Here is a 68,030-nt window from a genome sequence, read left to right as displayed (position 1 = left end):
GGGGGTGTGTGTGGGTGTGTGTGTGGGGTGTGTGCGTGTGTGGGTGTGTGCATGTGTATGTGTGAAGTGTGTGTGTGTGGGTGTGTGTGGGGGGTGTGTGTGGGTGTGTGTGTGGGGTGTGTGCGTGTGTGGGTGTGTGCATGTGTATGTGTGAAGTGTGTGTGTGGGGGGTGTGTGTGGGTGTGTAATTTGATATATTTCTGTAAACGTGAAGGAATCGAATTTGTAAATTGTAATATATTTGCGATTTTTATTTCTTTATTATTTATTATTTATACACAATGTGAGACAGACAAGTTTGTAGTAAAGAAGTGACTCGCGTTTTTATTTGACTTATAGCGATGTTGTTCTAAAAATAAACTAGCTTCAGCGAATGCCATGATCTGGATAATTTGCTGTTATTGAAGCAGAGCCATTAAATTCAGCAAATGAACAATCTCGTATTTGCTTATTATCAATTAAATAATTCCATGACAGTCCTGTTGTTACTTTCTTTTGCTATTCGATCGATTCAAAATGCGTGCCGATTCTTTTCTCACGTTACATTAATTTTGATTACATTAATCCTAAAACATGTGCCTAATATCCCATTTTCTCTTCGAAAAATTAGATGAGCTCCTTTTGAAGAAGGAACTGTAAGGTCGAAGTTTTGATGGCTACAAATTTTTTTTTAAAGAAATCCTGGTTTTGCCATTAGTTTCAGCACTGAAAGTTTCTCCTGAACAACGTACAGTAAACGGCAAACGAATAAGTGCAAGACTTTGCTCAGAAGTACAAGATAACGCATTAAACAAAACTGGAATGTGGTTTGTAAGATGGAGAATCACAGCAGCGAACCTAATTAAAGTTAACCAGTGTGTGATCAATTGTATGGTATTTCGTATTGAAATCGCACAATTATTTCACAAAAGAACGATTGTTTACAATCATACCACATATCACACGTTTTGAAATCTTAAAAGCCAGTGAATGGCAAAGATTAGAAACTTTTACGTAACAGAAATTGATCGAAACATAGATCACAATTCCAACGGAACAAGCAAACACAGAAACAATGGGGGAAATCATTCAAATTTACTTTACCATTGCAGACTGGAAAAGAGCAATTACTGACCAGGACAAAGTGACCCATGAATATACATGTGATTTGACACAAAGGAAGAAAAAGTATTACTAATAATTTTCACGACAGTTGTATATACTGACATGCCCCGAGGTGACCCATTGCAGGCCACGTGAAATTTGCTACACAAATTAAGAAACATTTAAAAGTCAGATTTCAGAAACAAACACTTCAATAAATGTCATTATCATGTTACAAAGTGTACTCTTATGTAGTCCTTTACAAGGATCATAAGTAGGAAAGTAGGATCACTAAGTATATGATGAATAATTTGCAAACGATTAGATTGAATGAAAATAAAATCTGTAAAAAAAACCCCCTCCTTACTTTTGACCTATGTTGTACTTCAAAGAGAATGCGTTGGAAAGTGGATGTTAAACAGAATTCAATTTTATTCAAATCTATTATAGAATTCACAAAGAGAAAAATCCTTTACTTGTATCAAGTTGAATTTCAGTTTTCCGAAGTATTATGTGAGAGGATATTTAAATCAGCAGATTTATTTTTGAATACAGTAATTTTATTAGTTTTTTTGCAACCAAAAACGGTGTCATTTTCTGTAAATATTTATTAAAAAGGATACTTGTATTTTTAAAAAGGCAAACAATTATAAAAGTTATACAAGCATTAAAATCATTTCCATATTTTTTTAACTTTATGTTTAGTCCAACCAGACTAAAGGAGTAAACGATTGCTCATTAATTGACTTTCTAAACATTGTGTCCAGAACGTTGCAATTGACACGGTTGAATGCTAAATTGATATTGGTATTTTCAATGACTAAGTATGAATAAGCCCCTCAACTGATAAACAGATCTTTTAGCAACCATGTAGTCATTGAGCTTAAGTTCCTTGTCTATTTGATAATATTCTTGCAACTTTATTGACCTATCGGAACATCAAGTTTGACCAGCACTTGAGGCACAACAAAACGATCTAGAAACAAATAATTAAGGTTATTTCATTCAAATAACACCAAATGGTGTGGAAGAATCACTCGTGGAAAAACTACAGAAGAGTCAACCAAAATACATCAGTTTCACTGAATATATTTATGAGAATTCTTCTCAGTCTATAACTTTCTAACCATAATCTACACAATATAACGTTTTTGTCAACAGATTTTCGCATCATATGATATTTTAATCCATTTTCTCGCAGTGTGCCAGAATTTATCGGCGTTAAAACTCGGTATTTATTGCCAGTGTGGCCTCAATCTTACGCTGCAACTGAGCATGTTGAAAGCCTGAAAAGCCTAAATTTAACAGAAAACTCATGGAATAACATGACAGGAAGAGCTGTAATAAAACATATTCGTCTTCAAAAACTAAATGATTTCAAGCATTTCATCCGAACGGGGTATTTCGAATTTTCAATATTTTTTTGTGTATTTAGGTGTGGTTTAAATGCTTAAACCGGCACTCCTAATTCCAGTTGTTTTAGTTTATGTTGGTTGAAATGGTAATTATTTCTGATAGGTTAGATTACACTCCTGAATTACGAAGAGAGAGAGAGAGAGAGAGAGAGAGAGAGACAGAGAGAGAGAGAGAGAGAGAGAAATGTGCATGTAAAAACCTCAACTCAGAGATCGATACATGTGCAAGGTCAAGGTAAAGAAACTACTTTGTAAAAAGAACCCATAACATTACGGTTACTTGGGTCCACGCAAGTACTTGAATCACAGTGGGAACAACTAACCCAACAATGACTAAACGCAGAGATTGTACGCTGGCAAGTCTTTATTATTAAACATGTGTTGGTTTGATTTTGTTCAGTAATATGGAAATGAGAATTAGGTTTTGACTCAAGAACAGTTTCCAGACATCAGAAACATTCATGAGAGATTTCATTCTGCCTGTCTGTTCGTGAAGAATAGATTCACCGGTTTCGGGCAACATACCTGAAAGAGTCAACATTTGAAGCCATGTATGTCGGCTGATCCCCATTTATTAAACGAGACTTGCGAAGAGATTGAACTTTCCCAGGGAAAGGTAATGAGATTCGCAGGATATTTTATTAGCTTTCATGACCACTCTTTCGCCACAAGCCGCATGTTTAAGCGTTTTAATGTTATTTCAACTTTAAATTTTTGCAATTTTAGTGTTGAAATGTGAATCAATTTCAAGTTTTTTTTTGGGGGGGGTCTTTTATTATTAGCATGACCAATTGCAATCTGGATATTTCATCAACGATGGTGCACCTGAATGGGGTCGGCAAAAGCAGTCTTCCACATATTTTTGTATATAATATCCAAGAGGGAAAGTAAACCAGGAGTAGGGCAGAATTTTTGAAAACGACAGGGCTGATCCAAGAAACATGCCAAACAATGATCCAAGATGGATTTAGAATGCAAATTTAAGTGTTTCAGAGGTGAATAAAGACGATTTAAGGGAAAACTAGGATTTCCTTCCTTATTTCACCAGTTTCTTTTTGGATATTTAGGCTGGCTGCGGCCTGAGCAGCTGAGGTTGATTCTGGTAGCAATGCATCGTGAGGACACCATGTGCAGTGCACATGTTCACATACTTCTGACGTGACTCCAATTTTCGGTAGGTTTTCAGACATTTGTTTATTATATGGCAGAAAGTAGACAATATATGGATAAATGAATTTGAACATTATAGTCAGCAGTGTTGAAGAAAATCCTCACATTTAATTTCCTTTCAATAATAACAATTTTATTTTTAATCTGACAACATTTCCAGAAAATATAAAATCTCACAGTGAATAAAACCTTTTTCCCTCATCACATTCTGCTTGCAACAAAATGGTTTACCTTGAGATTGAGAAGGTAAATTAGCTTTCTTCACTATCCTGGTAAAATGTTGAAAACCAAATTGACCAAGATGATATGAATGTCACAACATGTAGTTTCTCGAATTGGTGCTGCTTTGCTTGTCTTCCCACACAGTGACTGTAAAAGCATCTGGGGAGATACCAAGTAGAGCATTTTTTTTCACAAGGGAAAGGGTAAGTAAGTGAATCTCAGCAAATACTTCTTCTCTAACATTTAATACAAAGCTGGATAAATTAGTACCAATGTAAGACTTTATTTTCAAAATGGATTTCATTTATGTTCTTTTAAATAATATTTCAAATCAATAATTTTCTGATTTTTGTATCTCATTGACTTTCCTTTTATTACTTGAATTCCAAAAGTCAATCCAATTCAGAAATATAGCTGGTATCATTTTATTTCTCCTTTTTTGATTTTGGCACAAACCTTGTGGTCTTCTGCACATTAACAGTCCTGGAAGTAGCTACATTTCCTCCTTAATGTTGAAATAACAAGAACCATTTTTCTCTCTGTATTGCACAGTCAGTTTGTTTACATTTCTTTATTTGTTTACATCTGTACATTGAATATCAATTTTTGCACTACCAATAAGTGGTAATTCTGCCTCGCCCACAGGAAAGAGAATGTCAGGGTTGTATGTGATGTCATGTATGTATTCTGACAATAAATATGCAATCTGACTGGACAATAAAACATGGGGATCAGATTTCTCCAATGGCTAGCTGTTTTGGAAAAAAAATGGCAAGGTGTTGAATGTCACTTCTGTCATCTGAACAAAGTTCAGATGTTATACATGACAAAGCAATAGTGAAGCTTCATAAATACTGACTACATTGAGCTGATTATTTAAACTTCATTAAAATTAAGCATTCTTGACAATACATGCTGCATGTAATAATAAACATGAAGTCATATTTCTGAGTGGCTGTTACTTGTAACTGGGGAACATGGTTAATATATTATTCAATGTAGTTTATGTAAAATCAGACTCACATGTAAATTTATTCACATCTGTTTAATAAGGGAGTAAGGAAGAGTCTGCTGTACAATATTACCACACAAGGATGAGTGCACCATTTGCAGCTTTATATCCAAACTGTGAAGATTTGGTAGCCTTCATATTATTATTCCATTCTCCAACAATTTTGCAATTCTACTTTTCCAGATTTTGCTGAACTTTTGATCATATTTTTGAATTTAATTCCTATATTTATTCAGTTTTCCTTTAAACGATATATTTTTGATAGCCTATGTCCTTCCCTTAATTTTTGAATAATACTATAATAAATTATAGCTCTTTATACCATGATCATTAGACACATAAATTTTTGCACTTGTTTGTGTTTCGATGGCTTAGAATTAGCATTTTTTTTTTCAAATTGGAGCCATCAAATATACAGGTTCTGAAACAACAATAGCTTAGAGAGAGCCAATAATAAATAATAAATATTGACACAAAGAAAATATGAGAAACAGGCAAAAAAAATAGGCCAAAGGTGAATTGTGAATAAAATAGATGTTATTGTATAAATATTAAGTAAATGGAAGAAGTGAATGTAGAATAAAGGGTGTAAGAATTTGACAGCTAGCATTGATTCGATGAGCTGACTCCATGATTCAATGAAACACTCATTGCCTTGATGAACCATGTAGCTCCCAATGGTTGAACAAAGGCTGGTGTTGGTAAGTGTTGGAAGCAATTGACTACTCCCAACAATAGATTCTGAATGAGATGAGATATCTTTCATAAGAAACAAACAAATATAGAAAAGAAAGCAAAAAAAAAATGTGGTAAAATATTGAATTATTGATCGTATTCTTGAATTGATCATACCCATGAACAAAAATACACAGAAGTGCAAAAATACAGACTCAGGGGTGTAACAAAAAGGATTTTTAAACATTAAGATTAATGATCCTACAACACTTTGTCCTCCTACCCATTGCAAAAATTGATATGTTTATCTGATTTTAGTATCTCTAAAATTACAGTAATTTTGCAAAATAGACATTAATACTGCAGGTCAGTTGTATACTTTTAAGACTGCATTTAAAAATAAAACTTTAATAAATGTCAAGAAATTCCTTCTCATGATATTACATTTAAGGAATGAAGCATTTCTTTTTGCATTTTCCAGTGTCAGAGTGAAGTCACACTAATGCTGGTACACATGATACTACGTGAATCATCATTTAAATTTTTTTTGTTTTCATTTTCCTTGCTTTATGATTGGAGGTGTCAAAAGTATACTAATGCTTGAGTATACTTCTGTGATTTAGCGAATTACCCATTTTCATATGCAAGACTCAACATTAGGGTCAATATTCAATTGTGGAGGTTCTGTAGCAGACTTCTACCCTGTCAACCAGGATCCACACATGCACCTATTCCTGTGGGAAATCACTGGTTAGTGATTCATGTGAGAACCCTGACAATTTTTGTCCCATCTTACAGCTGAAAATCTGAAGTAGTCCAATACTGATTGTAATATTGGACAAGGCCTAAAAGTTTTTCTCACTGTTTTTCTGAGAAACATAAGTACACAACTTTTAAGAAATTGCAGCTCTACAATAAAGAAACAATACAGCTTATGGTGGTTTTGCTGTTCATGGTAATTTCTTGCTTTTGATCTTGAATGGATCTGATGAAGTGATCCTTTTCAATTCACTTTGGTCATTTTTGAGGCTCTTAAAAGATTTTAATATATTTAAGATTACTCAAAAAGATCATTGGTATTATTCTTGCATTTCTTTTTTTTAAAGAATGACAGAAGAACCAAGATACCTGATTATTTTGTATATATTATGATAGATAAAAATATTCCCATGGTTCAGTACATACTATCTTTCTACCTTTAGGCCATGGATTTGATTGCAGACTCAAATGATGGAATGAAAATCTCTTCTCAAAACGGGCTATATGGTTCACATTTAAAATGAATTTCCACCGACCCATGAATCCACTATAAACCTACTCACATTTTTACATAAATTAGCAATCTCACAGGAATGGCAAGGATTAAAGCAGGAAATGAAATATATAAAAACACTTATGGGGTTTGGGGCATTTTTATAAGGTTGGGGAATAAGGCAAATGATTATGGTAGAAGATGGAGCGCCTTATTTTATATTTGATATTTGCTTTGTCTGATGTAGGAGGTTCACTTGGTTACACAGTGTAACTAAAACTGTACTATGGCATTTGTATCTTAAGTAGTCCGACATTTGGACAATTACCTCCTTTTGCTTAGTCATATGAATTTTAAAAAAATTTGGACATACAGCACGGTAACAGGCCCTTTTGGCCCATGAGTCCATGCTCCTAATTACACCCAATTAACCTACAGCCCTGATACATTTCAAATGGTGGGAGGAGACTGGAGCCCCCAGGGAAAACCCATGCAGACACAGGGAGAACGTACAAACTCCTTGCAGACAGCGTGGGATTTAACCCTGGTCCTGATCACTGGCACAGTAAAAGCATTGTGCTAATCGCTAAACCAACTGAGCTGCCCAATATGTGATATATGCTCATAGGACATATGAAATTTATTTTTTTGCCAAAGTTTGTCAACATCATTTATAGTATCCTTACAGTATAGTATGGCTCTACTTATAGAAATAGAATTCAGTGCTGTCTGAAAGGAGGTTGTACATTCTCCCTGTGTCTGCCTGGGTTACCCCTGGGCTCGGGTTTTATTCCACCATTTTAAATGTACCGGAGGTTAGGTTAATTGGGTGTAAATTGGGTGTCACGGACTCGTGGGCCGAAATGGCCTGTTATGTCTAAATTTTAATTTAAATATAAGTAACAAAATACATTCAATAATTTATGAAATATATTTTAAATTATCAATGTGTAAAATTGCTTTCAATATTTTTATTTTCTAGAGACAGAAAACAAAGGGAACAAAGTCATTTCTCTTTGGCTCTGATCATCAAATAGGAATTTTTCAAATATGAGATAAGTTAAATTTTAATTAAATGTAACTTAATAGCACTAAAACCAACTTAGCAAAAATACAAATAAATTAATAATATTTCACCATGGCTTTGAAACAAAGGACCGAAATTGATTATAACAATATAACCATATAACCATATAACCATTTACGGAGCGGAAACAGGCCATGTCGGTCTTTCAAGACCGCACCTGTTCACTAGAACCTGGGGGCTTCTTGAAGAATGGTCCCAATCTGTGTATCTCATTGAGTTCTGGATTTGATACAACATTGTTGAAGAAATTATGTTATAATCTTTTTCCATTAATTTTCCTTATTGAGTCAGTAAGGTTCAGTTAAGGTTCAGTAACTTCATGATGTGCTCATCTGTTTCCAACTTCAGGATGCGGGGTTGATAATGAGAGGTCACGACATGGAGTACGTTTCAAAGCTGAGAATGTGCCCACAACCAAAAACAAATCCAATAGCACTATTTTAGATTGGAACATGAAGTATAGTTATCCTTGTTACATCACAGTGGATGAAGCAACCTCCTGCAATCAGTGGAAAAAAAACTCTGCTCGGTCATTGTCCAAGAATAGATTCAGCAAAAAAACTCTCAGCAGATAAGGCAGCATTTGTGGATCCCACAGACCTGTTGAATGTTTCCTGCATTTTCTGTATATATTCCAGTTTCAGCACCTGTAATTTCTTTGATATTCAACGAGTTCTGTAAATCGTGGCGATTTATTTGGAGTATCAAAACAATTTTTATATTTTACTTTTACAAAATTGTTGTTCCTTTTTTTGAATTATATCTCATTGTATTTAGTTCCATTTATTTCCTTACTGGGTGATTTGTATTATTCCCGTATAAGGAAAATCATTATTTCTATATTTAATATATTTTATTTTTGTTCAGACATTTTTCAAGGAATTACAACTGTGTCTGATATTACAATTCAGTAACCAACTCTGTCCACCATCCTAATACATGTGTTAACCTATTCATTAAAAAAAGGGGCAAAATCATTTTATTAAAGAAACAAGTGTAGGAAATTTATATGATTATGTTATCAAATTAGCATTGCTATTACAAGTCAACTGAATCACTAAAAGGCAGCCATTTTCTTTGATTTTTGCCAGGTTCATTCAACATCAAATCAGTCATTTTTATTCTCTTTCCTTTCCTCATGGTTCTAATTTTTTTTCCAAGCAGTTACCCAGTTCCCTTCTGAACATTGTAAGTGAATCAGTTTCCAGTATCCTGATGAAGGATGCAAAATTGACAGTCAATGAGTTCTCTTCAAATACTCTCTGGCTTGCTGAGTGTATTTTGAATTTCCATTTTTATTTCAGGTTTCCAGTATCTGCCGTTCTAATGTGATTTTGATCCAGGACCCCACTGGGCTTTGTTTTCCAGATCCTGGCCACTTGCTCAATTAAAAAAAAAAGACTTTTGTGTTATTTTTGCTGGTTACCTTAGTTCTATGTCCTCTCGTTCTTAACCTTGTCACTTATGGAGACATTTTCCCTCCAATTAGTCTGCTTTGATTCTTCATGCATTTAATTTTTAGATCCCTGATCCAGGGCCAGATTAATATAGTAGCAAAAGTAGCATATGCGACGGACCCTGGATTTTCAAGGGCCCCCACATTTACGTACTATAAATTATGAGAAATTGTGTTGTTTCCATCATTGTGCAGCAGCTATGAGATACCACACTGATAGTCTGTGTTAATAATCCCGATTAAAGGTGATAAATGGCTAAAATCGCTAACCTTACATTTAAAGTTAGCGATTTTAGCCAATGATCACCTTTCACTGGCATCTCATAGCTGCTGGATAAAGAAGAAAATGAAAATAGAAGTGGAAATACGCCTTAGCGAACAAAAAATAATCCTCACCTCAGCTCCTCAGTCAGCTGGCTGGTTCTGATTGTTTACATGTCGGGGGTGCTGTATGCTGCAGATAGCAATGGGAAACCAGAGCAGTTCCAGTTGCGAGGGGATTATGGGTAACAAAGACGACTATTGATCCTGCATTGAGCCAGCCGCCAATGCTGTAAGTCTGTTTTGTTTTAACAAAATGTATAAGTTTTAATAGGGGAAGGGAGAGGAGTGGAGGGGTCATTATCAGTGTAAGTGTAAATTAAGTGTAAATGTGAGTGCAAAATATTTAAGTTTTAACGAGGGGGGCGCAATTTCAGTGCTTGCCATAGGTGCTATGTTCCCTATATATGCCACTGGTAATCACTAAATATATAGTGATCTGAGAAAGCTAAAATCATTTTGCTAAGAATAATTAAAACCATTTCAAACTTACCAAAATGGAAATTAATGGTCAGCGTCAGAAACTGTGGCGGTGTAGTGCTGCAGTCACACTTCCCCCTCATTGCGCATTCACCAGACGGCACTTTGTGTACTGCCGTCACACTTCCTCCCCAGCCGGCACTATTTAGGGTCCCTTTAAAATGAATGCTAGAGGCCTCACAATTCCTTAATCCGGCACTGTCCTGATCATCTACCTCCATTGCAGGGAGAACAACTCTAGCATCTTCAATCAATCTGCAGACTAAAGTTGTTTTTTTCTCTCTCCAGTATCTTTTTAGTCAATATCTTCTGCACCCTCTCAAAAGGGATGAAATCTTTCCTGAAGGGTGGTGCCCAGAATTGGACCCAAAAATCCAATGGTGGAACTAAAGTTTAACAAATATTTTTCATGGCTTCTTTGCCCCCATACTCTCCACTTATAAAGCCCAGCATTCCATATGTTTTAACTGTTTTCTGCAGCTACCTCAGCCCTATTCAATGATTTAGGAACAAATTCCCTTGGATTTCTTTGTTCCTGCACCCCTTTTAGAAATGTGATCTCCAGATTCTACTGCCTCTACTCTTCATTCCTACTACTATGTAAAGATTTTAACTTTTTATTAAATGAATTTCATTGGTTGCGACACTGCCAATTCCACCTCCCTGTCTATATCCTCTTGAACATTTCAATATAACTGTATTAAAATGCTTATTCATCTTTATGCTTATCCATTATGCTTTCCATTTTTAAGCATAATGTTGTCCAGAGTTCCTTTATTTGCAAAAAATTCCTGAAATGAAGTATCAGTGAAGTTTAATGTGAATTACCATAATGTATAATTAATCATTATAAAGTACCATACGATTGGTGTACTACTTTCTGTGACAGATTATTAAATGCACAAAGCTAAACCTTTTGTACAAAACATAATTTTTCTATCTAAATCAATAAGTAACCTTGAATCTTTAACTGAGAATTTTCTTTTTGTCTGGTATCCATAATGTATCAATAGCCGTTAATGTTCAACATATGTAAATTGTCCTCAATGCTAATTGTAGAAAGATGTAAAGATTTTAATAGTAATATTTGGTGCTGCAGAATTTTGGCTAGTTTAACATAAAATTAAATCATTAATTTTGATTTGATTATGTCCAATGTATTTCGTTATTTTGTCTTACATATACAATACTCCTTCCTTTGGAAAAATGGAAATGTTCTGCAGTCATTTATGTTCATTTATTTTATGCCAAATTACCAGAAAGTATTCTGATATGTATTATTTTTAACTGTATAAATTGTAATAATGCACAAAAGTAGATAATTGCATACATGGAAGGGAAATTCTGTGCTACTTTTGAAATAAATTGGAAAAGAACATTATTGAAATAATGCCTCAATGCATTAAATGATTACATTAAAATAATTACTGGTTTCAGTCCTACACAAATTTTAAGATTCGATATTTCTCCCTTACAAAATAACAACAAAGTAATGCTTAATTTCCACTGTACTTAACAATCTGAGGAATAAAGCATTTGATTAATTGGCTATAATGACTGCAATTTCTGAGAATTAGCTTTTATTAAGCATTTGTTGATAAGAACAGAATATCTTTATAATTAGGAAGTGATTTTCCTGAAATTAGCACAGTACAGTGGAGCAACAAAATAACTTTCACTTAAAGCTCCAAATTGTCTGAAAATATTTAATATGAAACAGTAAGAATTCTTAAACTCATTGGTCCATCATGCTTGTATAAGACACTACATAAAATTTTAATGCTTGGCTGAAATTTGGATGTTTATTTCCATTGCACAAAACTACTGGAGAAATTCAGCAAGCGATGCAGAATCTATACCTTTATCTTTTATTGTCAAATGTTCCTAGTTTCATGAGATCATGCATATCATATAGAACAAGATTAACTGAAGCATTTTGTCAAGTAAAGAAACATAACATTACAAAATTTAAAGATATTTTTCCATTGTAAATTATGCTCATGTTTTGGGATTGAATTTTCTAACAATCTAACTTTCTACCAAATAATATACAAATGAAAGCTACTCAACAATTAATCTAATATGAACATTTTTCATAGAGTATAAAATGAATTCTTGAATATAAATTTTGATAATTAAATATTTTGTATGAGTTTTTTTTTGTCTCTAACTCTTCTAAATTCAACACATAAAAGGTGCTAAGGCCACTTATTTTACCTCTAAGCAGCTGGACTAAAATCAGATCTGCTAAACACTAAATAAATCCTTAAACCATTTCATTTTAGTGATTTCCAAAAGTTGGATGACACACATGTAACACCCCGGTGTTGCTGAAGGGTTATGTTCTTGAGTCAGTCTCTATTGTGATTAAATCATAACATGAATCCTGGACAAAAGCAGACAATGTTTGAATTTTGTGTTTACTCACTTATTTTTCTCTCACGTGAATTCCACAAGAATTATTTAAAAAAAAAATTTTTTTGCCAAAGATTTTTTGGTAGCGATTTGTGAAATCTGTAATTTCCATTATACAAATTGCTATAATGTGGGTGAAGACTATATTTATAAATGTGAGTAATTCTTTAATAAATATTCCTGACAGAGGATTTCCTTACTAGATTGAAAATATATAGATATTTCTGTATTTTTAGCTTCTGTGTAATATTAATCATGCTTCTTTTCCTGAGTAATAATGGGCAAACATTTTAAAGTGCCGATATTAAAAGGATAGTCGAAAAACAAACAGCCAATTAAATTGGTACAAATTTACTCTGGTTTCTCCACTCTGCCACTTAGCCGCTGCATGGAGAAATAAAACAAAGAACTGGTAAAGTCAATGTTTTTGTGCACAACTGCCTTGAAGCAACAATACAGGTTTAATTTATATGCAAATGAATACATAAATGGGAGATAAGCTCTGGAAATAGCACGACAAGATGATAAAAAATGAAACACATTTCAAAATTCCTTTTCTTTTAATATATACTGGCAACTGGCCACCTTCTGATGAGATCAGAAGTTACTTTCACTGAATGGGATGTGGACTGTAAGGGTGTTCTCTTGACGTAGATGAAAGCTCCAACAAACATTTCTTGTGAGATCCAACATCAGGATAATTTCACAGTCTCACTTCTGACTGCTTCGTCCTGAGTTGACCAGCACCATGCAAGGCTGATCAAAGGCCATCGGAAACATCAAGTAGGAGTGAATGGGGTTAAAGTATGCTAATACAGGAGCTAAATTTACTTTAATCCTGTTATAATACAAGTTAATGCAGAAGTGGTGGAGGGGCTTTTTGCCTTACCCCACTGATTCAGTAGGACCCCTGCAAACCATGAATAGAACCAGCTTCCTATTCTTTCTGCTGTTGGGCTTATGCTTTTACAGATGCACACACAAGACCCTCCTTCTCCGTTTACTAAGTGTCAACAGTCGGATGAGCAAGACTTCACAGTTCCTTAGATCAGTACTCTGTGACCTTCCACATTTAAGTACAGGACATTAGACTAAGCTTTCCAGCTGTTGCTTGAATGTGATTGTTTTTTGGGGGAGGGTAATTCCAGATTGAAAAATAACGAACCAGCAGTTTTGTAATATGCACAAACATTTTGCATTTAATTTGTGTTTGCTGCCGTTGCGCAAATATTTGCAATTTACTTAATTTTAATTAAATAAAAGACAATTTTAACTGTTTCAACAGAATTACAATTGCAATTTTAAGATTACATTTATGAATGTTTCCAATATTTTCAGGTCAACTGAGAAAATTAATGTACCATTTTGGCTTTCCAGATATAACATCTAATCACTTTTGGAAGCCAAGACAGAATAGTGCCTGAAATATATTCACTAAGTTATTGACTTGTGTACTACTTGGGTGCCACTCAGGCATTATTTGTGACCACCTTAAATAGGCAAGAAGACCCTTGCATATGTTAACATCAGATTAAGGATAACTGCCTGAAATTAGTTAAAAAAAACTATGTAGAGCTTACACTGGACAGGCTAGTTAGATTCTCAGGTTCTGCAGTGGTCTTTTAATATAATCCAGGGGCTGTTTGTGACATGTAAGTAAACTTTATTTTTATTTATATTAATGTTGAATATAATTAACATTATTCTTGTGCTTCACAAAAGTATTATGCGCCACTGTTGACCTAGAATGAAGTTGTTCAAAGCCCCCCCTGAATTTCACTATCATCTCAATGCCTAAATGGAATCCAAAACTTACTTTTTATGCTAATGAAAGCCAAGGACTGATATTGGGTGAGTCTTGGGCAAATCTATCGAAGTGGGCATTACAACAAGCAAGCACGAACCAGCTTTCTCTCAGACTTATTGAACATAACTTATGTACTTCAGTGGGTCCCATCAAATTGCAACATGACAAGTTTAGTTATATCTGTGATTTGGTGAATTTTAAAATTTCAGAGTTGGCAGAATTTAGTAAAACCGAAAACCCATCAAACTTGAGGGTTGAAGTAACAAACCAAATACTTTGTTGAATCATGTTGTTAATTCGGAGATGTATATGTATAGTCTCAAATGTTCTTTTGCAGATGAAAATCTGATCAGAACATCTGTCATTTTATAATATCTCTACAACACCTGCAGTCCAATTTAGAACATTGACAGTCAAAGCACTTCTCATGTTAGGACGACAAAAAACTTTATATGGAAATGAAATAACTTAATATATCACTGAGATTACTTTAGCAGAAATAACTGATAATACCTGCCTGTCACTTAATGGCAGCTGTTAGTAATTTTCATTATAATTCTGAATTAATAAAGTTTGTACAGAAATATTGGTCACAATTTGAACAGACTTTGAACAATGGATTAAAGTTTTGTCTATTTCAAGTAATGATAATATTTCATCATTGTTTTTTTTCAAATCACGATTTAGATCCTTAATCACATATGCTATCAATATTATGGGAAATGAATAACTATGTGAATTTTGTTTTTTGACAATGTACCCAATCTCATCATTTTACTGTTAATATGTTTTTTTCCTCTCTGTTTAGTGTTTATCAAGATGAATCTTATTAGCCCTAAATAACATATAACACAGGTAAGGGTTTTGACATAGTAGATGTTTTTCAGTTCTGGAAAGAATAAACAGTAATTAGCTTGCATCAAGCCTTATCACATTGAAATACCACAAAGGCATTCATATCATGAATGATGTCCAATAATTCATCCCACTAATGAGTCTTAACACCAACTTAGGAAATGCACCCCTGCTGTACCAGTGTGAATTTTCCCACTTCCAATGTTAGCCATTCTAATGACTCTAAATGTGAGTGCCAATTTAATGCCAATTTACATTTGAACTCACAAGAAACTTGATTGTGAATGCCCAAAAGCACATTGCGTTGAACCCATACTGCTTGGAAGGAAAAGAGATTTTTTCATTCCATCTGTCTGCATAGGATTTGAACCAGTGTCCCAGATGTAACAGGTCAGTATGCTAACACAATGTATTTCACACTGTCCCTTGTTAATCCACGCCTTTAAAGTTTGAGCTTGTCTTCTCAATATCAATTCTACAGCACACTTAATGAATGCTGCTTCAGATGGGAACATTACATTTAGTTAACGCTGTGTAAATCGCACTTCAAAAAAAAACCCATTCAGCTAAAAATAGAAAGGTGACAATAAATATTATGTAGAGCCCAAAATATTTTAGTTTATGGGTTTATATTTTATAGTGTAGCCCATGAACAAAGCAGAAAGAAAAGATTGCTGAAATTAAGAATATTCCTACTGGTAAATGTCACTGGAACCTCAGATTACAAACTGAAATGTAATCATTTGTTATTATTATTAAGATTGTGAAATTAATTTGCAGTTTTACTTTAGTTTCAAATTGCAGCATATATTTCTATCAGTAGTTTAACACAGGTCTATGCACAGTGAAGGTTGAACTTAGTTGAAGTGTGATATGAAAAGTGTGCTCTTATTTTTCATGAATTTAATTGTATCAATTTAGTTAGTTTATTCATAATAAACCCATTAATATTTTCAAATAATTTTTATATTCTTTATAATACAGTAACTGAAAGAATGTGACAACTTATTGTCATCGCACACCTGGAATCTTGTTGATATTAATTAATTTCAAAATAAGATTAATCGCTTCAATTGATTATATGGTTTAATTAAACATTACCAGCAACTGATTTTTCATTATTTAATTGGTGTTATTGTTCAGCGTTTGGATCATAATATTTTTGGGGAAAGATTGAAGGTTTTGGATTTTTTAATTATATTGAGCAAAATTTATGAGTTTATATGATTTTGGATAAAAGGAAAGGAAACTGATAGAATGCTTTAAATTATGAAGAGATTTGATAAGATAGATGAAGGTAAAGGGAAAACCAAAACAAGATGTCAGCATGCAAGGAAGTATTACATCCAAGAAAGGTTAGAGAATAAATTTCTATACCCAAATAATGGTATGACTGTGGAAAATATTGCTTAAGAGGATTGAGACAAATAATATAAAGAGAATCTAAACAAAGACTCAAAAGAGACAGAAATAAAGTTTGAATATAGATGATGGTCAAATGAAGAGAATCTTAAGAGTGAGCTTGAATGATGTGTTTCTGTGGTGTACTGTTTTCCTCACTCCACGTCACCTTTTTAATTGTGCAGAAGTTGATTTCCCTTTGAGAGGTTAGGTAAACTAAATTGCACCAAACTCCAACACCAATTATAATTAGATTATTTACCCTTTGAATATACTTTAATCCAAGTCACAAAGCATAGATCAAAAAAGGTAAAGATACTCAGAAACCATTTTGTTTGTCATGACAAAGCAAAAGTAATATTTTCTATATTTCGTTATATAGTTGACCAGAGCTTTCATGAACAGTTAATATTTGAGTACTGGTCCAACAACTCTTTTCTTTAGTACAGTCTCTTGTACAACTATTACATTCAATTAAAATCTTTCCTCTAACAGGTTGGGATAAAGTGATCGGTGCAATGCCTTTTAAAATGAGCACAAGCTTTCACAGTTGTATAGATTAAAAAAATTCATTTTAGTGAATCTAAATATTTATTAGTTAATAACATTAAACAAATTTAATTCAAAAGGTTAAAAGACAAGGCTTCCTTCTTTTGCTATAGCTTTTATGTAAATACAATGAATTCATAAATCAGTAACATTATTAGATACCAGTATAGCATTTAACGACTATTCATGATCATTTGCTTTTTAGGGAAATTCTCATTAAGCCTAACTGACAATGTATGAAATATATATTGACTTTGACAGAACCACACACAAAGAATTATTAATGCTAGACCACTGAGGATTTAGTATTCAGTTGTAAGACAAGTCAAAACTGGAATCCCAAAATGTTAAAATACATTCAAGTCTACTTTATACGGTCAATTTAAAGACAACTGTTAAAGTGAAGCATTTTATTCAAACTTGTTGCAGATGAAACCACCACATTTTGAATGTTTATATTAAATAAATAACAGGCATACCTATTTATTTGTAATAAGCTCGATATTAATGCATGTATTAAGCATTCTGAGGTTTATTTTTGGAGGAATTTGAATCATGCATAAAAATGTTAAGTATATTTGAAATACATGTCCCATTAAAGCCTACAATGGGAGAGTTTAATACACTGCATTAAATTATTAGTTGCTCAGCTGTTGAAAGTGTAATTAAGCTAAAAATGATGTAAAACAACTTAACAATAAAGAAACAAACATAATTTACAACATTTATCTTCTAAATCACTGGCTTACTGAAACATGATTGGATATAACAATTTTGGAAATTTATGCTAAATGACACAATATTGCCTTTATTTGATTGGGTGTTAGAATAGACTTAAGTGAGCATATGGCCTACTATTCTTTCCAAATTCCAATGTCTTGATGTTTCAACATGCCAGCTGACTGCAATGGTGATACTCTATGCCTGGAGGGTATTTCTTCAGGATGTCAACTGATTCACGAGTGCTGAAAAGTTGGCTTTTAAATTTGAGGATGGTTCCCTTGTGACTCTCTGTAACCTTCCTTCAAATAGATTGAATAAACCTTGCACCCCATATTTTCAGTGAAATTTTTCATTACAGATGTTTCACTCTATTTATGATATCAACGTTCCTGCCGTCTTTGATGCCACTATTAAAAGTGGAGACAATCACTTGCTCGAATGCTGTTAGGATATATCTGGGTGTTGGACATTTTTGTATTTTTGGCTTATTGTTCAGATTATGCCATTTTTAAAATTACTTGTGGCCCATGAGGATTTGTGACGTAGCCAGCATTTGTTAGTCATGCTGAGCTACCCTTGGGAAGATGTTGAAAGACTTGCTTTAGTGAATTTTTGAATTCCTTGTAGTGCAGATATTCTTTGTATAGGGATCTCCAGGAATGATGAAGGATTCAGTTAGAATTCGGGTCAAAGATGACTGGAAGAACTTTTATTGTGGAGTTCTGAGCAATGGTAATGCCATTAAACTTCACAGATAAGGTGCTTAGAATCTCTGTTATTGAGACAGTTATTTCCTGGCAACTTTTGTGACATGAATATTATGTCATTTATTGGGCCTTGATCAAATCGTTGTCTAAGTTTTGCTTAGAATTTCCCAGGCATGGCAACTGCAATTGATATCGTGAAGTTGTCGGCAAACATCCCCAATTCTGATTAAGGTCATTAATGAAGCAACTGATGGTGGTTAAGGGAGGTCTGAAGAGTTCCTGCAGTGATGTCCTGGGGCTTCAATGATTGACCTCTGGCTATTACTTCCATCCTCCTTTGTGCAAGGTTTGACTCAACCAATTCTGCTTGATCATTTTCTTCTTGTCATACATCGTCTTCATTTTTACCAAGTCTCTATGAGACCAGATTTGATCAGTTGTTGCTAGATGTCAAGGATACTTCACCTCTGGAATTCAGTTCTTTGATCCATGTTTGGACCATGGTTATAGTGAGTTCTGGAGCTGAGCGGTGCTGGCAGAAAGCAAAAAATGGAGCCAAGTTATCAATGAAGAACTGCTCCTTAACAACTGTTGAGAACAACTTTCATTATTTTGTTAATGATTAAAAAATATCCATACCATCAGGTAAATTCTTGTATTGCCTCTGCACTGAAATAGCTTTACTCAGCGGGTTCTCTGGAGTGTAGATCTTCAATAGAAAAACTGGGATGTTTTCTCCTCCCATTGGCTCTGCCGTAATTAGTACTCTCAGCCTTATCTTTATCTCTCATTTAGGGAATCATATCAGATGAAGAATGGCCTCTGCAATGGTGGCGATCAGGAGGAAATAAAATAGAAAATCTGCTTGGCATTGAGGATTGCGAAAGCTTCAGCATCTCTTTCTCAATCTTTACATTAAGTTTCAGATTAAGAGATCGGGATTGCATTAACAATGGTTAACACATACAAACACAGACATTGAGCAACATTAAAGGCCAAACATGAAAAGGGATCAAAAGCTTCTATAGCCCCTACTATCATTGAGCATGGAGATTTTTGAACCTCTTCTTCTTAATAGCTGTTCAGTCATCCATCATTATTGATGGCTAGATGTGATAGCATTGCTGAGCTTGATCAATTGGTCATGAGATCATTTAGCCTTGTTTGCATAGTGATTTTGCTGTTTAGTATGCAGGTAACTCTTTACAGGCTCAATAGATCGGCATTTCACTTTCATTTGTGTCTGTGGTTGCTCTTGGCATGCCCTGCATTGATCCAGGATGATCCCCAACTTGATAGTGATGGTGGAATGGAAGATGTGCTGGGCCACAAGGTTAAAGATGTGGAGGTGTAAATTTCTGCTGAAATTTAGATGACTTTTTTAACTTGATCATTCTTAAATTCTATCCCATTTTGCAATATTGTAATGCCTCAAAATGAAATGAAAGGTGTTTGCCATATTAAATTGGCAAATGGTCTTTGAAGGAGTGTGGACGTGGTCATTTTTTACTGATACTGATTAAGGTTGGGGGAAGTGTGGGGGGGGGGGGTGGGAGGGAGCATTAGGAAGAGGGAGGGGGTGAGGCTGTAGATTGGTGAGAATGATTCCAAGTAGGTTTATCTCCACTTTTGTCCACACACTCTATCTGCCAGTTGACAAACTCAATCAGTCATGGTACTGCAAAACCTTTGACACTTGGAGTACATTCTGAGTCCCTGCAACTATGTGTTCTCTCCAAGTGTTTCTCAACATAGGGGAACCAACTGGTAAACATAATCAAAGGGAGGTTACCTTGACAACATATGACCTGGACATGAGATTTTATTGGATCTTGAGTCCATGTTTAGGGCTCCCAAGATTATTCCGTTCTGCATGCATGACACTACGCTAATTCCTCTGGTGGATCTGACCTGCCAGTGAGAGAGGTCACTCCCAGAGACTGTACTGAAGAAGTTTGGTATGTTGTCTGCATTGTAACATTCTGTGAGTTTGCCCATGGGACAAATTTAATGTTTGAGAAACCAGCTTCCACGTGTTTTTGAGAAGGATTAGGGCAGGAATGACATTGCCATATCCAAATTCAATACCAGGGTTAATGCAGGCTGGTCCATCAGCTTTCATTCTTCCTCAGTTTCATTGTAGCAGAAATGGTATTAATGAATAGCTTGCTCAACCATTTAAGAGTCAATTGTGTAAGAGATTTTGGAGTCTTACACAGGCCAGACTGGACAGAATTCTCTCCCAGAAGTGCATTAGTGAAACAAATGCAATTTTATGACAAATTAATCATTTGTGGTCTTTCTCACTACTGATTTTATTTTTTTTAACAATTCGAGGTCAGTTATTTGTCATATCATAATCTGAATTTGGATCCAGATCACTAGGTCCAGTCACATCCATTGAGACACCACCATTCCCATATTGCCATGACCGAATCTGATGTCTAATTACATGCTAAGTCTATTTTAATTTTTATTGTCTTTTGATGTGGTGGTTTTTGTGGAACTAAATGTTATTCTAAAATATATCTCAGGGGAGGCAAAAGTCAACATTTGCCGTGGTTCTGGAATCACTTAAAGGCTGGAGTGGGTAATAGTGCCAGATTTCCTTCTCTGATGGACATCTGAGAAGTTTTATAATGACAATCTGGTTTATGGTCACTGTTACTGAGAAAGGCTGACTAATGCTATTTAATGTAGAAGTTTAAATTTCACAGATGCCATTGAACTCCAGTGTTCAGATTGTTAGTTCAAATCTCTGAATAAGCAACAATAATAAAACAGTGTTTCTTAAAGTTCTATTTTTCTCAATCAAACTGCAGCTCAAAGCAAGCACTCCAATGTTTAAATTCACAAAATTATATTGGTGTAGCGGCGGCTACACTGCTAACAGAAGGATCAAACAACTGGACGGGTTGAGTTCAGTGAGCAAAACTGATTTATTGAAGGCTGCCTGGCAGGTCTTATACTCTCAGCCCTGACCTGGCTGAGAACTGCGCTGGGGGCCCCCGACGTCACCAGGGCGTTATGTGGGTCACCAAGTGTGGGCTTCTGTGCCCGGTGCCGAGGTCGGGAGGAAACCCCTGATAGCGCCATTTTGACAAGCGGGGCCAGTTCGCCTGCCTAGTTGCGAACCACCACACAACCCCCAATGTCCTTTTTTGCTGGGCAGCCTTGCTTCTTGTGTTGGGCCATAACTACTGGTTCGGAGGGGTCAATGTGGGCTGGCTTTAACCTGTCCACCGTAAACAGTTCCCTCTTACCACCGATGTCCAGTGTGAAAGTAGTTCCTGAACGCTGGACGACTTTGTACAGCCCTTCGTATGGTCTTTGTAGAGGTGCTGTGGATGGGCCCCGCCTGATAAAGATGTACTCTGTTGAATACAGCTCACTGGGGGATGTAAGAGGCCCATGTGCCATGTTTGGGCTGCAGAGGGGGTGTGAAGGAGTCCAACTGGGCCTGGAACAGGGAAGTAGACCGTGCGGTGACTGCTAGGGATGTGAGGTGCGCTGATGAACTCACCGGGTAGGGCTAACGGTGCACCGTAGACCAGCTTGGCTGATGACGCCTGTAGGTCTTCATTGGGTGTCAAGCGGATGCCCAGGAGCACCAAAGGCAGCTCATCCACCAATTCAGGGCCGGTGAGGTGGGCCATCAGTGCTGACTTAAGGTGGCGGTGCAATCGCTCGACCAGCCCATTGGCCTATGGGTGATAGGCTGTGGTGTGATGTAGCTCAATCCCCAGCCTGTTGGCGAGTTGTGCCCAGAGCGCAGAGGTGAACTGGGCACGCTGATCACTGGTGAGGTGTTTCGGGATGCTGAACCGGGCAACCCAACCATTCAAAAGTGCTCGGGAGCAGGAGTCTGTGGAGGCATCTGGCATCAGGATCGCCTCGAGCCAATGAGTGGTGCAGTCTACCACTGTGTAAAGGTAATGGTTACCTCAGAAAACGGGTAAGGGTCCAACAATGTCTACATGTATGTGGCTGAACTGTTCCCGGACATGTTCAAAATCTTGTATGGGCACTCTGGTGTGCCTGTGTACCTTGGAAAGATGGCAATGGGTGCAGGTTCTGGCCCAGTCCGCAATCTGCTTCTGAAGCCCATGCCAGACGAAACATTCTGCCACCATATGGACCGTGGACCGGATGGAAGGGTGGAAAAGGTCATGGATATGGTGGAAGACTTGCCTGCGCCACTGCTGGGGAACCACTGGACGCAGGTTGCCCATGGATACATCGCACAGGATGGTGGCCTCACCATGAGGAGTCAGGAGGTCCTGGAACTGCAGGCCCGTGATGGCAGTCTCCTCGTCAGACTTCTGGTCCTGGGTGAGCTGGTCGAAGTTCAGGCCAGGTGTCAGCGCACAAATGGGCGGACGTGAGAGTGCATCGGCGACCACGTTGTATTTCCCCGCCTTGTGCTGAATGTTGGTGGTGAACTCCAATACGAAGGAGAGGTTACGCTGTTGGCGGGCCGACCAGGGATCTCTTGCTATAGCGAGTGCATGAGTGAAGGGTTTGTGGTCAGTAAAAATAGTGAAAGGCTTCCCCTCCAAGAAATAGCGGAAATGACGCACAGCCAGGTACATGCCCAGCAACTTAAGATCGAAAGTGCAATACTTGCGCTCTGGTGGGCGAAGAAGTCGGGTAAAGAATGCCAGTGGTTTCCACTGTCCATTCACCTGCTGCTCCAGGACGGTGCAGATGGCTCTGGCAGAGGCATCGACGGAGAGCACCATATGCAGGTCGGTGCGTGGGTGAACGAGCAGGGTAGCCTTTGCGAGGGCATCTTTCATGGCTTCGAATGCCTTGCTGGCCTCTGGAGTCCAGGCGAGTGTCTTGTCTTTGGCCGCAATGAGGGCGAAGAGTGGCTGCATGATGCGTGCAGCACCTGGAATTAAGCGGTTATAGAAATTGACCATACTCATGAACTCCTGTAGCCCCTTGAGATTGTCCGGGTGTGGGAACTCCCTGACTGCATCATGGCCCAGGAACTGCATGGACTCTTTCCAGAACTGGCATTTGGCCAGATTGTTCGTTAGGCTGAAGTCGGCCATTCAGGAGAAGAGGGTGCACAGGTGAGACTTGCGTTGTGCCCGGTCTCTGCTGGCGACAAGGGTGTTGTCCAGGTAAATGAATATGAAATTCAAATCCCTGCCCACTGTGTCCATGAGGCACTGGAAGGTCTGGGCGGCGTTCTTGAGCCCGAACAGGATGCGTAGGAACTCATACAAGCTGAAGGGGGTGATGATGACCGTTTTGGCTATGTCCTCGGGGTGCACCGGGATTTGGTGGTATCCACACACCAGGTCGACCTTGGAGAATACCTCTGCACCATGCAGGTTGGCTGTAAAGTCCTGAATGAGAGGGATCGGGTAATGGTCAGGTACTGTTGCATCATTAAGCCATTGATAATCTCCACAGTGGTGCCAGCCGCTGGAGGCTTTCGGGACCAGGTGGAGTGTTGAGGCCCAAGGACTGTCAGAGCGTCGAATGATTCCCAGCTCCTGCAGATGCGAGAACTCTTCCTTCGCTATCCGGAACTTATCTGGCAGGAGCTGGCGTGCCTTGGCGTGGACCGGCGGGCCTTGGGTGGGGATGTAATAAAACACCCCATGGCGTGGTGAAGCAATGGAGAACTGTGGCTTGAGGAGGGAGGGGAACTCGTCCAGGATATGCTGAAACTCGTCCTTGGGCGTGCTGACCATGGCCATCTGTGGGTGCTCTGTGCTCTGTGGCGTTGAGGTGAACGGATTAGAAGGTATGGGCATCTACCAGTCGCCTACCTCGAATGTCGACCATGAGTCCATGGGTGAGGAGGAAGTCGACACCCAGGATGGCAGTTGGGAGGGATGAAATGGTGAACCTCTATGAGAACTTCTGCTGGTTGATCTGGAAGTGGACGGTCTTGTCTCCATACGTTCGGATATCCGTCAAATTGGCTACATGGAGGGAAGGTCCTCGATGCCGGTTCTGGGACTCGATGGCTATGGCCGGGATGACGCTGATCTGGACCCCAGTGTCGACGAGGAAGCGTTGGCTGCTGACTGAGTCCCGCAGGTAGAGAAGGCTGTGTTGTTGGCTAGCCACCGCACCCATTAACAGTGGCCAGCCTGCTCATTTCCCTGGAACGAGCAGGGCTGATGACACTTCCAACCCTTTGCTCCCCAGCGCTGGTGGAAGAAGCAGAGGCCTGAAGTGGATGGCTTGCTTCTGGCTACGTTCTTTGAGGCCCCTGTGCTTCACCACAGTGCTAAAGGAAGGCTTGGCGTGGTCATGCCCGTGACTTGTAACCTGCTGGACTGTTGAGCCCTCAGGGAATCATTCGAGCCATAGCTCCTGAGCCTTTTGAGTGACCATCCTAGGGTCAACGAAGCTATCCTGGGACAGCAGCTGCTGGATGTCTTCAGGCAGATGGTGGAGGAAGATGCACTCGAAGAGTGGGCAGTTGGTGTGATCACCCATGAGCACGAGCATCTCATCCATCAACTTGATTCGACTTCTGTCCCCTAAGGCATTGAGGCACAGCATTCGAGCAGCACGCTGGTGCCTGGAGAGGCCGAGGGAGCCGGTGAGCACCCGCTTGATGGTCCCATACTTATCTTTCGCGGGTGGGTGCTGAACGAGGTGCAGCACTCGTTTGGCGGTGGCCTGCTCCAGGGCGGCAACCACATGGTAGAACTTGGTCGAATCCGATGAAATCTGGCAGAGGTGAAACTTAGCCTCTGCGTGGCTGAACCAGGTCTCTGGCTCTTGAACCCAGAAGTCAGGAAGCTTGATGGCTATAGCATTGATTAAAGGGTCATTCATGTCAGGTTCAAAGACGTTTGAACTTGTCGGGGTCACCAATTATAGTGGCAGCTACACTGCCAACTGAAGGATCGCACAACCAGACGGGTTGAGTTCAGTGAGCAAAACTGATTTATTGCAGGCTGCCTGGCTGGTCTTATACTCCCAGCCCGGATCTGGCTGAGAACCACACTGGGGGCCCCAACGTCACCGAGGCACCACGTGGGTCATCAAGCGTGGGCTTCTGAGCCTGGTGCCGAGTTCGGGAGGAAACCCCCGATGGCGCCATTTTGGCTGGCTGCCCCGCCGCATGCATGACAAGCGGGGCCGGTACGCCTACCTAATGGCGTATCGCCACATTGGATCATATTGGCTTTAGATTTTGAAAGTTATCAAGAGCACCCTCTCTCTCACCCAATTAACCAATATAATACAATCTATTTGTCCTCAGCAATACAGGTTGCTACCACGTGCATGCGTTTGGCTGTATAATTACTATTTTCGGAGGCCTTCCTTGCTCTGCAAAGAGAGCAGATGCAAAACCATGGCAGGCTTAAACCTATTAAGATGGGCCATGATCATGAATGTACAGTGAACATGGTGTGTGATGGAATGGGTCCAGAGAAGGATTAGACCAGAAATGCTGACCAAGAATTAAACAGAAATCGTAAGTGAGGTGGATATGCACTGAAGACAACATTTAAAAGACTCTTCGACAGGCACGTAGATGAAAGAAAAATAGAGGGTTACATGGTAGGGAGGGTTCAGTTATTTGAGTTGTCTATCGAGGTTGGCACAACATTGTTGCCTGCCTGTACAGTGCAGTAATGTTCCATGTTCTATGTTCTAATGTGCTGCACAAGTTTTGGGATAAAATGCTTGTGCATTTTGTAGATCCTATAACTCTTGTGTTAGAGTTTTGTATTCTTTGCAACATTATTTTCTTCTCTGGTTTCCCAATAATTACTGCAAATAATAAGGCTGGCAATGAGTAATCTCATGGAACAAACCTTAAACCAAAGTTTAACAGACATCGACTATTGAATCTTGTATGTTACAGAATGGGATTAGTGTGAACCTTTGCTTGCTATCCCAAGGCATTCAGCTGTGAAGAGGGCTGAAGCTTTTTTTGCTCTGTTGGTGAAAAAGAGGATGTGATCAGGAGAGAGGAGGTGCTGGGAATTGTTTTGCATAAAAATACTATTTCATATAGAATATTTGCATGGAAAAATATACACATAGATCATCCAAACATATTCTAATATTTTAAGTATTCGTGGTCAATACATTTCTATGTCATACATTGTACAACTTCATTTTTGTTTAGAAAACACCACATAGGTAAATTTGATTGCATATGGTGTGTCAGAGAGGATTGGTAGACCTGACAGTTTCCAGCCACTTTTCCCCAATAAGTCTTTGCATATGATGTCCTGAAGTATGGAGGTTCGAATTTGGAGGTGGCCAACATGTGTAATGTAAGTAGGAGAGGAGAGACACTTGAATAGTTGTTGAATTTACATTGAAACTGAGAGTCCTGCCTGGAATTCCAAGTCCACATACAGCTGAGCAAGTTTTAAACTTTAATTTTGTGGAGTCTACCAGTGGCCTTTTAAAGATTAGGCTGCATGTATAACACAAATTTTCAGATTTGACATCAATTAAATTAGAAACTATTTTTATAAAGTGGCCACAAATTAGGTTCAGTATAATACCTCTTACTGGATATTATCAGACCCTGCTACTTTCTTTTCATACAGAAAAATGTAATGAGTGGTGTACATTTGGTTCAGAAGATGCACACTTCTGTTACTTATGACATTGGAAACCATTAAGCTGGATTTATTCTTGCTAAGCATTGTGTTGCATCCTTACATTTCCAGGGCATATTATCTATATGTGGCGACTCACCACAAGGCAGGCGAACCAGCCCCGCTTATCAGCCACGCAGCTGGCCAAAATGGCGCCGTCGGGGGTTTCCCTTTCTTCCAGCTCGGGGCTCAGAAACCCACGCTTGGGGACCACGTGACGCCAGGTGACATCAGCACCCTCCAGCGCGGTTCTCAGCCAGGTCCGGGCTGGGAGTATAAGTGCAGTCCAGCAGCCTGCAATAAACTAGTCTGCTCACTGAGCTCAACCTGTCTGGTTGCGTGTGTTATTGCAGGAGCAGAGTAGCCGCCGCTACAATATATATGTAAAAAAACTGAGACCATTACAGCAGTCTTGAATGAAGTTACAGGAAATCAGGAGTAATTTTTACTCAGCAGATAATGATCAGCTTATAGGATTTAATATTGTTTCATGTTATACCATGCACACAGTGCTTTGCAGGAAATTATTTATAGTTGAATAGGTATATAATATACAAAGATTTGAAAATGGTGCCATGTAAACAATAAAATAATAATCAATTATCCTTCTGAGAGGCTGTCTTGAAATTTAAATTGTGTCTGAGAAATGTGGTGGAAACTTTATCTCATGATGGGGATTTCCAGCTACTTTAATCTTATGGTAATATTGGTAAAGTGGCATCGTCTGCAAAGAGCAGTTCACGGACAAGTTTCTCTTGTGTCTTGGTGTGAGCTTGCAGGCGCCTCAGATTGAAGATTCAGCGCTTGACGTCCTGTTTTGCGGAAACTGCCAAAATGTTTGGCCTGGAAGTCAGCCTGAAGAAAACTGAGGTCCTCCATCAGCCAGCTCCCCACCATGACTACCAGCCCCCTCTCATCTCCATCGGGCACACAAAACTCAAAACGGTCAACCAGTTTACCTATCTTGGCTGCACCATTTCATCAGATGCAAGGATCGACAACGAGATAGACAACAGACTCGCCAAGGCAAATAGCGCCTTTGGAAGACTATACAAAAGAGTCTGGAAAAACAACCAACTGAAAAACCTCACAAAGATAAGCTCATGTATACAGAGCCGTTGTCATACCCACACTCCTGTTTGGCTCCGAATCATGGGTCCTCTACCGGCATCACCTACGGCTCCTAGAACGCTTCCACCAGCGTTGTCTCCGCTCCATCCTCAACATTCATTGGAGCGCTTTCATCCCTAACATCGAACTACTCGAGATGGCAGAGGTCAACAGCATAGAGTCCACGCTGCTGAAGATCCAGCTGCGCTGAGTGGGTCACGTCTCCAGAATGGAGGACCATCGCCTTCCCAAGATCGCGTTATATGGCGAGCTCTCCACTGGCCACCATGACAGAGGTGCACCAAAGAAAAGGTACAAGGACTGCCTAAAGAAATCTCTTGGTGCCTGCCACATTGATCACCGCCAGTGGGCTGATATCGCCTCAAACCGTGCATCTTGGCGCCTCACAGTTTGGCGGGCAGCAACCTCCTTTGAAGAAGACTGCAGAGCCCACCTCACTGACAAAAGGCAAAGGAGAAAAAACCCAACACCCAACCCCAACCAACCAATTTTCCCCTGCAACCGCTGCAACCGTGTCTGCCTGTCCCGCATCGGATTTGTCAGCCACCAACGAGCCTGCAGCTGACGTGGACATTTACCCCCTCCATAAATCTTCATCCGCGAAGCCAAGCCAAAGAATATTGGTATTGACATAACATTCTGAATTGCAAAGTAACCAATGTAACATGATCCTTGTGCAGAAAAAGAAAATGGAATGGTCAAAAAAACTCATACCTGACTTTTGGAAGAACTTCAGATCATTTTCTTGTACCATATTTTAAACTTTCAAATTTTTTGAAGTCTGACCAATTTCATAACTTTAGTCAATAAATTCCATGTGCATATGCAAGTATAGAAGCAGGAAAGTCAGACGAACTTGAAGTATGAATACATTCTAATTTACTCAGTTTGAATATCAGTAAAACAATGCCATATCCAAGAGCATAAAGTTTTATTGCTGAGCATGTGTCTATTTTTCCCATATTTGGTAAAGTGGAGTGAAGCTGTAAATTGTGGACATCATGTTTCATATTGAGCTTCAAAATCTGAAACATGAAACCTTGTTTCATGTGCACAATGTCTGCAGATCTACCTCATCTTGGAAAATGGTTTGCAGAACCTGGAGGTTAATCAAACACATCTTAGAACATTACTTTGGGCAATGGTCAACCAACCATCTTTAGGCACTTCATCAAAGACCTTTATTCCATCATAAGGTTAGAGAGGAAATGCTTGTTGTTAATTGAACAATAATTGATTCCATTAACAATTCTTCAGCAAATGAAATTGTCCAGTTCTGTGTGAGGCAAGACCTCAACAATATTCCTGCATGGGTTGAGATATGGTTGCACGGTTGGCATAGTGGTTAGTGCAATGCCTTTACAGCGCTAGTAATCAGGATCAGATAGGGGTTCAAATCCCATGCAGTCTATAAGGAGTTTGTACATTCTCTCCGTGTCTGAGTGGCTTTTCTCTGGGGGTGGGGGGGGGGGGTTCAGTTTCCTCCCACTGTTCAAAACGTATTGGAGTTTATGTTAATGGGGTGTATATTGGGCGGCTCGGACTCATGGACTCAAATGGCCTGTTATCGTGCTGTATGTCTACATTTAGAATTTAATGGCAAGTAACTACAATTATCGGCATTAGAAGAGTCTAATCACCTACCCATGACATTCGGTAATAATATATCAATATATTTACCATCCACATCTTGGGGTCAGCACAGACTAGGAAATCAGTTAAAGCAGCTACAAAAGGTCCAAGACTGAGTATTGTGCAGCATGCCTTACATCCTGCCATCCCAAAACCTTTCCAGCATTTACATATAACTAGTAAAGATTGATGGAATACTCTGTTGCCAAGATGAGTGCAGAACCAACAACTCATAAGAAGCTTGACACCATCCAGACAAAGCATATGCTTGATTTGCACCTCTTCAAACATTGATTCTTCTACCAGTGTTGTAGAGAGGCTACGGTGTGGATCATTTACAAAATGCAGTAATGTCACTTGCTTGACGGACACATAACCTACAACCTCTACCATAAAGGGCATCAAATGCATGTGAACACCATTACCTACAATAAACCCTCCAAATTAAACATCATTTTAATTAGAAAATATATCACTACCTCATTGATCCTGGTATTCCCTCCCCAATATCCCTATAGGACATTCTTTAGGAGATCTCCACTGGTTCAAATTAGAGACACATCTCTAACTTCTGAAAAGTATTAGAGCTAAGGATACAAAAATATATTTTTTAATCCCAAATTTCTTGACCACTCTTCTGCTACTTTTAAATTAAATAATTTGAATGGTCTCTGACAACCCTCAATCTCTATTCTCCATAAACTTCATGGTCTAAATCTAGCAGATTGTATTTTATCTTAAGGCAAGTCCTGCTTGCCAATGTGCAATCCTTGTAGATCTACAACAGTTTTTGTCCTCCAGTTTAAATTTGTCATCTCCAGCCACAGAATGCATGTTATGTGCACATACCTCCAGCTTTATATCACCTACTTTAAGCGCAATGTCAATAATCTTGTGGTGTTGCTATTAATTGATGATAGATGCACAATATATTTTATAGAATGCAGTCAACACCAGTGACACAGTAATATATAAAAAGTCAAACAGAAAGGTACATTCACTTTCATATATGAACACTTCATTAGTTCCTTTTAACAATACCAGAAATCCATCAATTATTTGTATGCATCGATAGTATGAATCAGATAGTTACAGATAAATTCTACATTTTTAAAATTTACTTATTTACATCAACCTACAGTATATGCCTGTGATTACACATACATTGAGTCTCTCTCTCTCTTCCCAATGTTAATGCTCTTCATCTGTCCTTATTACCTCCAGAGATTATAGCTTCTGCACCACAAGTGTTACCTTTATGTGATGACCTGTGTTAATATTAATAAGGTGCATTACAATTTTTCTAAATATTAACATTAAAATGAACAATGGCATAAAATTCTCTATGGCATTGCTCACACATTTATTGTATCTGCTATGTTAAATACCATGATACCATTCACATCTGTTTCTCCTTTGATTCCTTCATAAGCCCCTTTAACTTTGTTGCCCTGCTTTCACACAGTCTTGCATCTTGACTTCCACTTCGACTTCTCGTAAACTTTGGAATTTTCTATTTCCTCTTATTCTTTTTGAAATTACGAAGTTGTCTCCTTTGACTTTCCCTGTCTGGATCAATTCCAACGCTTACCATTTGGTCGTAACTGCTCTCAGGCTGTCTTCTCACACACTGGCTGAATGGCTTGAGCTGACATGGGATCTCACATTATCCCCACATCACAAAACAGCCACCAAGGCATCCACCTCAGTCTAAACTTGATTTAGCCCATTCAGAAACAGAATGAACAGCAGAAGCTGTTACAGTGCTCTTAATTAAAAAAAAATGTTTACATTAACCATGAGTCAAAACTGCTGCTCTATTTTTAGATACTATTATTGAACAGCTATACTGGAGTAATGCAATGTAAATTAACCCAGAGAGTGTAGCAAACATCATTATGGTACAATTTTTTTTTCATAATGCATTCCATTATGAATTTCTGTTGCAGTAACTCATTGGTAATTGTAGAACATAACTAGAAGTATGGACAATATTTAAAGATATGTGAACTGAGCACTGCATTGGCCAATGCGCCAATAGGCCCATTCACACCAAGTCACCATTCTGGGTTAGTCCCAGCCCTTCCTATCTATGTAGGTTACATACAGTGTATGATGAAGCAGCATTATGTCTTAGGAAAAATATTCAAACTTTCACAACAGAATTCTAAATACTCTCTACTTGCATCTTGTTCATGGCCAAATTGTTGCTTTCATCTGCTGGACTAACTTTTACCCTAGTATTAGTCTTCCCTCATTTTGTAGTTAATTATACTCTTCAGAAACATTTTCAAAGTCTTCAAGTGCTTGAAAAAATGTTTTATATTTGCTCTTGCTTTGAATCCTAATTTTCCATTTGACTGCATTTGCTTACATTATTTTAAAAGATAAGCTCTGAGTAATACCACAGTAATGTTGATATTGTTAGAAACTTATGGATTCAACTTTTGAACCAAGGAAATACTAAAATTATTATATAGGTATGCAAAGTTCAGGTTTACTGCTGGATTTAGATGAGCTGGTTCTGAAACAAAGTTGGAACTTTGAAAGCAAGGAGAGAAACAAGTTCAAAAATGACCAAAATACTCTCAAAATATGACTTGCTTGTGAATGTAGAAAGTATGATTAGTAAGTGTGCATATGACATGAAGTTAGTGGTGTTGTGAATAGTGAGGAAGGTTCTCTAAGTCTCCAGCAGAATGTGAATCAGATGAAAGTTGGGCAGAGCATTAGAAAATGGAACTTAATCCCAATAGATGAAAGATGTATTTTGGCAAATCAAAGAGTATACTGTAAAAGGTAGGGCAATAAGGAATGTGGATGAACAGAGGGACCTTGGGTTTCAAGTTCATAGCCCTGTGTAAGTGTCCACATAGGTTAATAAGGTTGTGAAAAAGACATATGACATGCTTGCCGTCATAGGTTTGGGCAGGGAATATAAAAGTTAGGAAGTTATATTGCAACTTCAGCAAAAAATTGGTGAGACATCACTCATAGTAGTGTGTGCAGTTCTGGTCACCTGATTATATGAAAGATCTGGCAGTACTAGAGAGACCACAGAGGACATTTACCAGGATATGACCTTGATTGGAGGACTTTAGTTGTGAGATTGAATACATCAAGTTTATTTTCCCTGGAGTGAAGGAGTTTGAGGGGGTGAGCTGATATATGTGTATAAAATTAAGTGGAGAGGGTAAGGAGTCAGAAATCAGAGATGTATCAAAAAACAAGAAGGCTTAGCTTTTAAGGTGAGAGGAGCAAGTTTTGAAGGGGATTTGAGGAAGGTTTTCATACAGATGGTGGCTGATATCTGGAACTCGCAGCTAAGGAGGTAATAGAGTCAGCTACAATTACTATATTTAAGTGTTATTTAGACAGGTTCTTGAACAGACAAGACTGCTCAAGATATAGACCTAATGTGGTCAAATGGGAATAGTGTGATGGTGAAGAAGACTAGAATAGACATGGTTGGTCAAAAAACCCTGACAAAAAAAGTGAAGATTTTTTAAAAATGTTGTAATTGGAAAAGGTGCAACATTTAGTTTTATTTTCAAATTTAAATTTTGAATTAAGAGATACAAGCCTGTTCCCAATACTTAGGAGGTCAACCAGCATCTACAAATAAATTAAGGGTTAATATTTAATATTTCATAGCCATGAAAGACCTCAGTGCTGCTATCAGCAAGCTGCAGACATTGCATTCAGACAGAGCCTTTATTGTGGTTGGGGACTTTAAACATTGCAACCTACGTACTGTGCTTCTAAGATTTTACCAAAATGTATTATGTACCATATGGAAAATAAATCTTTAGATCATGTTCATACAAATATGGTTGATGCTTACAAAACCACTACCCTCTGCCACCTGGAACAGCCTGAACACCTTTTATTGTTCTGGTTTCCCAAGTATAGCCCAGTCATTAAACGTGTAAAACCCACAATGAAGACTGTTAAGATCTGGCTTGAGGGTGCTGACTTAGTTCTTCAGCAACATTTTCAACATGCAGATTGGAGCGTGTTTGCTTCTCCTGCTACCACAGATACCCAGATTGATATTGATTTATATACTAACTCTGTTCTCGAGTACATCAACAAGTGTGTGAATGGCATGACATCACAAAAACAAATAAAAATTTTTGCTGATCAAAAACCATGGATGAACAATGAGGTTTGTCGTCTGCTCAAAGACAGAGATTTAGCCTTCAGGTCTGGAGACTGGAAGACTTATAGCTCAGCCAGGGCCAACCTAAGGCGGAGAATCTCTCAGGCTAAACATGCATACAAACAAGGGATTGAGAAGCACTTCAACTCCTCAGATCCCCTACGCATGTGCATGGCCTACAGATCATTACAGACTATAAACCATCTAGTACTGTGCCCCCTTCCAGCTGTGCCACCCTCTCTGAGGAGCCTAATTATTTCTTCACTCACTTTGATCAGAAGAACAAAGAGGTCACTTTCAAAGTGGATCTTCCACCTGATGAACTGCCTCTTTCACTTTCCATCTCTGATGTTTGGGCCACCCTGAATAGGGTGAATGTATGGAAGACAGCTGGTCCAGATGGTATACCTGGTCATATGCTTTGAGTCTGTGCAGAAGAGTTGGCCAGGGTCGTCATGGACATTTTTAATCTTTTCCTGACCCAGGCAGTTGTTTGCATAAGCTTCAAGATTGCTACTATTGTGTGAGTGCCGAAGCATCCCACTACCACGAGTCTGAATGACTTGCATCCAGTTGCACCCCCATCATTGCAAAGTGCTTTGAGAGTCTGGTTCAATTACATTTGAAATCCTGTTTTCCCACCACTCTGGACTCTCCTCAATTTGCCTATTGTACCAATAGCTGACAGAGAATGCCATTTCCACGGGAATTCACTCTGCCTTGACCTACTTGGACAGCTCCAACTTATATCAGAATGCTGTTCATTGACTTTAGTTCAGCATTCAATACTGTGATTCCCTCCAAACTGATTGCCAAACTTCGTCAGCTTGGTTATCAGCTCATCCCTCTGCAATTGGACCTTGGACTTTTTGATTAACAGACCCTAATCTGTTAAGTTAGACAATCTCTTCCATTCTCACCTTGAGCACTGGCGTGCCCCTGGGCTGTGTGCTGAGCCCTCTCCTGTATTCCCTTTTCACCTATTACTATGTTCCTGTATATGGTTCTAATTCCATGATCAAGTTCGCAGATGTCCTGATCAGAGGGAATGATGAGATGGCCTATAGGGAGGAGGTCCAGCACCCGGCTGCGTCATGTGTTGACAGCAACTTGGCACTTAACACTCAGAAGACCAAGGAGATTATTGTGGACTTTAGGCATGCTGGAAGCCACATTCATGCCCCTATTTACATCAATGGAGTTGTGGGGGAAGCTTTAAATTCCTTGCTGTCCACATTTCTGATGATCTCACCTGGTCCCTGAACTCCTCCATCTTGATCAAAAAGGCACAACAGTGCCTTAATTTCCCGTGGAGCATGAAGAAAGTACACCACTGTACCAGGAAATTGATGGATTTTTAATGCTGTACCACTGGCATCGCAGTGTGGTATGGCAACTGTCTTGATTCAGACTGTCAAGTATTTCAGTGGGTGGTGAAAAATGCCCAATTATCCACCATTGAAAACATGTATCAGGAATGCTGTCTGGGTAGGGTGAAGAGCATCATCGAGGATGTATCATGCATAAACTATGAACTTTTACTCTTCTTCCATCTGGCAGGCACACATGAGCCTTCGCTCTCAAACTAACAGGCTTAAGAAGAGCTTTTTTTTTACCCTGGGGCCGTGACCCTGCTGAACCTTAAAAGAGAGCTCTGAGTGGTACTGCACTCACATTGTACTGTTAATACTTTTACAATTGTTTGCTTGCTGAATGCATTTGTTTTTATTTGCACATAGTTATTTGTATAAAATGTTACGAGCCCAAAACCCAGCAACAATAGATATTCACCAAGACAAATGGTTACTTAAACAAAAGTTGCTTTTAATGATCTTGAAACATGAAAAGAAAATCAAACTTTAACTTATCACTATTAACTTACTTAACCTAACTTAACCTCCTAATTCTATGTGCACGTGCATGTAATGTATGTGTAAGTTCAGAAAAGTTCTTTGATTCACAGTCCAATCTCACTTCTCATTCCTCCAAGTTCACTGGTTGCAGGCAATTCTTTTACTGTGCACAGAATTTAACATTTATACATTTCACCAGACTCTGGTGCTTGCAAGGTAAATGGTTGCCGCTCTGGAAGGTTCTTGTTGGTTTTCAGAGAGAAAGATTGGTTATTCCTTTTACTTCCATCAGCCACTTCAGCCACTTATTCTAAGTGAAATATTAGACAGCCAGTCCTCTCCTCTTGCATGAACCACAAGGGCTTTGACCAGGCTGAACTATAAGAACTCACAACCCGTCTTTAAAATGGGGGTTTTCCTCCAGCTTGTCCTGTTCCAGTCCCAGTGGCTGCTGCTGAACTCTCTCTCTCTCTCTCTCTCTCTCTCTCTCTCTCTCTCTCTCTCTCTCTCTCTCTCTCTCTCTCTCTCATTCTTTCTCTCTGACTCTCTGAGAGAAAGCATGTTTGACTCACTCTGCTTGCAAAACCACATGACCCTCTCAGAACAGCAAGTTCCAACAAGCTCTTTCATTTTTTGCCTTTTGTAAACAACAATCCATTAGTGAAGTCTCTTGAGCACTCTTCAAAGCTCTTGCAAAAGCTGTGAGGGCCCGATATGTCTAGCATTGGGCAGAACTCCAGTATTTCAAATAAGATCTGTTTTAAAGTGTTTGTATGTAACCTACTCTAACAAACCTTTCCCAATTTATCTCCCAAAACTTATCTATATACTCTATATACTCTGTCACAATATGCACTATTTTTTAACTTCTGGTTGGAAGCTAATTGTATTTCATTGGCTTTGTATTTTACTTGGCACGATGACAAAAAAGTTGAATCAAATCTGATCTAAAAACAATTTTAATTCAATACAGTTGAACTCTGAGAGAGTTGCCTATTTTCAACAGTTTTCATGGCAATATGGTAATTATCTTTGAATTCTTTTACATTGGCAAGCCTAAAACATTTTAAGCAATTTATTATCATGTGTAGTATATGACAACAGACAATCAATATGGAGAACATGCATTTTTTTCATCTGGTGGACTGCCTCATTTTATGCTTCTTGGAATGGATGGTCTGAATCATTGTATCAATCACAAAGATTATCTTTGGCCTGCATCTTATTTGATTAAATATTATAAATAGATAAAATAACTATTACTTAAATGGATGCATTTCTAACAAGGAGCTTTGAAAGGAAAGAATATAGCGTCACATTATTTTTGAAGAAATTTCTTGTCTATCTTTGGAGAACTATATTTCTTTGGCTTATGCTGCTTCCTGATCCATAGATTGCTAGCGTTGCCTATGGGTAAACTTGATGCTGATTTTCATGCCCATACATTGCAACACAAGAGGGCAATGAGCTAAATTTCAGTTGCCAGCACAGATTCAGCACTGAGTACAAGCCATACACTCAATGTGATTATCTGAGGGGCCAGATACACTTGATGTTCAGGCTCTCTGCTTTTGTTGCACAACCCCTTTCACTGAATGAGGTCACTGATCTAGATTGAAAATATAAGAATAAATAGTTATTTTTTTATTTACCAATTCAACTAACATTAATATTTTTTACAGTTTCAATAAGTGGCAAAAAGATTGTTAACATCATTGTCTTGGGGAGAGCTTCGGGAATGCTACCTGAGGCCTAGTTACAGCTCATTTACCACTTCACCTTGTGGGTCAGCTGTTGCAGCAAGTTCTAGAACTCAAATGAGCCCACAGGTCCACAAAAAAAAATCAGTCATTGGACGAGTAGAGGCAGCAAACATGAGGATGAATGTGTTTGAGCTCGCCCGATATTCTCCAAACTCCTCAGTTTCATTTAGTTTCAGTATTCCATTACACATTTAAAATTAATGATTGTTTGATGAGAATTTTCATATTTGTTTTCCAGTTTTACATTCAGTAGCAATTTGTAGCGATTTGTACTTGTAGAAAGTAAAATAAAAATTGCCAGATGTCAAAATAGTAGTAAAGAATATTTTCTAAAACATATTCTTATTGGATGTAGGACATTTGAAGTTGGAATTGATGTCCATTGATTATGATTTATGTTAAAATCATATCATTTTATCCATAGTTTCCTGTAACAATCAATACATATCTGAAATAAAACCTCTCTTTGGTATAAAGGAAATCAAGATTCTAATTTTGTTAACTCAGGTAAACGCCTCTCTTTACCATAATTATTCCTTATCAAAGCTCTAAATTGGTAATACACAAATAAAGAATTTACTGGTATACCAAATTTCTCCCTCAATTGATTAAATGAAAGAAACTGTCCCTCTTCAAAACAATCCCAAATCACTTTTATACCCTGAGAATACCATATCTTTAAATACCTATTAAACATTGAAAAAGGAATAAGCTGATTTTGATATAACAGAGTTTGAATTGATAATTTACCCTTCGTTCCTATAACATCATTTATTTTAACCCATATCTTTAATAAATGTCCCTGCAATAAATTCAAATTCCACTTATGTATAAACTGGTGAACATCAAATTCAGAAATACAGGATAACTCCACCTTTCCCCAACTAGGCTGATTAATGTCCATCATTCTACTAACAAACTTCAACTGTGCAGCTTCATAATAATTTTGAAAGTGAGGTAACTGAAGTCCACCTAATGCATATTTCCATGTCAATTTCTGTAAAGCTACTTGAGCTAGTTTTCCCTTCCACAAAAATTTCCTCACTACCTTATTCAAATCCTGAAAAAACCCTTTGAAAGTAAACATGGAATTGATTGAAATATGTACTGAATACGATAAAAATATTCATTTTAATACAATTTACTCTACCTATTAATGTTAATGCAAGATCCTTCCATTGAATCAAATCAATTTTAATCTTTTTCAATAAAGGTACATAATTTAATTTATATAAAGATTGATAATTTGCATTCACAGTTACCCATAAATATTTAATATTATCAGATCATCTGAATTTTATAATATTTTTACACTCTTCATAAGCCCCCTCCATAATTGGCAATATTTCACTCATCCCAATTCACCTTATACCCAGAAAACTCCCCAAATTGAACTAAACTTTCTTGTAAATATTTCAAAGAATGTTCTAGATGTGTCAGATAAATCAATACATCATCAGCAAATAAATTAATCTTACATTCATCATCTGCAATTCTTATCCCTTTAACCTTATCATTTTCTGTCGAATTTCCTGAGCTAATGGTTCAATGACCAATGCAAACAAGGCTGGTGACAATGGACAACCTTGACGAGTTGATCGTGATAATTTAAAAGTCAAAGAAGTTTGGCCATTCATCATCATCCTAGCAATCGGATTTTTATTCAATGCCTTAACCCAACCAGTAAAAGAGGGCCGAAATTAAACTTCTCCAGCACCTTAAATAAAAATTTCCATTCAACCCTATCAAATGCTTTTTCTGCATCAAGCGCAACCACCATTGGTTGGTTGGGATGCTGCTTCGATGTATTGATCAATGTTCTCAATCTATGAATATTGTCAGATGGACATCTATTCTTAATAAAACCTGTTTGATCTGTTTGTACCAACTGAGGTAAATATTTAGCAAGTCTATTTTCCAGTACTTTAGCCACTATTTTATAATCCACATTTAATAAAGAAATTGGTCGGTACGAAGCTACGTTCAATGGGTCTCTATCCTTCTTTGGAATCACTGTAATTAATCCACTTGAACAAGATTCTGGTAATGACTGATCTTCAGTTATTTGTTGCAGCACGTCCATAAATATAGAAAATCAATCTTCATAAAACACTTTATAAAATTCCACTGAAAATCCATCATCACCTGGCAACTTTCCATTTGGCATCTCTTGGATAGCTTCTTTAATCTCAAAGTCTGTAAACAGAGCTTCTAATTCCTTTATCTCTTCCTTCCCCGAAACTGAAAAATTTAACTTAGATAAGAAGGATTCAATAAAACCATCATCCTGATTTCCCTCAGAAGTATAACATTTATGATAAAATGAATAAAATTGGTCATTGACTTCCTGATGTTTATAGGTAATTGAAGGTTTATTGAATTCTTTATAACAGCATTAATAGTTCTCGATACTTGTTCCGTTTTTAATTGCCAAGCTAATACCTTATGAGCCCTCTCGCCCAATCCATAACAATGTTGCTTAGATCTTTGAATTAATCACTCATACTGATATGTTTGTAAAGTATTATAATGTAATTTCAACTTAGTTAATGCTGCTTTCTTATCTTCTGTAACCTTCTGAAATTCTTTTTCCAACTCAATAATTTGTTTCTCCAATGCCAAACTTCCCGCCAAATGCTGTTTTTTTAAAACTTTCATGGAATAATTAATAATTTGGCCATGCAAATATTCTTTTAAGGCATCCCACATTACAAAATTACTACTAACTGAATTAGTATTTTCAGCCAAAAATAAAGGAATCCTTAACAAAAGTAATAAACTCTGGTTTCTTCAGTAACATTACATTAAATCTCCACAGGTAAGTTGATTGCAACACCTCAGGACCTATACAAGAAATAAACAACATAGAATAATTCGATATAACCCTACTCTTATATTCAGCCTGCATTCCTCTAGCCTGCAAATGTGCCAAAATCAAGAACAAATCTATTCTAGAAAATGAATCATGCCTAGATGAATAAAAAGAAAAGTCCTTTTCTGTCGGATTTATTCTCCTCCAAATTTCAACTAAATTCAAATCTTTCATCAAAGATCCCATTTGTATCGCCATCTTTGATTTCCTTATACTTTTCGGAAATCTGTCTAGTAATGGATCCAAAACACAATTAAAATCCCCTCCAACCAAAATATTTTTATTGGCCTGATTTAATGTTAAGAAAGCCTCAGGTATAAATCGATCATCATCCACATTAGGTGTATAAATATTCAACAATGTCCATGGTTCAGCAAAGATTTTACAATTCACCATCAAAACTCTACCAGCAATCCCTGTAAATGATTCCAACTTTGGAGAAATCTAGAAATAGATGGGAAAGTGATTTAACTTATGTTATACCTCAAGAGGATTGGGAGGTTATGTGTCATGAAGGGGCAACTAAATTGACTAATGTAAGATATGGTTTGGTTAATTATAATTTTTTGCATCAGTTTTATTTGACTCCTGAGAAATTGAAAAAATATGGATTTAGTAATTCGGATCTTTTTTTTTAGATGTGGGTTAAGTACTGGAACTTTTTTGCATGTAGTTTGGACCTGCATCAGGGTACAACCATTTTGGGAAAAAGTTAGGTGGTTTTGGAGAAATTATTTAAAATTAAATTACCATTGGATCCAGAGATTTTTTTGTTGAGTTATATGGTTTCTTTGACTGGTTTGGGGTTGGATAAGTTTCAGATAGCATTTGTTGGTTTGGTATTATCTGTGGCATGAAAATGTGTAGCAATTACTTGGAAAGACAATGTAGAGATTAATATAGCTCGTTGGCATAACAAATTGAGATCTTGTATTTATATGGAGAAAATAACATACAACTTACATGATAATTATTCTTTTTTTGTTAAAATATGGTCATCATATTTAGAATATATGGGTTTGGAAATATCTTAAAATATTGTATATGTTTTTTTTGTCTCCCCTTGAGGGGGCTGTCTGAGGGGGGGGTGGTTTACTATTATTCTATTGTATAAAAACTTTTTTTTTGTTGGTATTGATTTTATGTTGTTTTTAAAAGTTTTAAATAAAGTTTAAAAAATTATATAATTCATTTAACTTTACAGTAAAGGAATGAAGGTTATCACAAAATAAGCATTCCGCAGGACTATTATATTCTAAGAATCATTTAATATTGTCTGATTTTCAGAAGTTTTAAAGTTAATTAATTTTTAAGTGAATTTGCACCCCCCCCCCCCATTAAAAGAACATTTGGCACTTTAAAAGGCAACAATGCTGACATAAGGGAATAAATATGTTTTCAGTTCAAGTATATACATTTCCTGGAAACATTAAAATTGGTTATTAGATGATAAGAAAAGTTCAACAGTTTTGGATGAAAAGATATTTGACTATAAATAAATATACAAATTTCAGATCTCACTTATTTATTTGAAAATCTTGGTGTGGCTCTTCTTCATGATGTGACGCTAGCACATTCTCAAGCACAAGATAATGGTACACAGAATGACCAAAAACACAGTTAGGAAAATCCTACCACCCTGTGGATCTCAAATGCTATTGCACACGCTAAATGTCATTAATGTTCATTTACATGGAAATCCTTGCCCACAAAGTCTAACATTTTGAAAGATCCATCTGAAACATTCTGCAGTTATAATTTTATTAAGAATGCTATGTGAACTCGCGTGCCTATACTTACCCCCATATGTTTGCACTGCACCCACCAGATGAGACAGAAACAGATGGAAATGTTATTTTTCATGGTGGTTTTATGGATTATCAAAATAAGGTGGCAAAAACAAAAGTTATTTAGACAAAATTAGAATATTTTAATGCATCAGATCATAATCAATATTTGATGTGTAACATTAATGTATATTTATAAAGATGATTTCAGTCTCTTATTAGTGATATTTAAACATTGTCTCTTTCTAAAATAATGACTGACAAAGCTAAACTAGTTAAAACAAGCAGGAGGCTAATAGGATTTGCTGGTGCACATTTTACAAATACTCTGAATTTTATTTGCGGCAGATGGCTCTTAACTGCAATGAGCAACAGCAGCTCGAACAGAGAGGGAGATGGATGGAAAAAATAACATATATTTCCTTTAAAAGAGTAAGATGACCTGCAGATGTTTGTAGAGACAAGGTGCTGACGCAGACAATTGAAGCAACAGCTTCAAGACTTCATTGATGTCCAACAGTGGACATCTATAGTAGCTGTCTCTCACGATAGGCAAGATTTATGGAAGTTATTTTCCAGATTACACACTGTCAGGGAAAATGCAGTTAAACTAAGAAAATACTGCATTTCATCTTCCTACCTGGAAAAGTGATACTTCCAAGAAAAAAAAACTTTAAATCATCTCACTTTCATTTATGCTGTTGTCTTTTAATAACCTTGGTTTTCTCAAGCCATAATCTCTGCTTGGTTTTGAATCAACTTGTTTGCTGTACTCAAGTTTGGTAAATGATCTTAATCAATACCTGAAATCAAATAAATCCAAAATAAAGCATCCAAGACACGACTTAACAAATTATAGGAAACCCCATCTTATTTTATATCTTCAGAGCAGAATACATAAAACAAATTGAAATATTTATGAAATGGTCAAAGATTATTTTGTGGTATCTTAATAAATAGTTTATCAATCTACTTGCTTTAAAAGCATGCAGTAGAATTCTTTAGTTCATTCCTTAGCATCAGGTTTTATGAAAGGCAGATCATGTTTGACAAATTTGCTCAAATTCTTTGAGGATGCAATGTGGAAAGTTGATAAAGGGGAATCTGCAGAAATTGTGCATTTGCAAAAGAGGTGCCCATGTTAAGAGCCCAAGGTATTAGAGGATGTGTTTTAGCAAGAACTGAAAATGTGCCATCAAGCCCCATTCACACTGGCACATCAACCCAGTAATTAACTGCCAATCTACTGGTTAATGTGCCAGTGTGAACACTCGCAAATTGGCATGCAGGCTTCAGATCGCCCCAGGGATGAACTGGCTGGGAGTTTGCATCAACGCCGATTCATTTTGAATCGGGGTACTGATTAGCTCATTGTGAAAGGGACAGGGGTTATGTAGGACTTCACTGATGGAAAATAGACACCCCTTTGCTCTGGGATGTTGGGTGGTGAGTGTGAAAGGGCGCAGAGAACTGGTTAACATTAGTCCAGTATGAATGGCAAAAATGCTATTTTGAAGTGGTTCGTTGAACTGCTAATTTACCGGTAAGCCAATGTGAAAAGGAGATAAGTTTAGGAATGAATGGGGTATTGGCTGGAGGTATGCAATTGGTGCAGTATCCCAGGATCAGTTCTTGGGCCTTAATTGTTTACTAATAACATTAACAATATGGAGGATAATTTGAGGTTTTCAAGACTGCCCATTATATGGAAATAAGGTGGAAGGACAAGTTATGATGAGGACATTATGATTCTGCAAAGTAACAGAGATAGATTGAGTGACTGGGCAAACATCTGGAGAGTGGATTTAAGCGGGGAAGTGTGAGGTCATGTATTTGAGCATGAAGAAGCGAAAGATGGCTGATTACCTAAGAGGAGAGAGACCACAATGAGTGAATGACCCACAAGTTACTCAACAGTTCCAAAAATGGTTAAGAAGGCAAACAGCACGTTGGCCTTGATTGGAGTTTAAGATGCGAGAAATTTTATTGCAGTTGTACAGGATGTTGGTGAGGACATATTTGGAATATTGGGGATGGTTCTGATCCTCTTTTTTGAAATTGGATATAGTAGCATCAGAGGCAATTCTAAGAAGATTTTCCAGGCTAATTCCTGGGACAAAACGATGATCTTATACACAGAGTCAGTTTGTGCCAGTATTTCTTGGAGTTTAAAAGAATGCGGGGTGTCTGCATGCATATATACTTGATCCTAAGGGATCTTGACAAAGTAGATGTTGAGATGTTGCTGCTAGTGGAAGAGTCATAAACATGGAGACTGAGCTACAAAATAAGGGACAGTCATTTAAAAGGGAGATACATTGAAATTTATTCTTTCAGAGAGGAGTGAATCTCTGTGTTCTCTGAGGGTAATGGAAGTCAGACCATTATATCTGTTTATGGAGGAGTTGAGGGTTATGGAGAATGGGCAGAGGGGAGGAGATTAGGCCAGTATAGACCAAATATGAATGATGTGGCAGGCATGATGGGATATGGTGACCAGCTCCTACCCATCCTTTCTTGTGTTCAGTAGTTTTAAGTATTTAAATACTTTGACTATTTATTTAAATGCTACTCTTAAACCAGCTTCTTGACACTATTAAAATTTTTTATTCAGTTTTCTTAAAGCAGTGAACCGTGTAATATTGCCTTATCCTAATATCAAACATCACAAAAGCAGAATAGTAATAATTTGTATGTTTTTACCATCCTGAGTACCAACTTTCAGCAAGAATCCAAGGGTAATGAAAGATTCTGTAGATACTGAACTAATGGGCTGGTTGAATGCTTGTAATTCACATTTTCTACCACAGTACAGAACCTTTATCTGCAAAACAGAAAAGAATATTTAATTACAGATTACATCATTTCTGAATTATTTTTGAATAGTGCCACAGGGATATTTTGTTTCAAGATTTCTAATGTGATTCCTAATGTGAATTTTTTTTCTTATTAATGAAGCCTCATGACAAGAATATATTTGCAGGATATTACATTTGCATTTTTCTGGCTTTTGTTCATCCACCTAAGTCTGATTTTTATTTACTATAATGGAGTAGGGCAAAATCCCATTGCTAATATTATTCATCATCTTCATACTCTATTTCATAAAACCTATTTTTCAGTCTCCGAGTGTCACTGTTGCTTTTTGGTTAAGCAGCATATATTATAAAATATTCCATAGTCATTTCTATTGATTATTTACATTGCATTTAAATTAAAGTTGAAATCCTTTTATCACAGTATTGGCTATTACAATGAAAATGGTAACATACTCATTTGTGATTCATCAAGAACGATTCAACAAACCCAAGATAAACTGTGAAAAAAATAGATCTATAATTATATTCAACTAGGTTAGCAAGAATTATTGTCGTGGTCTTAGGCTCTACAGACTTGGGGGACATACCTCCCAAAAAGTTCCTGGGGAGACATACATTACCGGCATGTTAATTCCTTATCGGTCAATTTTCTGTTCGATCTGCCACTTTTGTTTTCCATTTTCTTCAATTTCACCTCCACAGCATCACTGTTCCCGATTTGTCCTGTCTTCAAAGACTTCATCTCTCCAGCTGGTAGTCAGACCTATTGCAGTCCTTTTGCAAAATGATATTATGTTGCAATTAAAACAGGATGGTTTGAATTTCAGTGATGCAGGTCTGCCGCCCATACTTGCCATGAACAATTTTCACTCCCTGGAATGGAGTTCAGCTTGATTCAGAAGAATGATCTTGCTTGTCCTGTTTTTGTTTTATTTATTCTGATTTTTGGGGATGAGGGGGTCAATGGCAAGGTCAAATTAAGTTGCCCAATCTGCATTGCCCCTAGAATTATGGCTTGTATTGGCCATGCCAATAGACATTCACGAGTCAACCACATTCGTAGTAACAAGCCGTCAACTGGAGGAACATGACCATCTCTGCGGAAAGGAATTATCGATGTTTCAGCTGGAGAAGGCAGAGGATGGGCAGGTTAGCATGGGAGTATGAAGAAGCATTGAAATGCCATAAAACTGGGAGCTGAGGATGGCCATTGTGGATTTAGGTTTGCATCAGTAATTGGTCAACTAGACTGCACTTGGCTGTGCCGACATAAATGAAGACAAATCAGGAGAACTGAATGTAGTAAACAAGGATGAAGGAGGTGCCTTCATATTTTTGCCACCTGGAAGGGGTGTTTAGTTTCCTGGTTATTGGTGGGGGAAGAGGTGTAAGAACCAGCTGTGGATGCAGGGGAAATGCCAGGGTGGGCAGGGAAGGGGAGAGATGACTGGAGCAGGTTGTCACAGTGAGGGGGGGGGGGGGGGAAGAGTTATGTGGGAGGAGTTGGTCCCTGTGGAAGATAGATAGAAAGCAGTGTGGAGGGAAAATTTGGACAGTAGTGGGATCCTGTTACAGCTGCCACAAAATAACAAAGGATGATTTGTTGGAGGTGGAGGCTAGTGAGGTGAAAGGGGAGGACTAGGGGTACTGCATCTTGGTTTATTTTGTAGGGAGTGGGAGTGGGAAAGCAGACTCTATCCTCAAGGATCCCCATCACCCAGGCCATGCCCTCTTCACTCTGCTACCATTGAGAAAAAGGTATAGGAGCCTAAAGACGAGCCCTGAGCAGCACAAGGACAGCTTCTTCCCCTCTGCCATCAGATTCCTGAATTAATAATGAACATAAGACACTGCCTTACTATGACTTTTCCTGTACTATTTTTTATGAATAATTTTTCAGGTGGTTTATGTAAATGTTTGCACCTGTGATGCTGCTGTGAAACAATGAATTTCATGACATGTTCATGACAATGAATTGTGATTATGAAAATATTAGCCAGGTGAATGAGAGGGGAGGCTTTTATAAAGACTGAACATCCTGAGTGTGGATGAGGCAGAAGTCAAATTGATAGAGATGTCCTAGATGTAGTGAGAATGAAGTGGTCAAGAGGAGCCAGCACAGGGTCGAGATATAAGGGGTTACGTTCAGTGGGGTGAGCAGGCAGGAACAATGGGTTACTGGGACAGCACTGTTCATTGATTTTGGGTATGAGATAGAAATGGGAGCACTCATTGGTGGCACAAAATGTTTGACAGGTGAGGAGAGGAAGTCTCCTGAAGAAATGAAGACTATGATCCAAAAGACAGTCGCCTGCTCTTTGTGGGTGGGGTCATGGATTAGGGATAGATGCGAAGATGGTGAAGTACTGGGAAGTGTTGGATCTGGGGCACAGTGGGATTTTAAAAAAAGGGAGGAGAGCAGGAGGAGGGTGGAGGTTGGGTAGGGGGAAAGGCAGGAGGAGGAAAGAGTGTGTAGTGTTGGGGATGGGCATAGGATCTAAGGTCAGTGTAGGGTGGGGTCTATGGGGTAAACTGCTGTGGGAGAAGGAGGAGAAAGAGTCAACAGATGTTGGGAGTTGAGGGATGGATAGGAGCATGAGGTGGTCCTGGAAAGGTTTCAGGAGGCTGAGTCAGGCAGGAGAAGGAGCAGGTTTAGATGGAAATGTGGGAGCCTGGAGTTAGGCAGAAGAGTGAGGAGAGTCCCTCAGAATATCATGATCCTGGAGGTAACTGGATCTCTGATCCTTCCTGGACATGAGTACAAATCAACCGCTGGTTGAAAGAATGAATCTGGATGAAGACGAAGAAGAATTGTGGACTCCAGCACATTAGGCAAAGTGATGTCCAGAGTTGTGGGAGAGAAAGGGCCAGAATTTACCAACATATGGCAGAGAATGTTGAGCGTAAAACACAGAAGGGACTCTTGAAACAGGACTTGCATGTCAAAGGGAGTTGTGGGACTTGCTGGGTGGTGTGCTTCATTGAGCTGTGACTTACACCATCCACTCCTTTCTGTGTTGAACAACTGGAAGGCTTCTTATTCCATTGGATGGCCTGCATAGCATTTTCAGGAAAGGCAAGAGGTGGAGGTGTCTTCCTCTTCCTCAATGTCATCAGTGCTCGGACATGGGTGACCTGGTGAGCTTCTGGATTCTGGATCAGGAATACCTAACGGTGAAGTTCCACCTCACTACCTGCTGCAAGAATTCACATTAGTTTTACTGACTGCAATCTGCGTTACCACCACATGTGAACGTGTAGCTGCCACGGGATGAACTATTCACCTCCAGTAACAGCTTCAAATCAAAGTATCCCAAGGCCATGTTCATAATAGCTGAGAATTTCAAACAAGTCAACTTTATGAGTGTGCCACATAAATTCCATTTGCACATCTCCTCCCCTACTAGGGGTCCAAATACCCTTGATCATTGTTAGGAGCTGACAAGTCCATAAGACCATAAAAACAGAAATAAGCTATTCAGCTCATCTAGTCTACCCTTTCATTCAATCAGGTGTTGATCCATTCTCTCTCACAGCTTCACTCACCAGACTTTTCTCTATTTCCTTTGATGCCCTGGCTAATCAAGAACCAATCAATTTCTGCCTTAAATACACCCAGTGGCTTGGCCTCCACAATCGCCAGTGGCAACAAATTCCATAGATTCACCACCATCTGGCTAAAGATATTTCTCTGTATCTCTATTCTAAGTGGATGCCCATCAATCCTGTAGAGTTCTTAGACTCTCCCACCAGAGGAAATACTCTTTTTACATCTACTCTGTCAATGCCTTTCAAAATTCAAAATGTTTCAATGAGATCACCCCTCATTCTCCTGAATCCCAAGAGTACAGGCCAAGAGGTGTTAAATGTTCCTCATATGATAACCCTTTCATTCCCAGAATCATCTTTGTGAACCTCCTCTGAACCCTCTCTAACGTCAGCACATTCTTTCTTAAATGAGCCCAAATCTGTTCACAATACTCCAAGTGAAGACTCACCAATGCTTTATAAAACCTCAACATCATATCCCTACTCTTATATTCTCTTTCTTTGTTTCTTCTTATTTATCTATTAGTTTATCTATCCATGTATCCACCAACATTATTTATCTATCCATCTATCTATTTATCATTCTATCTGTCCACTTATTTATTTACTCATCTGTTTATTTCTTGACCATTTTATATATTTATATATTTATCTATTAATTGTCTGTTTATTTATTTGTTTATTTCAGGAGGCGGCAAGGGAACCCATTCTTCTGTTCACATCAATAGTGATGAAATAAAGGCAGTAGATAGTTTCCAATGACCTGAGATGAACCAACCACATCTTATTTATCCCCCTACTCCATCCACCTACCATTTCACCCATCAGATGCCTTCCTCCATCTGGTTCCATCTGCCTTTCACTTCTCCCCTCTCCCTAATGAATCCCATTATCACTCCTTATCATTATAATTTCTGATATCAAATTTCAGCACTGGTGGTCTTCAAGTTCCTGCTTATCATCCTCTTAGCTGTCTCTTACCTCAATTCCCTTTGCCCATTTGGCCTGTCTCATCTCTTCTCTGCTCTGACTATTTTCCCTCTCCACTCTCAGTCCTGTTGCTGGATCTCAATCCAAGTGTCAGCAATTCCTTTCTCCTGTGTTTCGACTGCATTGGGATGTTGAGTTGCTGCGTAAGCCTGGAAAATGTTTCCATGAGGAAATTATTGAATTCAATTGATTTTTTTTTTAAATAAAATTTTGCTAATTGTCCATTTTGTGAGCAGGTCTAAAAGTAAAAACCAAATATTATGAGTTTTTTTTTACCTCTTTAAAATTTCAATTATAAAAAGATTTATGAAAACACTCTCCCAAGATCCCAAAAGCACCTTTTTACAAATCTGAGTGTGGTGTTCTTGTTAAGTTGATTGAAACGAATGTGTCCTGACCCAACTCTTGGTGGTAGCCCTAACCTGACCTCCTACCTGATGGTGGTGCTGACCTGATCTGATTCCTGCTGGCAGCACATGCATTCAAATGGATAAACTTACACCAAATGAATTTATCTGAGCTCATCAGCTGACAACTCAACCCTTCAAACCCAGACCATTTGAAGTCCCTGTATAATTATTCTACCATTCTCCATTCTATCTGTTGATCTGTAAAGAAAGACCAAGACCTCATCCACTCTTACCTTTTCTAAAACAAAGGTCAAGTAGTTCCTTCATGAAGGATTATGATCTGCTCCTCTTTAAACTTGTCAGCTGTCAATGTGCTTCATTTGATAAAACTTGCACATCAAAGTCTAAAGTAATCTAACTTTAAACCATGCTCTCAATTGACAATCATGTATTGAACCAGGCAATGTTGTATTTGTCACGAGATGTCAAAACAGAACAATGCTTTGAACAAATTTGGGAAAATTATCAGGGTAAACCTCCAAAAATGTGCTAACATCAATCTGGTCTATACGTGACCACTTAAATGCCCTCTTGTATGTCTGAGTGAGTTATTTAGCTATATTATTATGAACAGCCAAAAAAAAAACAGACAGACCACTCAGCATTGATTCAGGCACCAAATTTAGACACTGCAGTGTTGTTGCCAGACAATTAACTTTGTGAAGCTTTCCTCATAAATGTCCAAGGATTGATATCTACACCAACTGGTCTGCCACAGATAAATGTTTCCAAGCTCATCAGCTGCTCTACAGATTTGTCAAGTAATGTCCTGACAGAATCGTGTTCACAGAATCATTCCCTGCAGATAGTGTGTCAGGCAGCCTTGCCACGATATCTGGGTATGTCTTGTCTTACGAACATGACAAGCCCACGAGAGGGGGTGGTACAATGGTATACAAGATGGATGGAGTGTGCCTGGGAGTCCCTAACATTGATTTCAAGCTCCATAAAGTCTCATAGCATCAGGTGCAATGAAATCTCTTTCTGGTTACCCCTCAGCCACGGAAACAAAGTTCCTCCTGGTTGAAAAAGCTCTCAGAAGATGGTCTAAATTGGGACAAGGTTGATTTTGGAGCAAAAAAGCAGGAACTTGCAGATGTTGATTGGGAGAGAATGTTTGCAAGTAAGGGGATGAATACAAAGTGGATTTTTAAAAGGTGAGCTTGCAAGAGCTCAGGTATTGTATGTTCCTGATAGTGTGAAGGGAAATGCTGGTAAATTTAAGGAACTCTGTGGTCAGGAAATTGGAGGAGGAAAATGACAGATTTCTATCACTATTCTCAAATCTCTTGATTTTCTCAATATTCAGAAATGAACACTATGTCAGCCTCCATTCTCTTTTGGGGGCATAGAAAATCAAAGTGTTGAATTTTTTCGTTGAAGAAATTCCTCCTTTTCTCTGTCTGTAATGATCTATCCCTTAATCTGAAACCGACGATTCTTCCTCTTAACCCCAAGGCCCCAATCATCCTTCATACATTTAGACGACCTGGCCCTACCCATGAGATCTCCTTTTAATTTGTTCTAAATTACCTCGAATGTCATCCCAATCCACTCAATCTCTCCTCCAATGACAAAGCTGCCATTCCTGGAGCCAGTTTAATTAATCTTTGCTGCCCTCCTTTTGTAGAAAGTATATCATTTTTTTAGGTAAGGAGATCAAAACCATACGCAATACTTCCAACATGGGCTCAACAAGGCTCTATATAGTTGCTATAGATTAGAATTTACTTGTCACTGTATTCAAGTCCTCTTGGAATGATTTTAATAGCTACACTTAGATCTGGTCTTTAGGAATTTGACTTAATTCTAAATGTCATTCCAAATGCTCCTTCTCCTTTTTGAGTGGTTATGCACCTGAAACAATTACATCCAGCTTTTGGCTTCACAAGTACTGCTTTATTGTCAGTTTTTCCAGCATATTTGAGCGTGGATGAAATGCTTTGAGCTGCTTGCTCTAGTTTGAGGCTCAGACACATATAAAATGGTAGAGACCATCTCCAGGCCTGCATTAACCATTAAGCATGTGCTTCGGGCTCCAAGGGAAGGGGGCACCACAGAAGTTTTTTCCAGTGCCAGATTTACCATGGTGCAGCTGAACTAGGGGCCCACAAAAATGGGGCCCCCCCACAATAAATGAAAAAAAAAGTATACTGTATATACAGGTTATATTTAATATAGTTGTGGGGTCTGGTCTGGAAGAAAACTATTTTTCTAATCTATTATTTCATATTCAACACAATGAATCTTAATGTCTTGTCAGTTAGGCAATAGAAGCATCTGTACTTTGGGAATCAGTTGGCCTTAATCCAGCCCTCCTCCCAGTTGCCTAAGAACTGCTACTAGGGTTTGTAGTGTGTATTTCAACTAACCTTAAACATAATGAACAACAAAGTTAAGAGATATAGAGCACACAGTATCATACACTGTACTTTATCAACCTCATGAAAATGTATTGATTCAATCCATCAAGAGAAATCTATTTTATTTTTTATTCTGAAACATTGATCTTGACCAGTAATTCCACAATAGTCCTTATCTTCTTGCAGACTACCATCCAATTTTCTCTGTCATTCTCATCACAGTGCTGTGTCTTATGTCCAACTTGCTCCAGCTGTATAAAAGCCCCTCACACCAGTAAACATTCATGGCTAAACTGATGGAAAAGTTGAATATGGGAGTAACTCCTCAATGAAGGCAAATATTTCATCTTTGTTTGCCTTATGGTAGGCAGAAAGCAATTTTGTGTAATATTACATTCTGCACGACTACATAACAATAAAGAAATTTTTGAATCTTGACGTATTGATGATGAAATTCACCATCGCTTTCAGCACAGAGCAACTTTGAGTGAGGAAGAGAGTGTTTGCTGATCAAGGTCTCAAATTCAGCCCCATGATCTACCTACAGCAATCTTTCCTGTCTTTTGAGACACATTATGAGAGCAGTTAGAAAAACACTTGGGATCTTGAGGTTCAAGAGACAAAAGGAGAGAACTGATGCTGAACCTATAAAATCTGGTTGTGCCACAGTTAGAAGTACCACTGCGATCTTGACAGGATGCGAAGGTGCTTGCCAGTATGCAGAGGCAATTCACTAGTATGGTTTCAGGAATAAGGGATTTAAATTGGAGTTGGGGTTCTTTTTGCAGGAAATGAGGTTAAGGGGAGATTTTAAAAATGTTCAAGATTTTTAAAGACTTGGATAATTAGATTCAGGTTAAAGCATTGGAATGCTGCAAAGAAAAAGTTTTTGCCAAAGCAAGTGGTACTGACCTGGATTTCACTAGCTATGAGGGTGGTGTAAGGGGAGGGAATCAATGGTTTCCACTGAAAAAAATTGGATTGATACATGAAAAATAACTTATGGGGCCACGGGAAGAGAACAGGATATTGGGACTTTCTGGATGGTTTTCCAGGAGGTTGGCATGGACTCATTGGATGATGTGGATTTTACCTGTGCTGCTGTGACTCTTAGTAAAAATACACAGAAATGCTGGAGGTAAAGATACATTATTAACATTTTGGGTCTGAGCCCTTTTTCAAGCTATAAGCAAATACCTCCTGTTATGTCTCTGGGTTACTTGGGAGGCTTCTTAAATAACTTAGAGATGCAAGATTCAAATAACAAAAGAGAGTTTACTTACTGATGCCTTCCACCATCTCAGGAAACTGTTGACACTCACATACACCCCACAGTGGTGCACTACAGTTACCACAGTGAGAAGGGTGTATTCTTATGGGGTTACAAAGTAGTTCATATTATCCTGGCTATATAAGACCTCCTATGTACGCTGCAAGACAAGCTGAGTTCCTCCAGTATTTAGTATGTATTTTTTCTATAGTTGAAGCATCTGGAGGCTTTTATGTTTCACAGCTGTGACTCTTAAACTTGTAACTCCCTGGATGCCTTCACTGGCCTGTAACAAGTTGTTTTATTTTAATTTCCAATGATTCACCCAATATGTAAAATGCTTAATTTGCTCATGTTGTGATTTTAACAATATTTTTATTAATATCAGTATTCAGTTGAAACTCTCAGCTTTCAATAGCACTTTTTCATTTCAACTTGTTTTCATGTGTTTTTCTGCAGTAATTCATATTAATATCCACTTACAATAAATCAGACACTTTATTTGATTCTCTAAAATATAGCTATAATACATTTCCTTTATCCAAATAAAGAAATATTCACCAGTGAATATTCTTGTGCTTCTATGTATACTCAGTCCAATATAATTCATAAATAGAGCAAATAACAGGCAGCCTGCAACAGATCCCCTATGGAACAGCCCTGGCTACTTTTCCCAGACTGAGTACTTTTCTTGTTTTAAGCAGTCAGCCAATAGACACAAAGTTTTCAATCTTTTGCACCCCTGATTTAGTAGGAGATGAAAAAAAATGTCAATAAAGATTCTTGGCATAGAGATGGTTAATTGCTGACCAATACTGAAATGTATCTCATTTGGCCAAGGTTTGGGTGTGGCTGTGAATTGGGAGCATATCTGAAATCAAACACAAATTTGAGAATCACATTTCCTGGTACGATTCAACTTATGATTAAAAAAAAATTGCATTGAATACAGGCTGCTTGTTCAGCCCAGGATCCCATCATTCTCCTAGCATGCAAACCTCTGCCTAATATCTGAGAAGTACTCAGCCCAGGAAAAGTAACCAATGGTATTCCATAGGGATGTTGTCTAGACCACCTCAAATTTACATTGTTTGAAAATGATGGAGGCTTCAGGGTCAGTGGAACAAGTGTTGACAGGGATTAAGTGCTGACAGAGCACAAGCCTCCACAGGCCAACAAGGAGACCCTATAATTTAATCAAAGAAGAAAAATAATTAGTTGTTTCCTACTTTTGAGACCTGGAATCCAATAATTCAGTGGCACAGTTTACCCCCTCCCTCTTTTCTCCTTGCCAGGATATATGCTTTAATTGTTTGGGTAATAAGTGTACATATTTTCTTTTGTTACACCTCTTTCAAATCCACCTGGTCAATTTGTCTCTAACTCAATAAATCGTTAAAATCACAATCTGATTAGTTTGAAGAACCTTGTTAAACACCTAACTGAACATTTAAAAAAAAAGAAACAATTGCACAATTAGTTACATCAGAAGGAAATATTATTAATTTTATAAAGTATGACCATGCAGACCGCCTATAGTGTGCACTTATGCAGTTTACATACCAAGCATGCTGAACCTATAATTAGAGGGTAGGTTTTGTTCCTGTTTTCAAGAAATTGGAACTCCATTTGTTACATTTCAGTGTAATACTCCATTACTTCCAGACCTCTGAATATATCAAAGTTTGTCTGAGTTTCTCGCCTAAATCCTTAATTGTTCTTGAGAGAATCTCATCTGCCCCATGAACCTTGAACATGGTTTACTCCATGATTTAATTACTCCCATTTACTTTGACTGGATTTTTAAAAATAATTTTTTAAATTTTTCACACTATGAACCATATTAATCAAAATACACACAAACATTTCCCTCTTGAACAAACACAGTGGCATTTTCTCCCCTTTTCTCTCCCCTCCCATCCCTCCCATCCCTCCCTCCTTCCCACCCCCCTCCAAACTCATTAAACGTTCAACATATACAATAAAATAAACCCATTAAACAATGTCATCACACAATGAAAATAAACAAGAAAATTGTGTCATCTACTTTTATATACTGGATCAGGTCATTTTGTCTTCTTCTCATTCTGTCATTTTAGGAGGTGGAGGTCCGCGGTAGGCCCTCTCTGTTGTGTTCCATGTATGGTTCCCAAATTTGTTCAAATAATGTGACTTTATTTTTTAAATTATATATTATTTTATCCAATGGAATACATTTATTCATTTCCATGTACCATTGCTGTATTCTCAGGCTTTCTTCTGATTTCCAAGTTGACATTATACATTTTTTTGCTACAGCTATGGCTATCATAATAAATCTTTTTTGCGCTTCATCCAGTTTGAGGCCTAATTCTTTACTTCTTATATTACTTAGAAGAAAGATCTCTGGATTTTTTGGTATGTTGCTTTTGGTGATTTTATTTAATACCTGATTTAGATCTTCCCAAAACTTTACAGAAGTGGGAAAAAGATTTAAACATAAAGATAAAAAATGAAATATGGGAAAAGTTATGGTTTGGAACTATAAAAAATATAATAAATACTAAGTTACACAGGCTATATATCACGCCCCAAAAGTTAAATAAATGGGATCCAAAATTATTAGATAGATGTTTTCACTGTAAGAAGGAAATGGGAAGAACAGTACATGCAATTTGGGCATGTGAGAAAGTGAAAAAGTTTTGGGAAGATCTTTGACAGGATTTTTAAAGCTCTCAATGAAATAAAATGCTCATATATAAAAGAAAATTGGACAAACGACTGAAAGGTGAATCCATCCTCAATAGTCAATGAAGAATAGAAATGAAGATGTTTTAAATCTGAGAATTAAAAAAAAACTGAACATATATATTGACATACCTCAAATGCACTGCTTAAAAGAGTGGTTGAAGTTAGGCCACTGAGAGCATTTAAGAAATGTCACAATGAACATGAATCATTACAGCATAGAGGACTACAGACCAAAACCTTGGCAATGAAGTGAATCCAGTAGGGTTAATCTGAGACTCTCATATTCATGAAGTGATATTTCTTTATTTGCACAGATGAAATACTTGTCCTGCATATGTGTGTTATGTCTGGTTGTGCGTCTGCATGTTTAGCACCGAGGACTGGAGAATGCTGTTTCATCGGGTTGTATTTGAACAATCAGTTGATAATAAACTTGAGTTGATAAATTGGGCTGAATGGACTGTTTCTATGCTGTACAGGTTGAAATTACTAGACAGCTATTTGAACAGGAAGTTTGATCAGTTTACTTTTTGGGTGTTTTACGTAGTGAAGAAATAAATGTTTTCCATTTAAAATGCAATTTAGGCAGAGAGAGAATTCTGAACTTAATTTCTTCCTTTCTTCCTTTCAGACAAATGAGGAGAATGCATTTTAAGTGCAATGTAGCCAAATTAGGATTTCTTATTATGCTTCAAATTGTAGACAAGAAATCAACTATGCTTAAATACAGATTTATGTATTTATGAGGATACAGACGTTTTGTCATTGGTTGAAATAGGAACCAGTTCTTTCAATGTAAAATACCTGTTCATTAGTCACTGCATACATAGTATAGACAAATTAGTCTTTAATTGATTAACTGATGGCTTAATCTGACACTATGAGACTTATAAAAACCATACATGGAACACAACAGAGAGGGCCTACCGCGAACCTCCACCTCCTAAAATGACAGAATGAGAAGAAGACAAAATGACACACTTATAAAAACTCAGCAGGCCAAACAGTGCCCATTTTATCCAAGTGCCCATCTGATTTTGCTCACACCTTGATGAAGGGCCTAGGCCCAAATCCTTGGTTGCATTAGCACACTGCGTGACCTACTCAAATTTTCTGTAAACTACAATCATAGCGCCTGCCATTGTTCTTGTTTAACCATATTCAGGTATATTAAACTCTGCCTTTCCTTACTATTTATGGTTCAGTTTGATACAATTCTGAGCAGATCACTCAGAGTTTTTTGGATAGACATATAGCCCCTTGATGTTTTTTGTTCTGTGCATTAACTTTTTATTTCCTTACTCGAGGTGACTGTCAATATATGGAAGCGTTGAATTAATTTGAAAGTTACTTCATGCAAAAACCACACATATTCTAAATAGCCAATTTTAGTTACTTAAGACTGACTTAATCTTTATTATTTTATTTACAGTATTTTAACATTCATTGTTTTGTTATTTTTGTGTCACAGCTTGGTTGTAAATAATGCAGATATGTAAATAAGTAAAGTAAGTCACAAAAGTCACCGTGGTTGAAGTAAAAACACAAAATGCTGGAGAAACTCAGCAGGCCAAACAGTGCCCTTTACATAGCAAAGGTAAAAATACATAGCTGACATTTCGGGATTGAGCGCTTCATCAAGTTATAAGAAAATACCGGCAGTCATCCAAACAAAAGAGTGGGGGGGGGGGGGAGTGGGGGGAGGCAAAGGCAAGAGATGAGAAAGGAGGGAATAGACAGCAGCAATGAGGGGAAGGAGGGTTGGCTGGGAGGGTAAAGGGGAAGGGAGGGGAGACCTGGAAAGACAGAAAAGGGGGAGGAAAAAGAAAAGGCGAGCAGGTTTAGTAGAAAGCAGAAAAGTCAATGTTAATGCCATCTGGCTGGAGAGTTCCCAGATGGAAAATAAGGTGTTCCTCCAATCTGCGCGTGGTCTGGGTGGGATAGTATATAAGGCCATGGACAGACATGTGAGTCTGGGAGTGTGACTTGGAATTGAAATGGCTGACTACTGGGAGGTCATGGTTGTTGCAGAAGGAGAGGAAGTGCTCAGCAAAGCAATCTCCCAATCTGCGACCAGTCTCTCCGATGTAGAGAAGGCCACAAAGGAAGTACCAGATGCAGTAAATAAGTCCTGTGGATGTACAAGTGAACTGTTGTGTCACTTGAAAGGCCTGTTTAGGGCCCCGGACCATGGTGAGGGAGGAGGTGTGGGTGTAAATTTAGCACATCCTGCGGGCACAAGGGAAGGTGCCAAGGGTTGATGGGTGGGGAGGAATGAGTGCACGAGGGAATCATGGAAAGAGCAGTCCCTACAGAAGGCCAAGAGGGGAGGAGAAAGAAAAATGAGTCTGTTAGTGGGATCCTTTAGTAAGTGCTGGAAATTTCGTCGGATGATGTGTTGGATGTGGAGGGTGGTAGGTGAAGATGCAGGGTTTTCTATGTTTGTTGCATCTTGGGGCAGAGGGGGTCAGGACAGATGAGCAGGAAATGAAAGAGATGAGGCTAAGTGCTGAGCTGATGGTGGTGGAGGGGAAGCCAAGTTTGTGGAGGAAGGCAGATATTTCGGAAGGACAAGCTTTCAACTGACATATACTACAAACCCTCTTACTCTCACAACTACCCAGACTACACCTCCTCACACCCTGTCTATGGCAAGGATTCCATCCCCTTCTTTCAATTTCTCCATTTCCACTGCATCTGTTCCCAACATGAGGTCTTCCAGTCCAGATCTTCCAAAACATCTGCCTTCTTCCACAAATGCGGCTTCCCTTCCATCACCATCAACTCAGCCTCTCCATTTACAACAACAGCAACCTCCCAGTAGCCAACCATTTCAATTCTGATTCACACTCCCAGACTCACATGTCTGTCCATGGCCTTGTGTACTATCCCACCCAGACCACCCGCAGATTGGAGGAACAGCAACATTTCCCATCTGGGCACTCTCCAGCCAGATGGCATTAACATTGACTTTTCTGCTTTTTACTAAACCTGCTCGCCTTTTCTTTCACCTCCCCTTCTCCTGTCTTTCCAGTTCTCCCCTCCCTCCCACCCATCCCACCTCCCCCTCATTGCTGATGTTTATTCCCTCCTTTCTCCATCCATTATCTCCTGCCTTTGCCACACTTCCCTCCCCCTCCCCCGCCACTCTTTTGTTCAGACGCCTGCTTGCTTTTCTCATAACTTGATGAAGGGCTCAAACCCGAAACGACAGTTATGTAATTTTACTTTGCTACCTAAAGGTCACTGCTTGACCAGCTGAGCTTCTCCAGCACTTTGTGTTTTTGTATGTAAATAAGTAAATCGTACCTGACAAGTCCAAGGGCAGACTGGAATTTGGCTTTGGCTCTCGTTACTATTTTGTCATGAGCTATCATCAATGCATTTGGTGCCCTTCTGAGAATACTTGCACGTTCAGAATAATGGAAAGGTAACAACCTGTAGGGAGATAAAGAGGGAAGGTGTTTTGAACAGGCAATATAATGTCTGTGGAAGAGGGTAGGGTAGAACTCTCTGCTTCTTTTCACTTCACAGGGAAATCTTAAAACAAAACTAAATGTCCTTCCATGGAGAATAATTTTCCATGTTAATTTCCTGATTAACATACAGAAGAACTCAAACATCTGTCTGGGGTAGACACTTTGAATATTTAAAATTGTGCCTGATAAAACATATAGACAACTTAACTAATTTTTGTGCTTGTTGGAATGTAATTTACTCTTAAAACATCTATAATACAGGGGTCCCCAAACCTTTTAGACCATCAACCCCTCATAGAATCCTTGATCCCTCATAGACCTCCAGACATGTACAAATAAAAATAAAATCAATAATATAATTAAGTAGACATGCAGTTTCCACATGTATTAGTGAGGATAAACTGCACATCATATGCATGGGATCCAGGCCTCCCAGCAACAACCCAAACTTTGTTACAACACCCCAATCACCAACTAACAAATCTGTAAATTAAGCAAGCAACTGATTACAATAACAGTAAAAAAAAACCCCAAGTCTTCAATATAGATGATGGTGACTCAATTCTCAACATCAGGCATGGTGCTGTCCAGATCGAACAAGTCACCTTGGGCTCCCGGGCAAGAGCGGGGACTTTAGGCTCTACAATTCTTTTTATCCCAAGAATTCAATTGACCTCCTGGCATTTATCGACTCCCCCCCCCCCCCCCACCCCTTTCAAACCCCTGGGATTTTTTGATCCATTGAATAGTCCCATCAAGCCCCAGGAGACCACTTTGGAGACTCCTACTCTAATATGTACCAATTTCCATCTCTTTAACTTGGAGTCTATGATCAATATTTAAATTGTAGCTTTCAGAAAATAGTTTGCAAACAAACAAATCTACAACCTTCCTCTTTAGCTTTTAGATTAATTATTAATCTTGTGATGTCGAATGAACAATTTTGCCTTGGGCAGGTGGTTTTTATTTCAACAATGTTCCTCATAGAGATAGGAGTTACAAGTGCAGAGCTGAGGTAAGTCCACAAAACTGTGCTCAATGTGATTTCCAGTCTTATTACAGAATCATTTAACAAAGTTTTCAAATACTTGGTTTGATTTCTTAAGCCTTGAGTGCTGTAAATGTCAATTCAGTAATTTTCTTTCATTTTGTAAATTTATCAAGTGTTAGTTCCCCGAGTTTGCTGGCCATTGACATTCTCAGCCACACAATGTTTTCCCTGTGAAGCAGAGATACAGTGCTCCTGCGGGGTCCAACTGCCCAATCAACTGGTGTCAGATCCACACTGGCTTTGAATGGCCCATTAAAGGAGGTGACGGTAGTGTTATTTAAAATTCCATGACTGCGCCCAAGATGGCAGTGCCTCTGATCGACAGCAGCCACGAGGGCGCTTCAGTCTTCAGGGGACCAGAGAACTGGCACAAGCCACCAGTCCCTGTCTGAGAAGGAGAAGCAGAGGAGATGACCCACGGGAAGGTGACCACAGAGGCCGAATAGTGAGGGGGCTCTGCGGCTGAGAGACTAGTGCGTGCAGTGGGCTGCTGACAATTTGAGGCTAGGAACCCATGGAGGCCGTGGGCCTGCTGGAGACTGGCTCAAAACTGGCAGAAGGGGTACCAGGTATCGGAACCGAGATGTGAGAGGGTGCCAAGGGCACTGGCTATGTCAGAGATTTGGATCTGGAGCATGGGTTGCCGGTGGTTTGGACTTGACTCTGGGTGACTGCAGAGGCACTGGAGGCAAATCTATGGACTCTTGGTGACTCGGTTTGGGGGGACGGGGACTCTCTTTTGCTTTTCTTTCTCTGACTGTAAGAGGCGCTTCAGGCTATTTCTGCCAATGGTGAACCTGTCTGCCTTACGGCAGGCAAGAGCAATTTCATGTAATATGATATTGCTTTATTACAATGACAATAAATTGAATTTTTAATCTTGAATCTACTAGGAGCCTGGGCCATGGTGCATCACTGAAATATAATGTAGTGCAGGATAATCAAACCTATTTATTTTCAATGTTTGTGAACGTATTTGACTTTCAGCAGCTGACAAAATTGAAGTGATCACAAAAAATTAAAGTTAAAAGATAAAAATGCACAGATGTGCACTAATACCAATTCAAATATTTAAACCAACTTAACTAAATCAATAAAAAAAAACTTTCCCTTTTCCTTTTCCCTGAAGCAGAATTCTCTCATTGATTTTGTGGACATTCACACTCTCCCAGGAGACCCCAGTAGGACAGCACAGAAGGTCTTCAGACTCTGCTCGGGAAATGCATCATTATGGGCATTTCTACTGGCAGACCTGCATTGATCTCAGTGGGAGATATGTCCCATAATCCAGGTGCTCTCCCTACAGTATATGCTGGCAGACGAGGAATAAACCTCTGGAAGTACTCAGCCTGTCAGGTTTAAGTCAAGCTCGCATTTTTTAAACACATGTGGTGCATAGAAAATGTTGGATTCCATAGTAGAATTTCTAAGCTTCAATGTTTAAAATAGGTGCACAAAGCTAAATAAAAACTGCAGATGCTGAAAATCTAAAATAAACGGAGAAAATGCTGAAGGTATTCAACAGGTCAGGCCACATTTGTGTGAAGAGATACAGAGTTAACTTTTCAGGTTGAAGACGCTTCATCAGAACTAAAAAGAGGAGAAAATAAGCTTCTTAAATTGCAGGCAGGTTGGGGGAAGGAATATTTTTGGATAGGGTAAAACTATGAGGATAATCTATAACCAAAATAGAAAAAAAACCAGAACAAAGAATGAAGGGATTCAACAGAGAAAAAGAATAAAAAAAGGGAAGTAGACCAGCAGAACCAATTGATTGACACTGACCAAGAAATTATTAACTGGTGTTGTAAAATTCAATATTGAATCTAGAAGCCTGCAACATGCCAAGACAGAAAATAATGTGCTACGATGTACTATTCTTCAAGCTTGCAGGAAATCTACAGACCAATATCAGAGTGGATGTGTGATGGAGAATTAAGGTGGCAGGCAACAGGAACTCAGACTTGCCTCTGCAGATTAATGCAGCTGCTCCACAAAGTCATCATCTCATCTTCATTTGGATTTTCCAAGGTAGAGAAGACTGCATTAAGAGTACTCATGTGGAAAGGCTGTTTGGGTCCCTGGGTGGGGAAAAGGTGAAAGAACAAATGTTGCTTTGCCTATGGTTGCAAGGGAAACTGCTGTACTGGGAGCAAGGGTTGCGGGCGGAGGGTGAGAGCAAGGTTTCTGCAGAATGATGAAAGAGAAGGAATGGGAAGATGATTAAAAAAAACTCCTTGAGTATAAAATCATGAATGGGAAGATAAATGGAGGGAAGGATAAAAGAGATGTGCTGCTTTTTAAGGTTACTTAAACATGCAACAATAATAACTGGTTTTAGGAATGTGAATCAGAATCAAAATTTATTGTCATGAACAAATCACAAAATTTGGTGTTTTGCAGCAACATCACAGTTCAAACATTCATATCATGAAGCATCCTACAATAATAATATATATAAAAATAATAATAGCGCATGAAAAGTAAGACACTGTCTTTTGTTCATTGATTATTCCGGAATCTGATGGTAAAGGAGAAGTAGCTGACCATGTCCCACTGAGTGCTCATCTTTAGGCTCCTGAACTTTTTTCTGGATGGTAGCAGAGTGAAGGCCTAGGTGGTAGGGGTCTTTGAGGATAGAGACTGCTTTTTTAAGACACTGCTCCATGGTTGTTCTCGATGGAGTGACATCTGGTGCCTATAATGTCGCAGGCTGAGTTAACAACACTCTGGAGTTTTCCTTGTCCTGAGATTTGGTGCCTCCATACCAGACAGTGATGCAACCAACCAGAATGCTCTCCATGGTACACTTGAAGAAGTTTTTGGGAGTCTTCGGTGACATAATGAATCTCCTCAAGCACTTCACAAACTATAGTCGCTGGTGGGCCTTCTTCTGTAATTGCATGAACACGGAGGATCCAGAACAGATCCTCGGAGATGCTGACACCCAGGAATTTGATGTTCTACTACTTTCCATTACTGAGCCCTCGATGAGGAAATAACCTTGGTTATTTTCCCCTGACTCCCATAATGATAAATGCCAGTATTTGTCAGCTTATCACCCAATCAAAAAATATTTGCATTAAATGGAAAAGCCTTGACTCTTTCTAGTATGTTTCATGGTTATCTAGTTGATGAGATACTCAGCTGAGTCTTTTGGCAATGAGCTGATGTTGCATAGGGTGTGGAGAAGCAGGTCATTATCCAATGTTTAACCATGTAGATGTTGGAAATGGATGACCATTTAATCTTTATTTAACCACAAGATCTATTGTTTGTAAAATGAATTGGATTGATAATCACTTTGCCATAATATGTCCTCTGTTTATAATGCTTTGGATCAAGCCCTTTTGATGTTCCTGGGGAATGAAGTGAGTTGGACTGAGGATCATTTTCAAAATTGGCTTTCAGAGATATCCTTATACCAGAGATAAATCATGAAGGGAGAAGAAAGATAAATATTGTAATAGATGACAACGTCATGAAAGGCTTTGGAGAATGAATATTTTCCAGATGTTTGAAATAGTAGCAGCCTAACTGCCCTGTAATTTGTTTGAGGACTTTTCTTCCCTTGCTCTTCTGCACACATCACCACTTGCTTTATTTGATAGAAGCCCTGTCTATTGAAGTATAAAGGAGGCCACTGTGATTCTGGATAGATTCTTCACATCATATTAATAAATAAATCAATCCTAATCCAATTAATCCTATTCTAATCAATCCAATATATCAGAACCACTGCTTCTTTCCAACAGCTTTTTCTATGATTAATTTGATGAAAGTATACATCTAGTATATCCCTGCTCCAGATCAGGGTGTTACAATCTACAATAAGATTATTTGGGAAGCTGAATCTACCCATAATTTTAATTGAAAGAAGATAAAACAAAACACTGCATATACCTTAGATCTGATATAAAATGAGAAAATGCAGGAAATACTCAGCAGGTTGGACAATGCATATGGAGGGAGAAACAGGTAAATTTTACCCATTAATGTCCTTTCATCATATTGGAAAAAGAGAGGTAGCAGCCTCTATCACGTTGAACTGGAGATAATGAGCGAGACAGTTGGATCAGAGCAGTCTGTGAGCACATGGAACAGCCTCTGCCAATCTCCAATAATGGTCTGTGCTCAGTGTGGTGGTGAGAGTGCACATTTAAGCCCCAATGCCTTTACAGTGCCAGCGATTAGGCCCAGGGTTTGGAATCCTGTGCTGTCTGTAAGGAATTTGTATGTTCTCCCTTTGTTTGTGTGGGTTTTCCATCAGGGCTCTGGTTTCCTCTCATTGTTTGAAATGTACCAGGGGTGTAGGTTAATTGGATATAAATTGGGCAGCATGAAGTTATGGGCCAAAATGGCCTGTTACAGGGTTGTGTGTCTAAATTAAAAAAATTAAAGGAGGAGGGCAGAGGATAAAAAAGAATGTTTATGATGGATTGGAGAGCAAGAGAGAATGAATGACACATGGTAGTGTTGGGGCTGAGGGAGGTTGGTGAAGGCTTGTTCATCAGAGCTGATCTCTGGAGGGAAGAATATTGAGAAGATGAATGGTTAGAGAAAAGGAAAATGCTAGAGCTGCAAGGCTCAACACATTGCAGTTAATGAAAATCTGAGATGAAAGAGAATGCTAGAAATACACAGCTTGTCAATCAACATCTATGGAGAAAATAAAGCAATTAATGTTACAAGTCATGACCTATAATCAGAATTGCAAAGTCTAGTGATTTAAATTATTCAGGTTTGAGTCCTGAGGGCTTGATAAGGGAAAATGGAGAAACACTCAAAAACAAGATTCATTATAACTATCAAAGTGTCTCATGGAGTCTCCTGGTAGAGAATCAATTTTCAATTTTTTCAAGTGACTGACCCATGTGGAGTCCCAGGATATGTCCTTAGAGTCAGCTCAGATCAGCTGGCAGATGCATCCACTATAATCTCTCCCGACCACAGGTCACAGTGTCCTCTTACTTCAAATGACTATTGACCTGTGGTCTGATACTACCATAATGAATAGCACTGAGAGGCTGTCCTTGGTTTACATCAGCTCTAGCCTTCCAGCCAGTCTCGACCCACTTTAATTAATCCACTGTCCAACAGATAATTGGCAGATGCCATTTAATGGACTCTGAAGACTTTAATACCACAATCATGAGCAAAGTTGAGATCAGGGCTTTATCGATCTCCTCTCCAGCTGGATTTTGACTTCCTGTCTGACCAACTGCTATCTGTAAAGATGGCTAACTTCATGTCCTCTACACTCTCACTTAACATTGACACTCCTCAAGGATGAATACACATTTCCCTACTATATTCCATCTATATGCATATCTGCACACCTAAATATCATCCCAATGCCACCGTCAAAGTTACTGACAGCATTGCAATAGTGGGCCAGCTATCAAATGATGAAGGAATGCAATACAGGAAAGTGAATGAAAGTGCAATGGCATGGAGCCAAAATAAAAACCTCTCTCAATATCAATAAGATAAAGTAGATGATCAGCAACTTCAGGAGAGGGGACAGAGTCCACACCCCTGTTTACATTAATGGCTCTGAAGTGGAAAGGGTAGATAGCTTCAGTTTCTCAGGAATAAATGTTTCCAATGACCAGACCTGGGATAATCACATTGATTCGATGATAAAGAAAGCATATCAACACCATTACTTTCTTAGAAGATGAAGGTTATTTGGCATATCCACCTTGGCACTTATCAACTTCTACAGGTGCACCATCCTGGTTTGGGAGCTGCTCTGCTCAAGATCAGAAGATGCTACAAAGTGTAATGAATGCAACTCAAAAAATAACAAAAACTTCACTCCCCTCCATGGACTTTTTCTACATCTCCCATTGCCCAGGAAAACGAATGAACATACTGAAAGACCCACTTGACACTTCTTCCTCCTACCATCAGGGACAAAGCTTAAGAGTATAAAAGTGCACACTAGCAGGCTTAAAGACAGTTTCTTCTTCACAGGCATCAGGCTCCTGAATAAACCTCACAACAATGCTCTCATGATGCTCTTGCTTGGTGTTAGTTGATTTTTCTTTTCATTCCAAGTTTTTACTCTGTAAATGGCTCTCTTTGCATGGCATTATGGCATTATAAATGTTAGAGATAACATGAGACAAGTATGAGACAGTTCTCTGCAGAACTTGGGAGTGCTTTTTCATGAATCGCAAAAGTTAGTTTGCAGGTACAGCAGGGTATCAAGAAAGTAAATTGAAGGTTTTCCTTCATTGTTAGATGGATTGAATGTAGGAGCAGGGAAGTTATACTGCATCTGTATAAGGTACTGGTGAGGCTACATCTGGAGTACTTTGTGCAGTTCTGGTCTTCTTACTTGAGGAAGGATGTATTGGGTTTGGAGGTGGTGTAGAGGAGGTTCACCAGGTTGATTCCAGAGATGAGGGGGTTAGTCTATGAGGAAAGATTTTGTCATCTGGGTATGTACTCGTTTGAAATTAGAAGAATGCGAGATCTTACAGAAGCATATAAAATTATGAAAAGCAAAGATAAGATAGAGGTATGGAAGTTGTTTCCATTGGTGGGGAAAACTAGACATAGCCTCAAGATCCAGGGTAGGATGGAGATGAGGAGGAACTGCTTTTCCCAGAGGATGGTGAATCTATAGAATTTGTTGCTCATTGAAGCAATGGAGGCTACCACAGTAAATATATTTAAGACAAGGTTAGATCAATTTTTACAAAGTAGGGGAATTATAGGATATAGGGAAAAAGGCAGGTAGGTGGAGATGAGCTAATCATCAGATCAGCCATGATCATACTGAATGGCAGAATAGGTTCAATGGGCCAGTTGGCCGACTCTTGCTCCTATTTCCTATGCTCTTATGTTCTAATTGTGCACTTCAATGATGGGTAAAAGAAGGGACCACACTCAACAAATTCTAAGCCACAGTCTTTAGTTTGTACA

General features: G+C 38.4%; 1 long non-coding RNA gene across 1 annotated transcript; it reads right to left on the bottom strand.

Annotated features, from left to right (window-relative positions):
* Positions 1–37,143: 37,143 nt before the first annotated feature.
* Positions 37,144–49,934, bottom strand: LOC138760149 (uncharacterized). The gene is made up of 5 exons (XR_011355468.1): positions 49,783–49,934; positions 45,137–45,257; positions 43,074–43,236; positions 39,920–40,015; positions 37,144–37,620 (listed from the first exon to the last, which is right to left on the bottom strand). It is a non-coding gene; the product is annotated as an uncharacterized lncRNA (long non-coding RNA).
* Between the last annotated feature and the right edge of the window lie 18,096 nt (positions 49,935–68,030).

The sequence above is a fragment of the Narcine bancroftii genome, chromosome 4 (assembly GCF_036971445.1).
Source record: "Narcine bancroftii isolate sNarBan1 chromosome 4, sNarBan1.hap1, whole genome shotgun sequence".
NCBI classification, from domain to species: Eukaryota; Metazoa; Chordata; class Chondrichthyes; order Torpediniformes; family Narcinidae; genus Narcine; species Narcine bancroftii.
This window is presented reverse-complemented; position numbering and strand designations above follow the sequence as displayed.